At 48.1% G+C, this 51,600-nt stretch overlaps 1 protein-coding gene across 1 annotated transcript; it reads left to right on the top strand.

Annotated features, from left to right (window-relative positions):
* The first annotated feature begins 20,077 nt into the window (after positions 1-20,077).
* Cd177 (CD177 molecule) lies at positions 20,078-41,543 on the top strand. The gene is made up of 17 exons (XM_005361163.2): positions 20,078-20,129; positions 20,221-20,361; positions 20,566-20,751; positions 21,772-21,891; positions 22,101-22,220; positions 23,375-23,515; positions 23,738-23,923; positions 25,521-25,640; positions 29,868-29,987; positions 32,977-33,111; positions 33,223-33,408; positions 35,261-35,380; positions 35,588-35,710; positions 39,723-39,863; positions 40,603-40,788; positions 40,874-41,008; positions 41,332-41,543. Exons 1-17 carry the CDS (start codon positions 20,078-20,080, stop codon positions 41,541-41,543), a joined length of 2,424 nt encoding a protein of 807 aa, XP_005361220.2.
* Positions 41,544-51,600: the final 10,057 nt, after the last annotated feature.

The following is a 51,600-nucleotide window of genomic DNA, read 5'->3' as shown; positions in this document are numbered from 1 at the left end:
AAAAAAAAACCAAGCTGAAATTCTAAAAATATTGCTTATAAATGTTTCTTTTTAGTGAAGAGGGGTTTGTTATGAATGGTTAATGATCATAGTCAATCTCTTTCTAAAGAAAGGGGGATATAATATAGAAATAATGGGAAACAGGTAGATTATTACGATAAAAGGGGCAGAATATTGAATCTCATTAAAAAACCGTTAATCTGAAAACAGCCTGGTATTGGCATAAGAACAGACAGGAGGACCTATGGAACCAAACAGAAGACCCAGATATTAATCCACACACCTTTGAACACCTGATTTTTGATAAAGAAGCAAAAAAATATCAAATGGAAAAAAGAAAGCATATTTAACAAATGGTGCTGGCATAACTGGATATGAACATGTAGAAGAATGAAAATAGATCCATGTCTATCACCATGCACAAAACTCAAGTCCAAATGGATCAAAGACCTTAACATAAAGCCAGCGACACTAAACCTTATAGAAGAGAAAGTGGGAAGTACACTTGAACATATTGGCACAGGGAACCACTTCCTAAATATAACCCCAGAAGCACAGACACTGAGAGAAACAAGTAATAAATGGGACCTCCTGAAACTGAAAAAGCTTCTGTAAAGCAAATGATATGGTCAACAAGACAAAACAACAGCCTACAAAATGGGAAAAGATCTTCACTAACCCCATATCAGACAGAGGTCTGATCTCCAAAATATACAAAGAACTCAAGAAATTGATCATCAAAAGAATACATAATCCAATTAAAAAATGGAGTGCAGACCTAAGCAGAGAACTCTCAACAGAAGAATCTAAAATGGCCAATAGACACTTAAGGAAATGTTCAACATCCTTAGTCATCAGAGAAATACAAATCAAAACAACTCTGAGATTCCATCTTACACCTGTAGGAATGGCCAAGATCGAAAACACTGATGACAACTTATGCTGGAGAGGTTGTGGGGAAAAGGAACACTTCTGCATTATTGGTGGAAATGCAAGCTGGTATGTAGGGTTAAGCCCAGCCTTAAGGGGCGTGTATGCCTCGGGCTCATGTTTACCTATAAATCTGCCAGGCATGCGCCCAGCTGCCCCTTCTGCTTCCTGTTCTCCGTGGGCTTAGCCAAAGTTGGTTGACTCAACATTTCAAACGAGACTTTGGGTGATTGCCCAGGTAGTCAGTTGTCTCTGTCATTTGTTGCACATTTTGGATATCTCTCGTTTGTTAAGTAATATTTATTCCCTTCTCAGATCTTTGAAGATTATATAATTGTAGTTACTCTCTACATTATTTAGACTCCTTGAGATAAAATGTTTAGCAAAACTTTTGTTCTCAATATTGTTTGTTATATTTATTATTTGTTATTATTGTATATAGTTGTATTTGGTTTAGTTCTGTCTTACTTAGACAAAAGGGGGAGATGTAGGGTTAAGCCCAGCCTTAGGGGGCGTGTATGCCTCAGGCTAATGTTTACCTATAAATCTGCCGGGCGTGTGCCCAGCCGCCCCTTCTGCTTCCTGTTCTCCGCGGGAACCATGGTACTGTAAATCTATTTCCCCATTAAAGCTGTATATATTTTTTACAATCTGTCTGCATTCATTTATGCCGTTACACTGGTACAGCCCCTTTGGATGTCAGCCAGGCTATTTCTCAGAAAATTAGGAAACAACCTTCCTCAAGACCCAGTAATACCACTTTTGGGTATACATCCAAAGGATGCACGATCATGCCACAGGGACATGTGCTCAACTATGTTCATAGCAGCTTTGTTTGTCATAGCCAGAACCTGGAAACAACCTAAATGCCCCTCAACTGAAGAATGAATAAGGAAAATGTGGTACATTTACACAATGGAGTACTACACAGCAGAAAAAATAACAACATCTTGAATTTTGCAGGAAAATGGATGGAGTTAGAAAATGTTATTTTGAGTGAGGTAACCCAGACACAGAAAGACAATTATCATATGTACTCACTCATAGGTGGGTTTTAAACATAAAACAAAGAAAACCAGCCTACAAACCACAATCCCAGAGAACTTAAACAACAATGAGGACACTAAGAGAGACTTACATAGATCTAATCTACATGGGAAATAGAAAAAGACAAGATCTCCTGAGTATATTGGAAGCATGGTTACCTTGGGGGATGGCTGAAGAGAGGAGGGGAGGCAGGGAGGGAAGCATAGAAAAATGTAGAGCTCAATAAAAATCAATAAAAAACACTTCTTTAAATAAATAACTATGAGAGGCCATACCTCTGGTAACAGAGAAGGCAGAGAAATTTCAGATTGTAGAGGACCCATAGGTTGAATAACCTTGTTGATAGCCCTTAGATCTGACACCATTCTCCATTTTCCAGATTTCTTTTTAACAACAAATACAGGAGAATTCTAAGGACTGGTAGATTCTTCTATATGTTGAGCAACTAGCTGCTCTTATACAGTTCTAAAGCCTGTAACTTTTCCTCAGCTAGAGGGTACTGCTTAACCCATATTGGTTTCCTAGTTAACCATTTTAAAGGCAGGGCTGTTGGTACCTCTGAGGGTTTATCAATTGCTTTGTGTTCTTGTATAGCCCAAATGGCTGATGTCTGTTGTTTGTAATATCTTCTAATATTTCCCCCAGGAACATAAGTTTTTGGGGCTTCAGGAATGTTAATTTGGGTATTCCATTGCACAATAGGTCACAATCCTACATATTCATTACAATATTGGCTATATATGGCCTTAGTCTTCCTATTTGCTCTTCAGGCCCTATTCATTCAACCCATCTCATGCTTTGTTTTACCCAAGATAGGGTTCCAATTCCCAGGAACTGACCATCTACCTCTTGAAGAGGCCAATTCAGATGCCAAGATTCTGGAGTAATGATACTTACATCTGCACCTGTGTCTAATAAGCATTCAATAAAAAATGACATTTATACAAACTCTTAGCTTTGGTCTTTGAACATTTCTAGAAGTCTGCCAAAACTTCCTCTTTCCTACTGGAGTTTTTGACTCATCCTCCACATTTAACCCATCATTCAGACCAGTATTGCTTTTTACAGCAGCCATTGGATTTTTTTAATTTTCCTGGCAAGACATCATGGAGGCCTGAGAGAGCCCCCCCCCCACAGTGTTTCCCAATGGTATCGGGTTGCCTTGTCTATCTGTCATTGACCTACATTCATTGGTCCAATGTCAACCTTTGCCACACCTCCTACATATACCTGGAGGCTGAGTCCTCCTATTTCTGCCATTCCCAGAGGACATTATTCCTAGGAATCCATTGTCTAAAATCCATTTTCAGATGTCCCAGTCTACCACAACTAAAACATCTGGTATTCTGATGTCATCTCTTACCACTGGAAATTGCTTCTCCTACCCATGCTTCAGCACCATAGTCAAGTGTCTCAACGTTCATTGTATGCAAGATACATTCATCCATGGGTGCTGATCTGATCTTTAAAGTTCCAAGGATCCATTTTCACTCAATGTTGGCATTCTCATAAGCCAAAGATTCAATTATTATACATCTAGCTTCTGGATTAGTTACCCCTATTTGTTCAGCCCTAGTTAGTCTTTGCAAAAGTCACTAAAAGGCTCTGACCCTGTTTAACCCTAAGATATTATTCGACTCTCTTTCCTAGTTCCTGAATCCTGTCCCAAGCCTTTAAAGCTGCTGTGGTATATAGGGACAAGGTGTGGTCATCATAGAAAGCTTTATCCTAAGGATCAGAGTAAAGTCCTTCACCTAGAATTTAATCTAGGGAAATCTCAAGTCCCTTTCCTTTTTCTTGTTGCTCTAAAATTCTCACTTCCTAAGCTCATCACCCTCTCTCACTCCAGAGCCTTAGGGGTCTTAAGCCTGTCATCTCTGACCTTCTAAGAAAAAGCAACTTCATCCCACCTCTTCTTCTTTTAATAAAAAAACTAACAGAATTTATCACCTGGTTAAAGACCTCTGGCTCATTGATTCTGCAGTAGTCCCTCTTCATCCTGTAGTGCCTAACCCTTACACACTTCTTTCCACTATCCCTCCAGGAACCTCCCATTTCTCAGTTCTAGATCTCAAGGATGGTCTTTTCTCTATTCCTCTGAGCTCTCAATCTCAAGATATCTTTGTCTTCACCTGGACTGACCCTGATACTCACCTCTCCACACAGCTCAACTGGACTGTCCTTACCCAGGGATTCTGGAACAGCCCACATCTATTTGGTCATACTTTAGCTTCTAATCTACTCTCACTGTCTCTCCCTAAGTCTAAACTCACACAGCATGTAGATGATGTTTTTCTTTGGAGTCCATTCTTAGAGAGAAGTCAAACTGATATCTCTGCTCTTTTAAATTTCATGTCTAAAAACAGCTATAGAGTCTCACCTTCTAAGGTCTAACTGTCTACCTCTCAGGTCATTTACTTGGGATTAACTATTACCCCCACCCAAAAACAAACAAAAATAAACCTAATCCAGCTCCTTACAGTCCCTTCTACAAAAGAGGAGATTTTATCATTCTTGGGAATAACTGGCTTCCTGCGTTCCTGGATCCCCTCTTTTTCTCTCCTTGCCTGCCCCTTATACAAGGCTGCTCTAGGCTCTCCACATGAGCCTCTCCCCTATTCCATTACTAAGCCCTTCCAGAGGCTCCAACAGGTCCTTATCCAGGCTCCAGCTCTCCATCTCCCGACCTAACTTGTCCTTTCTCCCTCTATTTAACAGAGAAGGAGGGATGTGCTCTTGAGGTTCTAGGGCATTAGCTGGGACCTTCCTTTGCACCTGTAGCATACCTGTCAAAGAAGATGGACCTCACCCCTCAGGGCTGGGCACCCTGCATATGCGCTTTAGTGGCTGCTGAACTCCTTATTTGTAAATCAAAGAAACTAACCTTTGGGTCACCTACCACTGTCTTCTCCCACCACAATCTGCCCCATCTCTTAACTTGCAAAGGCTTACAAACCTTATCTCCTTCTTGAGTTCTTTCCCTTCAGGTGGCACTAGTGGAAGATGCCACACTCACTTTCCAATCCTGTCCACCCCTTAATATCGCAAATCTCCTACCTCAGCCTAATATTAATTATTTCCCAACTTAACTTTGGAGGATCTACTGCTCCACTCCTCACACATATAGGAGGACAAATTGCCCCAGGCCACTTATACCTGGTACACAGATGGCAGCTCCTTTTTATGTGCTGGGACCCATAGAGCAGGCTATGTCATAGTGTTGGATACTGGGGTAGTAGAGGCACAGGCACTATCCGCCCATACCAATAATCAGCAGGCTGAATTAATTGCTTTCACCCCTGCCTTCCAGTTGGCACAGGGACAATCTTTAAATGTTTACACAGACTTCAAATATGCCTTTCATATCCTCCTGTCTCGTGCAGCTATCTGGAAAGAGCTTCTTATGACATAAGGAGGATCCATAACTAACTCAGGTTACATTATGGACTTGTTAAAGGCCTCCCATCTCTTCAGAGCTATAGGAATTATTCACTGTCAGTCTCATCAGACCAACAGCTCCATTCTTTTCAAGGGAAACTGAGCTGACCAAGCAGCCAGGACAGCAGCACTTCAGGGCCCAAACCCACCTCAGTCACCTAAGGGTTTTATACAGTACAGCCCACATTCTCGCAGACACCCCCTGACAGCCGGCAAATTCTGTCCCACCTACATCATCTCTTCCATCCTAACAGCAAGGCTCTGTTTCACTTTGTCATGGCTCTCCTCCAACCCACCCCTGAGGACTTAGAGTTCTTAAATACTATCACTGCCTCTTATAAAATCTGTCAAAAGTCAGATCCCAAGTCCAAACATCATAGCTTCTTTTTTCCCACCCACCAGGCCAGGGACTTCCTTCCAGGAACTGACTGGCAGCTTGATTTTATTCATATGCCCACAGTCAGACAGTTTAAATATCTCCTGGTTTGGATAGATACCATGTCTGGGTGGATTGAAGCATTCCCCACCACTAACAAGAGGGCCTAGACAGTTTCTGATGTTCTTCTCTGAGAAATCATCCCCTGGTTTGGAACCCCAATCTCTCTTCAGTCAGATAATGTCCCAGAGTTTACCTCCCAGATTTCTCAAACTTTATTTAAGGCTCTTAACATTCCCTGGCACTTTCATATTCCATACCATCCTCAGTCTTCAGGGAAGGTAGAACAAACTAACCATTCCTTTAAAAATGCTCTTGCTAAGATGTCACAGGAACTTCACCTTGACGAGGTAATGCCTTTGCCTCTGGCTCTTTTCAGGCTCCGGGCTCTCCCCAAAAGCCCCCTTTCCATCTCACCATTTGAACTCATGTATGGGCAACTGTTTTTTATTTCCTGACCTCTCACCTAAACCCTCACCCCTCCCTGATCATCTGCTCATGCCTTTGCTATACCACATCTGTGCCCTCATATGGGATTTTACTGACCAGTCACTACCTCAACCATGTGTCAACCCCTGCCCATCTCCAATTAAAATCAGGGACCAGGTCCTTTTATCTCCCCCAACCAGTACCCCTCATCCCTCTCCCCTAAATGGCAGGGTCCCTTGTAACTTCCACAGCTGCTAAGCTCGAGGGCCTCCCTCAGTGGATTCACCTATCTCATCTCAAACCTTTTCCTCTTCCAGCTCAGGACACCCCCTCCTTGTATATGGTAAGTCAAACAGGGCCCTGCTCCCTTAAGTTCCAGAGGACACCAAGATCAGCTATTTTTCTCCAGTTACAGAGAATAAAAGTCTCACCACCGTACTCAACTCTCCTGTGCCAAATACTCCATATGCTCTCCTCTCCGGTTCTCCATGTTTTCCCTCGTTCTCATATCTGCTTTACCAATTTTGCTGTATCTCCAATGTCATACATAAATTTCCAGTTAATCATTCAGATGTTGTTACAGGGGCCATAATTAAACACAGAACCGGAGGCGCAAAGACTGTCAGATGCCCAGGTGGTAAGAAACAATAGCAGTCTGGGGACATTTACACCCCCAGGCTCCAAACGGATGCTCACAAAACAGATTTTAAAATAACAGATTTATCACTGACTGCAGCAGTGTCTCCTGGATGCTAAGGTAATACCATGGTGCTAAAAGAAACAAGTGCCTTAAGGTTTGCTTCAGGTAAAACATTAAAGGATCTAATAATTCCCCTTTCTTCCCTTCCCTCCTCTCTCATTATACAATTATTCACAATCTTCTATCCCAGCACTATACTATCGTAACCATAAGCTTTTACTGTGTCTAAAATTTATCTCTTTTTACAAATTTAAACATTCTCATAAGCTTCAGGGAGCCAAATTGGACCCACCTGAACAGACCAGACTCACCCAGGATAACTATCATTTAATTTCTCCCTGGTCTCAGGACCCCTAAGAAACTCTCTCCTCCATCAGGAGCCCTGGGAAATCCCCCTCCATCTGGAGAACCTCCTCCCTCAATCACCAGGATATAAAATTCTTCTAAATATAATCTTTTGCCTTGCCAGCATCTTGTCAGAGTCAGGCTGCCAGCCAGCCAGTTTCATAGAGCCTGGAAAACACAGAAGTAACCAGCTACCACAAGACATGGTCAAGTACCCCAACTCTCTGACACCCACAAGCCAGCAGGAAGTAGCCTCAAGAGACCCAACACCCCATTCCCACCCATTGGTGACCCTCTTGCCCCATCAAATTTTTATAATAAACAAAAGGGTGGAATGTTAAGGTTTCCATCACCCAACACTTTTGCTGGCACTTCATGGTTCCAGGGCTGTGCGTGTGCTATCAAGCGCTCAGGTGGTTTACATCGTCATCCAAGGTCCTCAGGCCCTACATCACCTACGCATGCTGCAGCTATGCAAGCCCTTGCATGCATGCATATGCACATATGCTAGGCAGCCTTTAAAAGCCCACTTCGCCTTTCAATTTGCATCTCCTTAATTTCTTTTAGTTGTCTTATTGCTCTAGCTAAAACTTCAAGTTCTATATTGAATAGATGTGGAGAGAGTGGACAGCCTCTTGTCCCTGATTTTAGTGGAATTGCTTTGAGTTTCTCTCCATTTAGTTTGATATTAGCTGTTGGCTTGCTGTGAATTGTCTTTCTCCATCTATGGTGATTGAAAGTTTTCCTGGGTAGGGTTGTCTGGGCTGTCATCTCTGTTCTCTTAGAGTCTGCAGCACATCTGTCCAGGACCTTAATAGGTCTGCCTTTATATGTTACTTGGCCTTTTTCCCTTTCAAATTTTAATTTTCTTTGTTCTGTATGTTTAGTATTTTGATTATTACATGGTGAGAGGACTCTGGCCACATGCAGCTCCAGCCTGTACCAGTGGCTACAAAGCCACAGGCAAGGGGCATAAATTTGTGCCCCACAAGTTGGATGCCAGATGTAGAGCAAATTCTAATTGATCCTAATAATAAAAACCCAAGTTAGATATCAGAGTAAATGCTGAAAGATATGAGAAGTAAAGGAGCCAATTGCTAGAGAGACTTCTTACCTCTACCAAATCCTCAGACCAAAAGGACAAGCTCCTCCTGCCTTATATTCCTCTCTTCTCCCAGCCATATCTCTTTCTGTCTCTGCCTCCCTAGTGTTGAGATTAAAGGCATGTGCCTTCCCAGTACTGGGATCAAAGGTGTGAGATCCCAAGTGCTGGGATTAAAGGCATGAGCTTCTATTACCTGGCTCTGTTTCTCTTTTAGACTGGATCAATCTCGGGTAGCCCAGGGTGACTTTAATCTCCTGATCTTCCAGCTTCCTCCTCCTGAGTGCTGGGATTAAAGTGTGGTCTCTATGGTTAACTAGTGGCTAGCTCCATACTCTGATCTCCAGGCGAGCTTTATTTGTTAGAGCAAAACCAAAATTCACCACAGGAAACTGTCTGGATTCAGTGTCTCCTAGCAAGAGCAGCTGAATAGCTTTTTCCATGAAAATGCCCCAAAATGAAAGGAGGCTCTTTATTCCTTTTCCACCAGGAGGAAAACTTTTTACAGTTTTTTATTTGTCACTAGAGAGGTTGTTATTGTTTATAACCATATGGTGAGAGGGAAGGCTGGTTCCATGAGGGGCAGTGGTCCCATGAGGGGCAGCAGCAGGTCATCTGAGGCCTCTACAGGGCAGTGATGGGTCCCCCGAGGTCTCAGCAGTCCCCTTTGTGGGTGGGAGTCGACGGCAGATGAGAGACAGACAGACGCATCATGCACAAAGAGAATTTGGGTATAGAGTTTATTTAGTGGGTTATGAAAGGGAAAAGGAAGGGGAAAGGGGGGAGAGGGAAAGTAGCTACCTCTTCAGAAGAGGGACAGTGAGAGAGAGAGCAGGCTGCAGAGGAGGCAGAGGGGGTGTTGGGAATGGGTGGAGTTTGTCTCTTAAAGGGACAGAATACGCAGGTGACAGGGAAGGTCAGCAAAATAATAACAATTATTCCTTGGGAGAAAGGCAGTTTGTGGTACTAAATGGTACAAAAACAAAGCGAATAAACAACCATAGCTGAGAAAGTTTTAGCACTGAAAACGGATGCTGCTGGGAAGGAGGGACCACTGTCTGGTTAGGAGCCCTTGCTGCTCCTTCAGAGTCCTTAACTCTAGTTCCAGCAGAGCTGACACCCTCTTCTAGCTCCCACAAGCACCAGGAATGCAGACACGGAACTCACATACGTCTGGACAAATCACCCATATACATAAAATGAAAATACATAATTTACAGAACAATTTGGATCTTCCACAAGGCATCAGAGCACACACCTGTAATCCTAGCACTGGGGAGACTGAGGCAGGAAGAAAGTTGTGTTAAGTATTTTCTTCAGGCCAACAAACCTCTCTGCCAACGCAAATAATCCCAATCAGACTAAATCTGACTGAATTAAAAGATGACCAGGTCTAATTGATCACAGTACTCCCAGGTGGCCCCAGGAAAACATGGAGAAGGAAAGAGAAAGAAGGGGAATTTTACTTTTAGTGAGAGAACAGAGCTAGCCATCAGTTGACCAAAATTAACCATAGAGGTTTTGGAGGACTAGGGACAGATAGGAAACAAGAAGTAGTAAGGTAGGGCTGAGAAAGGATCTCAACCTTTTTGGATGGAGGAACAGAAGAGATAGGAGGCCACTTGTGGTTTTTCCACAGCTTCTCTGATCATTCATGTTCTTACCCTGATATCTGACTCCTGAATTTTTATTGATAAGGAATAATTAGATAAACACTTCAGACATCTCTTTTGTATGTTGACTTCAATCCATAGACTCTGTACAGAATGATGGACTTCCTGTGTCTTCAGCAGTATGACTTGCCTAGGCTATGTGAGGCCACGAGGTATGAGCGGAGAAAGCTCCTGGAGATGTGACACTAAAGACTGACGTGGCTCAGGATGTTAGCGTGGGAAGTGGTCTTTCGAACTGAACAGTGTCTCTGGGACTCATGATGTTAGGCTGCTTAATGTTCAAGTGTGACGTGCACAGAAGAACCAGGACTTTAGGTTGAGGTCAAGACAGGGTTAGGAACCGGTCATGAGAAGATGTTCTGATCCAGTTCAGAACAACAAGGGCTGACAAGAAGGCGCATGGATTAAAGGTGTTGCCAGGAAGCCTGAGTTCAATCCCTGGGACCCACATGGTAAAAGGAAAACAAAATAAGGAAACCAAAGAATGGCCAAAGTGTATGGTGTAGTTGAAGAGTTCAAGAATAAGAATATAGAAATTTAGATTCCAGAAATAAGAATGTAGAAATAAAGAAATGTGAAGTTGTAAGCCTAGGAGAATGAGAGCAGGCTGTCAGCAGTTTTCTTGGCAATTTAAGGATTGACAGTGGGTTACTTTGCTTTACAACTGGCTGCTCTATTTACAAGACAGAAGCATCCCTCTGCAAACTGAGAGTTAGCCCTAAGATAACACTTGGCCACCCATGATCAACAAAGGATACAAGCAGAGTTAGCTTTTAGTGGGTGGGATGTGCGTGGCTTCTGGGTTATGCATTGTCCCTGCTACATGAAACTGGCAGCATTAGGGGGAGTGCAGAGCTTGGGTAAACACCACCAGGGAGTGCCAGGCAGAAACAAAGACCTAAAATGCCAACACTAGTCTAACTAAAAACCTGTTACTGGAAATTGCAAAGAAGGGCAGTTTGTGCCCAGGTTTCACCTCGAGATTGTTAAAATTCCTTTGTTCATGCCTAATACTTGTTGCTTCTTGCTATAAAACTATGAACTTGCTGAACTATGGGTCTGAGAGAAAAATCTATGTCTGCTGGAAAACCAGTTTCTTATCTGGAAGGTCATTCCTGGCTGTGGTTGGGCCCAGGGAAATCAGAGTCCTGAACCTCAAGACACCAGGGCATCATGACTTGACCTGCATGTACTGTCCCAGGAGCAGTCTGAGCACGAAGCCCTGACATTGTGGACATGCAGCAGACCCCATCCCCCAGGGGAAAGATGCTAGGGGATCAGATTCTAGCGACCTGGAGGACTCAGGTGAGTGCCTAGCCTGTGTTTCAGACTCCTTTAAGGCACCTGCTCCTGCTGCTTCTCCCACCACCCCACCTACAGCTCCTGGGAGTGGCCAGTGACTCCTTCCAGAGGAAGGAAAAGGCAGGCTGGGTTTCTGCGTGGGGACACCAGGCCCACGTGGATGGTGATTGTGTTAGGCTCTCACTCAGAGGAGGCTGAAAGGAGAGATGTAGGGAAATCCTTCCAAGCATGGCCTTCTGTCTGCCTTGGTGTGGACCTATGCTGAGCCACAGGGCAAAGTGTTGCTTCGGGTTTTTGGGAGAAACAGGGTCACTCCAGCATGAATTTTAGATGCAGGGGAATCAACCTCTGGCGAACTGACTGACTGTAGCTTTGCAAAAGGCTTTTTATTATTATTATTATTGTTATACAATTTACACCTTAGCAAGTCAATTTCCCCATACCAAAACCTCTTATTTGAAGCTCCCCAAAGAGACAAAAGCCAAAGCAATTCCCAGTCGCAGGACACCTGTTTTCTGAGTCCTCCCACAGCCAAGTTTTTGCATAGGCTTTGAACCTTTAGGAAACTCCCAGATGAGATTTACATACTTCAGACAGAAGGTATGGACGACGCAAAAGGCCAGGTACTAACATTCTGGAATCAAGCCAGCGGCAGAGCTCTGCGGGAACTCTCGCTACAGCTAAGGACTTAAAAAGAAAAAATAAATAAATGGGAATGGAGAGGATGCGGACGGCCTTCTGAAGACTGATACAGACAGAGATCCAGCGTGCCCCACGGTCCTCTGAAGACTGATACAGACAGAGATCCAGAGTGCCCCCACGGTCCTCTGAAGACTGATACAGACAGAGATCCAGAGTGCCCCCACGGTCCTCTGGAGACTGATACAGACAGAGATCCAGCGTGCTCCACGGTCCTCTGAAGACTGGTAGAGAGAACCAGCGTGCCCCCATGGTCCTCTGGAGACTGGTAGAGAGATCCAGCGTGCCCTCACGGCCCTCAGGAGACTGGTAGAGAGAACCAGCGTGCCCCCACTGTCCTCTGGAGACTGGTAGAGAGATCCAGCGTGCCCCACGGCCCTCAGGAGACTGGTAGAGAGAGCCAGCGTGCCCCCACGGTCCTCTGGAGACTGGTAGAGAGATCCAGCGCGCCCCCACGGCCCTCAGGAGACTGGTACAGACAGAGATCCAGCGTGCTCCACGGTCCTCTGAAGACTGATACAGACAGAGATCCAGCGCGCCCCCACGGCCCTCTGGAGACTGGTAGAGAGAGCCAGCCTGCCCCACGCACATGCCCGTGAGAGTACAGGCGCCACCAAGGAGGAGGCTCTCGGGGTTGGGTGGACAGTGTCAGTTTGCAGCTCCCTAAATCTATGGGAAAGGCGTGCCACCAGAAAAGGGGCCAGGTTAGTCACAGCACACTGATCCCCAGGAAGGGCTACTTTGCTGGCGATCCTTAAAGAGGTTTCCATGAGTGGTAAGGAGGAAAGGACCGCAAGGCTGACTCTCAAGGCTAGTCTGGCTGTTGCAGAGTTGGGCTGAGGTCTGGAAACTGTGTTTCTTAGCCTTCCCAAAACGATTCCCTCTGGCCCCGAGAGCTTCAATATCTTCTTTGGAAATGGTGGGATTTTTTTTTTCCCTAGCCAGACTGACTTGGGTTTGATGTCTTATCTTGTAGGTCAGAGGCTGTGTCATTGTCTTAAGAACTCTGACCTAGGAGAAGAGTGGGGATAGGTGATACCGACTCCCAAGATACACCTCCAGGGTCCTTGTATAGCTTCCTCCGCTGCTATAACAAAGTGTCACAGACTGGGCAGCTTAAAAAACAAAACATTCTCTCACACTCCCAGGACTGGAAGTCTCAGACTGCCCACTGCCCTCTGTGTCCTTGGTGCGCACGTGTCCCACCCTGTGCTGTGGCACACCTCACAGGACTCTGTTGTCACCTTCCATCGTGTGGGTCCCAGGGATTGAACTCAGGGCTCCAGACTTGGTGACAAGTGCCTTTGCCCACTGAGTGTCGCCCCCCCATTCTTTTTGTTTCCTTCTTAACCAAGGGATTGACCCCCAACGTCTTCTTGCATGCAAGGCAAACATTCTATCAATGAGTCATACTTTCAGCCCTTTGTGAGTAGATTCCAGGCAAGTGTTCTATTCCCAGATTATACCTCCAACTCTTTTTTAAAAACAAAAACCATAAAAAACAAAAACAGGGCTAGAGAGATGGCTTAGAGGTTAAGAGCATTGCCTGCTCTTCCAAAGGTCCTGAGTTCAATTCCGAGCAACCACATGGTGGCTCCCAACCATCTGTAATGGGGTCTGGTGCCCTCTTCTGGCCTGCAGGCATACACACAGACAGAATATTGTATACATAATAAATAAATAAATAAATATTAAAAAAATAAAAAACAAAAACATTTTACTTTGAGACAAGGCCTTATGACATTTCCCTGGTTAGCCTCGAATTTAAAATCTACCTGCATCAGCTTCCTGAATGGTTGAGATTTCAGGCCTCTGCCACTGGGTTCTGCTCTAAATGTAATCTTGCCTTGACTCTTTTTATTCAAATATAAGGATCTGAGAAAGAAAGAAAGATTTTGTATATCACATACCAGGAAGACACTGGGATCTTAAATTTCCTTGTCTCTATAAATGCACACAGCACACATATCCCATGGAGGCTCTGATTTACAGATAGCACAACAGAAAATGCTATCATGGTGGTATCCAGGAAGTGTGCCAACTGCTCCTTTTCTTCCCTTCGTGTGTGTGTGTGTGTGTGTGTGTGTGTGTGTGTGGCACACTTCTGTTGGGGGGACATGCACCTGTGTGCCAATGTACAGAGGCCAGAGGGCAATGCCAACTTCCATGGAGACAGGTCTCTCCCTGAACCTGTAGCTAGACTGGTGGCCAAGAATTCCTTGTTTGGTTGAAAGCATCACCTCAGCTCCCTAACACCCCTTTATACAAAAAGTCTGGATTGTTTGGTTGGGGGGTTTCACTCCAGCCTCATGGCATCCATTTTTGGAATGTTGGGTGGAAAACTCCATTCCAAGCTTTCTCTCCTGGGAGTTGCCTCAGTCCAAACTGCACCTCCAAGAAAGCCTGCCAAAGGTAACCCCTCCCTAGAGAAGGTCAAGACCACCCCCATAGGCTATTTAAACTGCCCTCCAGAGAATGAACACATGATCTCCCCCTTTCCCTCTTTCCCTTTCCGTGTTTTCCCGGGAGCCACCCGGGAGTGCTGGCACCCATTAAACCTGGGTATCTTTTAATTCCATCTGATTTGGTATGATTGGGATTATTTGTGTCTGCAGAGAAGTTGGTCATTTAAGGGAAAATACTCAGCAGTCATATCCATCCCCCTGCCTCTGCCTATCACAGTACTGGGATGACAAGTGTATGTCACCACTCCCGGCTTTTTACACGGGTTCTTGGTATTAAAATCAAGTCAATGTGCTTGCTCAGAAATCATTCTTATCCCCTGTGCCACCTCCCCAGCCCAGGTCATTTCCTGATTATATTTTGATTACAATACTATGTCATAAGATTCTACTGTGGATCAGGTACTGAGGAACCTAGCCTAATGGACATTATTATTATTTACCAGTCTCCAACTATTTATTGGACAAGATTTTATTTGTTTGTTTGTTTTGAGATGGGGTCTGTCTGTGTAACCCTAACTGGTCCAGTACTTATGCAGTCAAGGCTAACTTCAAACTGACAGCAATCCTCCTGCCTCAGTCTCCTGAGTCCTGAGAATCCAGACACTTAGAAACAGCAAATACTCCCACAGAATCAACTAACCTGGGCTCATAGGGGCTCACAGAGACTGAACCACCAACCAGGGAGTCTGCATAGGACTGACCCAGGTCCTTTGCACATATGTTACAATTTTGTAGTTTGGTCCTCTTGTGGAACTTCTAAAGGTCAGAGCAAGGACTGTCTCTGACTCTGTTGCCTGATTTGGGGACCCTTTCCGCTTACCTTATCCAGCATTGATAGAAGAGGAACGTGCCTAGTCCCATTGCAGCTTGATATGCCAAGGCTGATATCGGGGGAGGGGGGGGCTGCCCTTTTCTGAAGAGAAATGGAGGAAGAGTAGATGGGAGAAGGGGGGTGTGGGGAGGGGGAAGAAACTGAGGTTGGGATGTAAAAACAAATAAATACAAAAAAGGAAGGAGGGAAGGAAAAGAAGAAAGAAAGAAAGAAAGAAAGAAAGAAAGAAAGAAAGAAAGGGGAAGAGAAGGAAGGAAGGAAAACAGGGATGGTACTGAAAAAGCATTTAAAGATGATCTGGTTCTATCCATTTTCTTCCCTGAGGATTTCTCCAGTAGCAGCTACAACATGACATTAACATGGGTGAAGCGTCCAAGAAAAAGAATATAAAAATGTAGATTTCAAAAATAAAAATGTAGAAATAAAGAAATATAAAGTTGTAAGCCTAGGAGAATGAGAACAGCAGCTTGAGGATTAACTATTAACAGTGGGTTATTTTGCTTTACAACCCATAGCTCTGTTTACACTGCCAAAGTATCTCTCTGCAAACTGAGAGCCTAACACCCCCAGCCATCCTTGGTTAACACAGATATGAGCTGAGTTAGGAGATGGATATATGACCTCTGGGTTACACATTTTCCCTGCTATGTGAAATTGGCAGCATCAAAGGGGAGAACACAGGGCTTCAGTAAACACCCCCTGGAAGAACAAGGAAGACAATAGTAAGTACAAACACTAGTTTAACTAAGACTCTGTTAATGGAGATTGTAAAGTTAAGACAATCTGTATCTGAGTTTTACCTTGAGATTGTAAAAATTCCCTTGTTCAGACCTAATGCTTGGTGCCCCTACTATAAAAAGGTGGGCTCAGAAACTGGCCTTTGTCACAGCCTAACAAAATCCATCTCTGGCTGTGGTCTCAGCTAATTAATAAGGTTTTTGTCTCCCATGGAGATTTTTTTACTTTATTTTTTATTTTTTTCCTGGATTCTGGTTTCTGGAATAAAGTTTACTTCTGGTTTATTAGACTTTGGTGGTCTGTCCCCATCTTTGTGCACCCCACTCTGGACCCAAAAATGGAGATTGGGGATCTGAACTCTGGTCCTCATGCTTCCAAAACAAACACTTTAGCCTCCGAGGAATCTCCCATTCTCTCCCCTGACATGGTTTGTGTTTTAGGACAAACTCTTTCATTGGGACCTGGGGTTTGCTGATTAAGTTGGGCTGTCTGTCTAAAGGACTCCAGAATCCTCAGTGCTGGACTTACAAGCACATGCTACTGTGCCTGGCTTTTTTTGCTTGAGTTCTGGGGCTCTAACTCAAGTCCTCATGCTTACACACCAAGTGCTGTACCTACAGAGTTACCTCCCTCCTTTATCATATGCGCTTCAACCCAAATGCAAGTCACTGTGCCCAGCGCATACCTTTCCTTTTCCAGAGAACCCAGGGTACTGGCAGGGGAAGAAATTCAAAATGGATCACTCAAGTGACTTGGGCATCTGAGCAGCGGAAAATGGTGTTAAAAGTCCTGCTCCTGGCCACTATTTCCTGGCTTTGTGAGCCAAGCGTTCACTTCTCTTTTTCTTTGTTTTTTAGCTTTTTAGAATCATACATATATTCGTGTCTGTGTGGGTATGTACATGTATGTGCACGTGTCCTCGGAGGTCAAAAGAGGGGCTTGAATAGCCCCCTCCAGAGCTAGTTACAGGCAGCTGTGAACTGTGCGACATGGTGCTAAGAAATGAATTCCAGTCGGTTCAGCATGCCCTCTTAATGCTGAGCCATCTCTCCAGTCCTTTTCTACTTTTCTTTTCTCTTCTTGTCTTGTTGAGACACAAGCCTCCCAAGGTAGCCTAGGCTGGCCTTAAACTTGAGGTCCTCCAGCTTCAGCCCCCAGAGTACTGGGATTACCGGGGTGGACCACCAGGCCCAGTTGAGCTGGAGCTGAGGATCAGACCCAGGGTTTTGTTCACCCTAAAGAAATCCTTGTCCACCCACCCAAAGCCCCCTGTGTGCTTTAGTTAGTCAAGAATTCAACAGCTAGGAGGCAAAGACTGTTGCTGAAAACCAACAAAATTGGGGCTTGGGCTGTAGCTAAGCAGTAGAGCACTTCACCTGTGCGGTTTTAGGCCCAACTTCTAGCACTCAGTAATAATAATAATATAAAAGAGAATCACGCCTTGGGCAGCTCTGAAGAAGAATGGGGAGGGAGATTCTTCTCACCGCACTGGCCTTGTGCAGAGAGGGCTTCATGCAGGGCCCTGCTTAGAAATAGGAGGAAGAGACAGTCATACCCCAGGAAGATTAGGGCTGTGGTAGGTGCCAACATTGGAGCTGGGGAAAACCCAGAGGGAAAGTGCTTCCTTCTCATGTCAGTAAGGAAGTGTGGGAAGGTGTTTTTCTGGCACCGTTATCTCTCAGGAAGAAATGTTCATAGGATACCATGTAGAATCATATCCGTATCCATACGGATATGCCACTTAAGTGCTCAGGAGTCTGGCTCAAAACTATGGGCAAATATCTGGTGCGAGTTCTAACATGCCCCAGCCCCCTCATGGCGGATGAGCTGCTCTGCCAGCAGAGAAACCAAGCACGTGATTCAGCCAGACTGTGGGCTGAGGACCCAGAGCTGAGTCTAGAATGAAGACTACAGCTGGCCTCCAAAGCCTTGAGCAAAGCCTGTCCCCCAACCCTGCAGTCGGTTTCAGGACTGGTGGTTTTGCAGTCTTTACACCTGCTGGGCACAAATTCCTGCTGTCTTCATGAGTCCAGCTGTGCCCACTTGCAAAAGACCATCATAGCTGGCGACTATTGATCATTCCCTGCCAGTGCCACCTGTGGCCAGAGGGAGGCGAGGGGAGAGTCACGGGACCTTCACCCGAGTAGCAGGCCCAGTCGGCTGGGCATATGCAACAGGTGTATGCAATTCTGCCCTAATTACATGTGACCTCAGGGACAAGCCAGAAGTACACAGGCTGGGAAAGACTAGGGAGGGGGCTCATCTGTGTGGCCTTAAGTGAGTCCTCAGTCACCTCCCAGTGTGACTGCTTTAAGGCCACCTCTGCTCCTGCCCACGACCGCCATTGCTCTGCCAGTGAGCCTAGTAAAGGCGTTGGTTCCCGAGGAGGAACTTGGTAGAATCGTACCTTGGGTTGTCGTTGGGACCTTTGCGGGAGGGGTAGATGTTATGTCTCCCCTAGGGAATGAGTCTTAGCAATGGCATCTAATGAAAAGAAAGAAGGGGGTTAGGACTGTGGTTCAGTTCAAAAGTGCTTGCCTGGTTTGGGGCCCTGCAGCGCACAAGCTAAGTGTTGCAAAAGAATGCGTGCCAACTCCCAAACCAGGCCAACATTTATGGAGACCATTTTTCTGGAAAAAAAATTTCTAGGATATCATTTTTTTCCAGTCCTTTTGAGACAAGGAAATTTTGCATTGCCAAGAAATACCATTTTAAATTTATTTTCATTTTATGTGCTTAAGTGTTTTGCCTTCAGGTGTGTATGTGTATCACGTGCATATCTGGGACCAAAAGAGGCTGAAGAGTTTGTCAGATGCCCGGAGACTGCAGTTATAGGTGCTTGGGAGCCGCCATGTGGGAGTGGGTGCTCGGTACCGGACCTGGGGTTTCTGGAAGAGTGGCCAGTTCTCTTTACCACTGAGCTATCAGTACTCCAACCCTACAAGAAATATGTTACTTCTCCATAGATATTCACCCTCCTCCAACACCTGCTCAGCTGCTTCCCAGATGGGAGGGAAGTGAAGGCTCCAGGACATAAATTGTTCTGTGAGGAAAAAAAAAAAAAACACAGAGGAACATCTCTAAAGGTGGAGGAACAGATAAAAAGGCAATGCAGAAAAAAAAAAAAGCCAGGGAGACAGAGATTACCAGTGGGGGACAGAAACAAGAGCAAGAAGGCCTGAGGTACATTTTGCAATATCCTCACAGAGTTGACCCATTTCCCCACCTGACTAGAAGGTAGCTGAGTAGCCCTGAGATGAAGAAATGGGGTTTCTGTAATACTTGGAAACAGGTAGGGGCCCCATGGATGGCTCAAAGGGAAGTGCCATTGGGTCAATGGGGAGCAGGGTAACTCCAGTTCTTACTGTGGAAGGAGCAGGGTCTGAGGAAATGGACCTGGGGCCTGGAGAACTGGGTCTGAGGGAGGAGGGCTGGGCCTGGGGTCCTCAGTCTGAGGAAGGTGACCTGGTGTCTGGAGTCCTGGGTCTGAGGGAGGATAGTTAGGTTCTCAAACTGTCAGCCTGAAGAAGGATGAGGACTGGACTCCTAAGTCCAAGGAAGAGGGCTTGGGGTCTGAATCCCTAGGGCTGAGGAAAGGATGGCGTGGTCCTAGACTCCTAGCTCTCGGGAAGCTGTTGGGATGTGGACCCCTGGGTTAGTGGCAAGGCTTAGACCAGATCTTTGAGCCCAACGGAGGAGGGTTTGGGGGCTGGATCCCTCCTGGTTCTAAGGGTTGAAGGCTGGGTCTGTACTCTTCAGTCCAGGGGTAGGGACTATCCAAAGAGTCTAGCAGTAGATTCAGGGTGGGGCTCTGGCCTGGTGTTTATTGCATGGCAACTCCCCCCCATTTCCTGAGCTGCCCTGGGTAATCCTGGGTATAAAAGGGTTGCATTTCCTGCTCTAAGAGCACTTGGAGGCATTTCTAGCCAGGGACAGGAGTCATGAACCTTATGCCAGTGCTGACCCTCCTGGGTGTCACGACTCTGCTACCCGGTACATGAGAAATCCCACCTGGAAGGGGACATCTGTCTCAGGAAGTGGAACAAGGTAACCGACTGAGATGAAGCTGATCTTCCCACCCCAGGTGTACCAGCTCTGAGATGCCAAAGCGGCAAAATAGAGGCTGTGCGCAATGCCTCCGAGCTGCCCCTTAAGTGGAACACCGACAAGGAAACTTGTGAGGTTGGTGACGGTTGCCAAGACCTGGTTATGCTTCTGGAGAATGGTAAGAAACCCCTTGAAGATCCTGGTCCCACTGCCCTTGGGCATCCTGCATCCCTGGGAGGGACTCTCCCTCAGCGGCAGGTGCAACCCATCCATGCCCAGTCCCTTCTTTCTCAGCATCTCACCTACTTCGGGATGCCCACACTTACTCCAGGATCCTGGAATCCCAATCCCCACCTCCACCCGCTTTCCCTTCTCCATCCAGGACCCCAAATAAACTTGTTGATCAGCAAGGGCTGTGTTAAGATCGAGGACCAAGAGCCCCAGGTTACCTGGCTCAGGACCGGTCCTGGACTCTCTATCGTCTCCTACATCCGTGTGTGTCGCCATAGTGACTTCTGCAATGATGTGTCCAGCACTAAAGTTCTTGGAGACCTACCCACACCCACAGGTGCCACAGGCAGGAAGAATGACAGGAGGGGACGGGGGGGGGGAGTCCTATAAGGAAGGGGTGGAGTTATGGGAGAGAAATCAGCACACAGGATTATTCTTTTACAAACACTCACTTACCAACGGAAGTTTGGCCAGCTCACTGGCTCCATCCCACCCTTTACTGCACATCTGTCCTTCTCCCTCTTCCAATTCACTCACCCTCTGTCTCTTCCCACCCTCTCTTCCCTCCATCCTGCCTCAGAACACTCCTGCCAACATTCTACAACAGGGTTGGAGTTATGAGCTAGCTATATTTTCTGACGTTGAACCACCAGCCTTCAACTCTGGAGCTTCATCCCCCCACACTCTTCCAGCATGGTGCCTCTTTCTGGGTGGCTCTCATATAGGTTTCTGTGTTTCCTTTACCTAAGGGTATGCTCATGCATATGTAAAGAAGCCAGAGTCTAACTTGGGGTGTTCTTTCTTATAAACCATCTAGTTAGTGTCTTTGCAGCGAGGTCTCTCCTTGGAACCTGGAGCTAGTTCACAGATTATTCTTGGCTGGCTGACCAGCCAGCCTCGGGGATCCACTTGGCTCTGCTATCTATCAGGATCATCAGTAGACGAGTGCACCTGGCTTTATACATGGGTGCAGGGAACTGAAAGCAGATCCTCATGTTGCCAAGGCATGTCACCCCAGCCCTGGCCTGGGACTTCATCTTTCCTTGCTGCTGTCACGTGACATCTGGGCAATGGCGCACTGGAGGATTTGCTGAGCAAATCCTCACTTTCCTTCACTGTTTAGCAGAAGCTGTGGGTGAAACCACAGCCCCTTTCTGACTTCAGTCCCGGGGTCTCTGATCACCTCCATACCCTTTCTGTCCTTGATTCCCCAGCTAGATCATAGCCTGAAATCCCTGAAGCTGGGCCTGTATGAGGGGAACCTCAGGAAGAAATGTTGGGTAACAAAGTAGGGAGGAGGTGTCTGAACCACAGCCAGGTCCTCCCCACTGCCCCTCACCTTATCTGTCACCTGCAGTTCCAGGGACCCTGAGCTGCCCACTGTGCCTTTCCGAAGATGGTTGTGAGAATGCACCCATGCAGGTCTGCCCCGCAGGCAGCACACACTGCTACAACGGAGTCCTCAGGCTCAGGGGAGGTAAGTCTGGAGGTCGGGCCCAGGGAGGGGGGCGTGTTAGGCATTGATATCTGAGTGTCTGGAGAACAAGGGTAAACTGAGTTTGGGCACTGAACCTGCAAGAAAGTGCAACTGGCCTCCTGGAGCAGGGTTTGCCTGAGATTTGGAAAGTTTGTCAGCTTTCTCTCCCCGCCCAGACCTCTTACTCTCATCCTCTTCCCCTTGCCTAGACAACATAATTACCAATCTGAAGGTGCAGGGCTGCATGCCCCAACCAGACTGCAACCTGCTCAACGGCACCAAGGCCATCGGGACCTTGGATATGAGTGAAAAGTGTGGTCTTCAGTTGGGTGAGTAGGAAAACAAGGCTGAGCCTTGGCACGAGATCATCCTTACAAAGTGTGGAACACCCTAGAGCCACAAACCAAGGCCAGCCATTCCCAAGAAGTCCAGAGGGAGCGCGAGGACCCTTCCAGAGGGTGACTGGAGGGCTAGAGAAGGCATGCCAGCTGCGGGAGACAAGAAAGGGGTGTGGTCACGGGCAGAACTAGAGAACGGAGACACAGCTAATGTTGAACCAAAGGCGGGTGTTCTGGGTGGAACAGAGGGGCGAGGAGGAAGGTTCCTCTGTGGTGTTTTGCAGCAGTTAGCTCAGGACCATATGCTGAGGCTCTGGGGGAAGTGATGCCAGCCTTCTTTGCATGGGCCTGGGAAAGTCGAGGTCTCCTGGCAGCTTTTGTTTTAGTGGGTGTGGGTGTGTTCATGTGTGAATGGGTGGATGTGTGTGCCCCCATGTGTACATGTGTGTGAAGGTCAGAAACCTCAGACATCACCCTCAGGAACTTCACCCACCTCCTTTGAGATGGCGTGTGTGTGTTTGTGTGTGTGTGTGTGTGTGTGTGTGTGTGTGTGTGTGTGTGATGCCAAGGGTCTGAAGTTTGCCAATTCGGCCAGGCTTGGTGGTCAGTGAGTCCCAAGAATCCACCTGCCTCTGCTTCCTTAGGACTAGGATTGCAGGCATGTACCTTACACCCAGAGTTTTGAAGAGTATTTTTTTAGTGTGTGTGTTTATGTGTGTAGGCTCCCAGAGAGGCCAGAAAAGGATGTCCCTGGTGTTATAGTCGGTCACGAGCTGTCTAATGCAGGGTGATGGTATCTGAACTCGGATCCTCTGCAGGAAGAGCCACCGCTCCAGCCCTAACACACACCCAGCTTTCCCCTGAGTGTTCGGGATCACAGATTCAGGCCTTCACGCTTGCTTAGCAAACACTACTCTGACTGAGTCTCATCTCCCCAGCTTGGTGTTGACCTTTTTTCCCAAGCAGATGGAAAAGCCTGAGGATTTGGCTGGATATCACTAACACCAAGAACTGCTGCCTCTAGTAGCACAAGGGAGGTCTACAAAGGGGGCCAACCTGTTAGTGTTTATGACATGTGTCCCATCAGAAAGGCGTCTCTTGGGGCCTGGGAAAGCCCTTGAGGTGGGTTCCATCTCCCAATCCAGGTCCACAGGCTCTGGACTGCAACAGTGTGGCCTTAGACACTCTACGGAATGTATCAGAGCTGCACCTGAGCTGGACAACTGGCTGGAAAACCTGTGAGGCGGGCCAGGGGTGCCTTGAAACATTGATGCTAATACAGAATGGTAAGAAGAGGCCCCGCCCTATCACTAGTCACTCCCACTGCATGCCCCTCCCACCACATCCTGGGAATGACTCCATAACCCACCTCCCTGGCACTGAAATCTAGGACTCCTTCACGAACAGGGGATCCCTTCCTGTGCCTGGGCCCTTCCCTGCTAGCAGCTGTGCTACCTCTCACTCGGACCTGGAGGTCTGTGCTCCCAGCAGCCTCCCTCTCTTTCCAGGACAAGAATTTCACATGGTTCTCAGTAAGGGATGTACTAGTGCTGCAAACAGAGAGGCTCAAATCACCAGGCACAGAACAGGCCCTGGAATCTCTATCATCACGTATGTCCATGTGTGCCGCCACAGGGACTTCTGTAATGACCTGTCTACAACTGAAAATCTTTGGACTCCATCCCCTGACACAGGTACCATAGTAGGAAGAATCCCTAGAGAGGGGAAGGGGTTGTCTCGAGGAAAGACAGGGTTATGGGATAGAAGTAAGCACACAGGGGCTATTTATTTTATTGCAAATTTTTAAATTTTTGTTGGTACTAGGGATGGAATCCCGGACCTTGCACAAGCTAAGCAGGTACTCTCCATCACTGAGCCACACCCCCAGACCCTCAATGGGGGATTCTAGGTGTTGGGGGAGGCTGATCCTTTGTTCCTGGCCACCCAGACTCAAAATAACCACACAGAAACTGTAGTAATTAAATCACTGCTTGGCCTATTAGCACTAGTGTCTTATTGGCTACCTCTTATATCTTAAGTTAACCTATTTCTATTAATCTGTGTGTCACCACGTGGCTGTGGCTTATGGGCAAGGTTCCAGCATGTCTGTCTCCTGCGGTGGCTGCATGGCATCTCACTGACTCCACCTACTTTCTCCCAGCATTCAGCTTAGTTTTCCCACCTAGCTCTATTCTGCCCTATCACAGGCCAAAGTAGCTTCTTTATTCATTAACCAATAAAAGCAACACATATACAGAAGGACTTCCCACATCACCTAGACAGGGTCTCTACCACTGAGCCACATCTGTAACTCCTCACTGGAGGATTCTACGCAGGGGCTCGACCAGTGAGTGACATCCCCACCCTTGGGGCTGTTTAAAATCACCACCAACTCTACTGACTGGCAGCCTGTTAGCTCCCTCCACCTTGACCTCAAATGACTTCCAGTTCCGGCTGTGCATCTCTCCTATGGTCCTTCCTGGATCCCTGTGCTGGCCTTGTCTGCACGCACCTCACTAACTCTCCCATGTTTGTTTTCTGATGCTGAACCACCAACCTCAGAGAGGCCTTGCTCCCACCTGGCTCCTCCTGCTTTCTCTAAGGCTGATTTGGGACCCTAATGTCACATTTAGTGTCTTCTGCACTTCCTCTTTCTGTTGAACATTAGTCTAGAACATTCCCTTCTTGTTGCCTGGTATCAAAAACAGCTTGAGACGATGCTTTGCGTCTTCCTATTCTGAAACAGGACAGCTCTCTTTCCCTTGGTTATTTAGCAGAAGCTGGGAGCAAACTGGGGTGGGGACTGCTCAGTGTTAAGAAAACTGTTGCTCTCCATAGGACCCAAGTATAGTTCTCAGCCCTCACCTTGGATGGCTCACAACAGCCTGTAACTCTAGTTCCAAAGACCCCGAAGTAGAGGCACCTACACACACATACGCAAACCCACCCCTCACCCTCCACCTACACAAAAATACACATAATTATAAATAATAAAAATAAATATTTTCAAAAAATAAGTTTGGAGTAAAGTCAGTGGTCCCTTTGAGTTACTCTCATTCTTTCTTACTTAAGTTCATGTCTCTTGTCCAGCCTCGGAAACTCCCCCAGACCCCACTAGGAAAATAGCACCTCTTATGTTCTTGGCCAGAGGCCTCTTCTGCGCTCTCTACCCCTTTACTCCTGCAGCTGGGCCTGTACACAGAGAGTGGGGCATGCTGGGGGAATGAGTTGGGAGTCCTTTGAACCCAATCCAGAATCCCTACTGTCCCTCACTGCATCTACTGCCTCCAGTCCCAGGGACCCTGAGCTGCCCACACTGCCTGTCAACACGTGGCTGTGAACACGCACCCATGCAGGTCTGCCCTGCAGGCAGCGCACACTGCTACAGTGGAGTCCTCAGACTCAGGGGAGGTAAGCCTGGACATGGTGACCCTACCAAGTGGATGAGGAGGACTGGAAGTCGATATTCAGCATCTGGGAAGTGAGAGTAGACAGACAGGGTATAAGACCCAGAGCGGGGCAAGGCAGGCCTCCTGGAACTGGGCTTGCCTCTGAGGTTTGCATGATCCTTATGTCAGTGTCTCTGTCTCTCCCCATCTCCTCCTCTCTTCCTTTCCTAGGGGGCATAACCACCAATCTGAGGGTGCAGGGCTGCATGCCAGAGTCAGGCTGCAACCTGTTTGATGGCACCAAGGTCATCGGACCCATAAGAGTGAGTGAGGATTGCGGGCCCCAGTCAGGTGAGTTTCATACAGGAAAAGGAGACGCATTCCCTGCACTGCAGCCTTGACAAGATGATCCTTGTGGGGTGTGGGACACCCAAAGCCACTCACCATGGCTAGCCAGCCCAGAGCATCACTTGCTCAGATGTGCGCAAGCAACTGGGAGAGGGAGATTCTTCAGGGAGGCTGTGGCAGCAGCATCGAAAGGTATCCAGGTAAAGGAGATTGGGAGTGTGACCCAGGACACAAAAGCATTGAGGAGAATGTTGGGTAATTCTGGAACTAGTGAGCTCATGTGGCCCTCCTTACGGAAGGACAGGCTCAGTGGGAAAGGGCCAGGTGCACCTGCTTGTTTGTCCCCATTCTATACACCCAGTCCTGGCGTCAGCCTGGGTCTCAGGGTTCTTTTAACCACCTCCAGTCTCTCCATCCCCTTCTCCCATCCTCATCTATGATACCCAGCAGCCTCACTCCATTGGAAAGAAAATCAGAGAGAGCAGAATGCAGGACTCAAGTGGGGGCTCAGGGAGTGTCCCTACTTGTGCAGCCACAGTGGCACGCACCTGGCAGGTGTGGGAGGCGGTGGAGTTTCTCAGAAGGGATGCAAGGTAAAGAGTAGCTATCGGAGAGACAGAAAATAGATTAGGAGTATTATCTTGCCTAAGTGCCTGGTCTTGTCTGTCCCAGCCTCAGGTTCCCTAACATGCCTGTGTCGTCTTAACCCTCAGAGCCTCAAAGAGAGCATGTAGACTGTGTTGTTTCTGATTTCTGGCTGGCTTTCTTGTCTGCGGGTTAGAGGGTAAAGACGTTACACGGGAAAGGAAACACAGACACGCGGAGGTCCCACGTGGGTGCACTTTTAATGGGGGAGGGGTAACAACGGGCAGGTACAGGTGTGCTGACACGACAGGAAAGGCGGGGAAAAGAGAGAGAGAGCTCGAGGCGGCCCTCGCTTTTTAACGGGGAATGCAAAGGCTTCTGGGAATATGTCTGTAGTCCAGGAGAATGCTGGGAGCTGTAGTTCCGCAAAGGAACAACAGACGGGCCTGGGGAGATGGCTCAGCAGGGAAAACACTTTCCACACAGCACGAAGTCCAGAGTTTGCAACCCCAGCACAGTGTAAAACTGAGCAGAGTAGCACACATCCAAACCCTAGCACTGGGGTTGAGAGAGGGGAGGGAAGAAACAGATAAATTCCCAGAGCCCCTGCTACGCCAGTCAGTAAGGTCTGGGTTCAGTGGGAGTGTGTATCTCAAAAGATAAGGTGGAAGATACCCAGAATCCACCTCTGCCCTCCACATTCGTGTGCACACACAAAGCACACACACCTGCATGCTCACACATCTGCACACACACATGCATGCTCACACATCTGCACACACACATGCATGCTCACACACCTGTATATAAGCATGCATGCACACACACACATGCATGCTGGCACACTTGTATGTAGGCATGCATGCTCACACACCCGCACACACATATCTGCACACACATATACATGCTCACACACCTGCATGCTCACACAACTGTACATACACATGCATGCACACACAAACATTTTAGAGAGTTGAGTGGATTCCTCAAATGTTCCTGTTTGCATTTTATTTATTTTTTTAGTACATTTACCTATTTATGTGTGTGTGTTCATGTGCACACACATGGCCATGCTGTGCGAATGGCGGGGGAGGGGCGGGTAGAGGAACTTCAGGGAACTGGTTTTCTCTTTCCATTATCTGAGTTCTGGGGACCGATCTCAGGACTCAGGTCGTCAAACTTGTCGACAAGTAGCTTAATCCCCAGTGCCATGTTGGCCTTGTTTGAGTTTTAATTTGTCTCACAACGTTTGACTTCACTACTTGAGTTGTGCGTCACTGCTTCATGTAGCAAGTACAGAGGCGGTTTATGGTGGCTAGCCGGTAATCCCGGAAGTCAAGCTGAGAGACCTCCTTGATAGGTTTTCTCCTCCTATCCCAGGCGCTCAGGCCCTAGAATGCAGGAGTGGGCAAGTAGACGCCCTAAGGAAAGTGTCGTCGCTGCCCCTGGACTGGACAACCGGCTGGGAGACCTGTAAAATCGGCGAGGGGTGCCAGGAAACAGTCTTACTCATAGTGAATGGTGAGACCGGAGCCTCGGTGTGTGACCCACCCCTTCTGGCTCAGCCCTGCCCCTGGAGTTCTGCCTGGAATTCGCGAGGCCACGCCCCCAGAGCCCAGTCCCCACCCACCATCTCACCAGCAGCAGGCCGCCCACCTCCCCGAGGCACAACATCCCACCTCGACCCCCGTCATCCTGACCCTCCCGGTCTCCCTCTCTCCTTCCAGGACCCAATGTGAACTTGGTGTTCACCAAAGGCTGCACAGCAGACGAAGACCACAAGCCCCGAATCACCCGGCACAGAACAGGCCCCGGAGTCTCCATTATCTCTTATACCCACGTGTGCCGCCACTGGGACTTCTGCAATGACCTGTCCTCCACCCATCCTCTCTGGATCCCACCACCTGTCACAGGTGCTAGAGGGAAGTGGGGGTCACAGGAGCAGGGGAAGGGGTAACAGAATGAAGGACCGAACTGTGGTTCTAAAGAGATCACTAAAGGTGTTCATTTCAGGCTGCCCCTTGCTGTGCCCCGCCCCGCCCCGCCCCCACCCCGTCCCACCTGGACTTCTGTCTCTCTCTCTTACTCCCTCACCCCTCTCTCAGGCTCCACCAATTCCTTCCTTCTCCCACGTGCCCTGAAATCTGCACCTCTGAACTCCCAGGAGCACTTCTCATAGTCACAGAACAGCGAACTGATGGTTTTTCTTTTGTGTGTGCGCGCGCGTGCGTGTGCACAAGAGTAGAGGCTAAAAGGCACAGGTGACATTCCTCAGAAGCCATACGCCTTATTTTTTGAGACTGGAGTCTTTTATTGGCCTGGAGCTCACGCATTAGAGTAGATTGGCTGGCCAATGAGCCCCAGGGACCAGTTCATTGCCACCTCCCCAACTTTGGCATTCTGAGACTATGCCATTCCACGTGGCTTTGGGATTCGGGGCTCTGCAGCAAGCGCTTTACCTACAGAGCCATCTGATGATGACTTTTCTGATGCTAAATCACGGCAGATTCTGTCACAGTCTGACCTTGCCATCCCGAATAGTCCTTTTCTCTCTGCTGGGGTTAGTCACTAACGGGGGTCTGTCACGTTTCTTCTCCAGGAAGGATCCTGGCTTGTAACTTCCCACTGGCCTTCCCTGATGTTTGTTTGTTAAACAGAGTATGAGATGGTCTTCTCTGGAATATTGGTACCTGTCCTCCTTGACCTTCTAATAGACTTTGAAGTCACTGGTACTTTCCAGGACACCCCCTTCCATCCTTGGCCAAGTCCATCTCTCTGGTCACAGAAAAGACACTGCTGGTTGGCAGGCTCAGGCACTCAGGCCTGGGGTCTCCACAGTCTTTCCTGCCTTCAGGCATGATGCCCTCTTAGGACACAGAGTTTTTGTCTTTGAGCCACCATGAGACCCGAGGGCACCGAATAACTTAACTTCATTCTTAGGACCACTGGGGCCTCCCACTGCCCCTCACTGTGACTTGTCTCTCAGGTCCGGGGTCCCTGCGTTGCCCATTGTGCCTTTCCAAAGATGGCTGTCCAAAGAATGCCCCCGAACAGGTCTGCCCTGCAGGCAGCTTGCACTGCTACAATGGAGTCCTCAGCCTCAGGGGAGGTAAGCCTGGACCTGGGCTGCTGGGGGACTGAATACGGTAAGCCAGTAAGCTGGGAGGGAGAGAGCTGGGTAAAGTGAGTGAAGGAACTGAGCTTCCAGGAGTGTGGGGCCAGCCTCCAGAGCTGGGCTTGCCTCTGAGGCTCACATAATCTGCCTGTGAACTCTCTCTGTGTGCTTCTCTGTCTCTCCCTTCTCCTCCTATCCTAGGAGGGCTCATCTCCTATCTGAAGGTGCAGGGCTGCATGTCCCAGCCAGGCTGTGACCTGCTCAACGGCACTCAGACAATTGGACCCATAGATGTGCGTGAGGACTGCGGTCCTCAGTTAGGTGAGTCGTATGCTGCATCCCCCAAGCAACAGGATACTTGTGGGGTACCCCAAACTACCAACAGAGGCAACCCAAAGTAGCCATTTAGATGAGATCACTCTCCAGTGTTTGCCTGGGAGGAGATTCTTCAGAGAGACTGCTGGAGTTTGGGAGGTGGTGGACCAAGGAGAGACTGTGGCCAGTGATTGGTGAAGTGGCTTAGTGAGTATCATCCTTACTGACCTGAGTTCTGCCCCTGAGACCCACATAGTGGAAGGAGAGAACCCATCCTAAGTTGTCCTCTGGACCCCACTTGTGTGCCGTGACGTGTGCACACCCACAGCACACAAGTAAGTGATAAAAGCACGATGCTGGCCCAGGTGAGCCTGTGGGTGTTGGAGATGAGGGCTGAGTGGAAGGAAAGTCCAGGTGCAAGGTGGTCACTCTGCATGGGATTCCATGCTGCTGTCAGTGCTGTGACACCTGGCAGGGGTCCTGAGCGCAAGAAGAGCTTTCTGATTGCATCTTTTCGGTTTATTGTCATGTCTTCATTGTGCAGAGTGGTGGGTTTTATACTGGCATTTTCATTCAGCTGTGTTGTGTACTTTGACCCCAACTACTTTCTTCTCTCTCTTTCCTCTTTTGCTAGCCCCCTCTTTTCCCCAAATAGTCTCCTTTCTTCTTTCGCATCATAGATATACAAATTTAGGGGTGTGCATGTGTGTGTGTGTGCATGTGTGTGCATGAATGTGTGTGTGCATGTGTGTGCATGTGTTTTAGCATGAGAGAACACGTGAAATGTTTCTTTTTGAATCTGTTTTATTTCATTTCATGTAATGATCCGCAGTTCCTTCCCCTCCTGCTTTTTTTTTTTCCGAGAGAGGGTTTCACTGTAGCTTTGGAGCCTGTCCTGGAACTAGCTCTTGTAGACCAGGCTGGCCTCGAACTCACAGAGATCCACCTGCCTCTGCCTCCCGAGTGCTGGGATTAAAGGCGTGTGCCACTGCTGCCACCACCACCCGGCTTTTTTTTTTTTAATGACATTTCTTTCTTGTTCTTTTAAATATCTTAACGTATATTTCATTACTATTAATATAATGCACTTTTAACCACTGTCTTGGGGGCCAGCCTCCAGCAATACAGGGCCTTGGCAGGATCCACATAGTGACAAGGCTAGAATTTGCTGTCTAGAGTGGGGGTGAGGGAGTGGGGAGTGAGAGGAAAAGACACCCACAAACTCTCTTGATGCTTTCCTTCTTCATTCTCTTTTTTATTGTCCCTCTCTTTCCTCTCATGCTGTTTCGCAGCTTTTCTACCACAGCAGACTCTTCCAGGCAGTACAAGAGTCAAAGCAGTTGCGTTCCATTTCCCAAGTGAATGATTATAGGTAAAAACATGTTTTCCCTCTGTGAGTTCGAGACCAGCCTGGTCTACAAGAGCTAGTTTCAGGACAGGCTCCAAAGCCACAGAGAAACCCTGTCTCAAAAAACCAAAAAAAAAAAAAAAAAAAAAAAACAAAAAAAAAAAAAAAAACATGTTTTCCACCCTCACAGGATTAAACATTTTATATATTACAGGGGAAAAACAAATTACCCCAGAGCCCACATACATACATACCCAAGTAACTTGTTACAGATTAACCATGTGGCCAGCAAGATGTTCTCCTCGGGTCTTTTACTGGCAGGCTGCATTTGCAGCTACAAAGAAAGGACCAATTATTTTATTACTTATCTTGAAAGGTCTGTAGTCCCGTGGCTTTGCCTAAATGAGGCTGACCCATCAGGGGATTCCCTCCTGGTGGAACTTCAGTTGCAGCTCCCTGATCCTCTGGCACGGCCGATGGTGACTTATGCTTTTGTGAGTGTGATGTGTGTATGGTATGTGCCCACTAGGGTGCCTAGCCCAGACTCCCAACGTTCACCTGTCTCACTTCCTAATGCTGGGATTTCGTGGGATACTAGAGATCTGAACTTGGGGCCTCTTACTTTCACAGTGAGCTCTCATGCATGAAGCTTTGGGCTCTACCCCCAGTAGAAACTAAACCAGCAATGATAGAACATGCCTGTCATCCAGGCACTTGAGAGGTAGAGGCAGGGGGATTCGATGTTCAAGGTCATCATCCCTGGCTGTACAGCAAGCTTGAGTCCAGCCTTAGCTACACGAGACCCCGTCTAAAAGGAAAACAGCAACTCCACGGTGTGCGTATGCCGTGCATGTCCACAAGCCTGATTTGGGGCAGCCTTGGGTCTCCAACTTCTACTTGACAGACTCCATCTTCAGCCATCCACACCTGTATGTAGTACTAGGGACCCCCGTAACCTTGCTTCATAGAAATAAAAGTCAGGCCGGGTGATAGTAGTGCGCGCCTTTAATCTGGGCCCTCGGGAGGAAGAGGCAAGCATATCTCTGTGAGTTTGAGGTCAGTCTGGTCTGCAAGAGCTAGTTCTAAGATAGCTATGGCTGTAACACAGAGAAACCCTGTCTTGAAAAACCCAAATAAATAAAATAAAGGAAAATAAAATCATAGAGAATCAAGGGGCCTTTAGATATGGTGCAGAAGGCAACATTTAAGTGGGGACTCTAATGCGTCCCCATGATGTACTTAAGTGTATTGCCTGTAACACACGGGATTGAGAGCCATGGACAGCCTCAGTAATGACAGCAAGGCAATAGGGAGCCATGGTAGGGAAAGAGGATCCAGTAGGAATCTGGCACACTGGAAGTATGACCTTCTCTGACCTAGCCTCTGTTTCCTCTTCTGCCTGTCTCTAATGTTAAACCTTCAAGAGGGGACAGAGTGAGTGCTACCAGCATTAACCTTTATATGGGCTCCTTTTCTCACTGCTAGATCTGGGGACCTGAGGGCATGGACTAGACGGCACAGGCACCAAGGCTTCCTGCCCTGAACTGCAGGAGAGAAGGCTCTTGTTGCTCTCTGTGAATGAAGTCCCGCCAGAGAGTCAGTTCGATACTGAGAGGAATTTGCTCTCTCTCCTCTTTCTAGCTGAAGAGGCTCTGAAATGCCAGTATGGAGCATTGGAGATCACAAGGAATGTATCACAGCCGCCTTTCCATTGGACAGCTGGCCAGACAACCTGTGGTGTGGGTGAAGGCTGCCAAGACACGTTGATGATGATAGAGAATGGTGAGACGGGCCCTCTGGGGACAGACGCCCTTTTACTTGGCCCTGCTCCCTTAGATCTGTTGGGCAACAAAAGGTGACCTCCACCCCACCTGCCCATTTCTGTCTGTCCAGGGGAGATGGTGAGGTGGATTGTCACAAAAGGCTGCACAACAGCTGAGGACCAAGAGGCCAAAGTCACGGAGCACAGGAAGGGCCCAGGGCTGTCTGTCACCTCCTACACCCGAGTGTGCCGCCTAGGAGACCTCTGCAATTACCTGTCTACCACAGCCCCTCTTTGGACTCCACCCTCTGTGACAGGTGAGGGAGGGCCTTGGGGAAGCCAGCTGCTGGGGAGAAGGAGTCATGGTGCCCTTGTTTTTCCCACAGCAGGGCCCCAGTCCCTCCTCTCCAGGGCCCCAGTCCCTCCTCTCCAGGGCCCCAGTCCATCCTCTCCAGGGCCCCAGTCCCTCCTCTCCAGGGCCCCAGTCCCTCCTCTCCAGGGCCCCAGTCCCTCCTCTGCCTTCTCTCACCTGCAGTTCAAACTCCCCCAGCTGGCCTCTTCTTGCAATCCTGAATTAAGCAGATTTTCTTCTTCTTTTCTTCTTCTTTTCTTCTTCTTCTTCTTCTTCTTCTTCTTCTTCTTCTTCTTCTTCTTCTTCTTCTTCTTCTTCTTCTTCTTCTTCTTCTTCTTTTTCTTTTTAATGACTTTAGTTTTAGTTGTGTGTGCACACATGTGCACAGGTTCCTGCGGAGACCAGAGGAGGACACTGGATTCCCTAGAGGTGGAGTTATAAGTTGTGAGCCTGGCAACATGGGTTCTAGGAGCAACACTTAGGTCCTCTACATGGGTCTTATCAATTCTCTTTTTTTCATATTTTTTATTAAAATTTTTTCTTTTCATTTTAACTATTAACCCTAGTTTCCCCTTCCTCCCCCTTTCCAGCCTCCTTCACCTCCCACTTCCCACCTCCCATCCACTCCTCAGAGGGGGTAAGGCCTTCCTTGGGGAGTCAACAAGGTCTGGGATACCAACTTGAGGCAGGACCAAGCCCCTCCCCCATAGCAAGGCATCCCACCATAGGGAATGGGCTCCAAAAAGCCAGTTCATGCACCTGGGATAGATCCTGGTGCAACTGCCAAGGGCCTTTTTTTCCTTAAACATGCAAACCAATGTTTCCCCCTTCCTCCTCTCCTCCCAGTCCCCCCACTCCTGTCCCCACCCCCACTCTCTACTTCTGTTCTGAAAGGGGCTGGCCTCCCATAGATATCAATGAAACATGGCATATCAAGTTGCAGTAAGACTAAGCACCTCCCCATGTATTCAGACTGGGCAAGGGAACCCAGTATGAGGAGTAGGGTCCTGAAAACCAGCAGAGTCAGAGACAGCCCCTGTTCCCATTGGCGTTATCCATCCTTACCTGCTGAGTCACCTCTCCAGCTCCAGATCTTTTTGCTTTTTCTTTTCATTCATTTTGTTCAATTATGAGTGGGGGCTGCCCGGAGGCACCAGGGAGTCTGTGGAGCACAGCCAGGCAAATCTGTTCTGTCCTCCAACATGTGGGTCCCAGGGGTTGAACTCAGAAGGTCTGCCTTGGTGACCGATACTTCACCTGCTGAACCTGCTCACTGACCCCCTGGGTGAGCGTCTGACAGACCCCCAGCCTCACACTCTGGCCCCAGCAGCCCTGCTTTCCCTGCATATTTTCCCTCTTTCCATATGGCTGGCGTTGGTTCACTCGCCTCTCGTCTGGGGCTTTCATATTTCTTCCTCCTACTAGACACTGGGTTCAGGCTGCCCACTATCCCTGTGTGGTGCTAAACTGGCAGGCTTTGTGTTTCTGTGTTCTGGACTACTTTGTGATGAGGGATTTTTCTCAATTATTTAGGAAAAGCTGTGAGTAAAGCCACTGCTTGCTTGCCTGGTGCTCCTCTCCTAGTCTGCCTCTAGCCCCAAAGGTCCTCACAAGCTCTCCCTATGCCCCACCCCAGGGTCTCTGCAGGCTCTTCCTGCCCTCCTAACCACAGCCTCAGTTCCCTGTGGTCAGACTTGCATGAGAGGAGCTCAGGAGGGCTTGCTAGGGAGACTGAGGAATGTTGGGGAACTAAGAAGTGGTAACTGATCCAAACCCAGAGACTCCCACTGCTCCTCACTGTGTCTGTGGCTCCCCAGCCCCAGGGACCTTGCGCTGCCCACTCTGCCTTTCCAAAGATAGTTGTGAGAATGCACCCATGCAGGTCTGCCCCGCAGGCAGCACACACTGCTACAATGGAGACGTCAGGCTCAGGAGAGGTAAGTCTGGACGTGGAGACCCTGGGAGTCTGAACATGGTAGGCTGGGAGGGGGGCTGCTGGGTGTCTGGGGAAGAAAGGTAAACTGAGCCAGGGAATGAGTAAGGAACCAGCCTCCCAGAGCAGAGCAGGGCTTGCCTCGCCTGCAAGGCACCCATGACCTGCATGTGTGAGCAGTCTGTCTCTCTCCCCTCTCCTCCTATCCTAGGGGAGATCATCTCCAACCTGAGGGTGCAGGGTTGCATATCCCAGCCAGACTGCAACCTGCTCAACGGCACCCAGACAGTTGGACCCATGGTTGTACGTGAGGAGTGCGGTCCTCAGCTAGACAGTCAGCAAATGAACAAAAGTAAGTGACACCTTGTGCTGCGGCCTCAAGGCAAGATGATCCTTATGGGATATGGGACTCCGAAACGGACCAGCCCCGACCATAAATTATTTCTCAGGACCAGAGGGGAGGCGCGGGATTAAAGACACAACTCACATGGCTTTATCTGGAGGGAGATTCTCAGGGATCCCTCATGAAATCCTGAAAATTCCTAGCGTTTATTCTCCAAACAGCCTTTATACCAAAACGTAAACTGAGGGTAAATTCATTAGCATTCTGTTTCCCAGGTAACCAGGTGAATGACTTTAGTCACTTTTACATCTTTCTATGCCCTCTCTGTCATGTCTTCCTATCTTCCTGCTCTGTGTGCCTGCTCTGTCACACAGGCTGAATTGGCATCTCTATCCCAGGCGTCCTCCAAATTACAAAGAAGGAGCAGAACAACATTAGCATATCCTGAGCCTGGCGACAGCCTGTCTGTAAATGCTAGGCCACCACCTCCTGTAAAGCAGGTGCAAACTGTAACCCAGTGCTGTGGGAGGCAGAGACAGGAGGCTCTTGATGATTGCCAGTCTTCAGCCCAGCGACGGACACTGTCTCGAGGGAGGGATGAGGAGGAAAGCAATAGAAAAGCACATTTGTCATTCTCACCTGGCCTTGGCACACGCATGTATACATACATTAAAATAGAAAAGATTGGTCACCAGAAAACTATGACTGCAGAGGCCCTGACATAAGACAGACAGACAGACAGACAGACTCAACAAGAGGATGGAACACTGGTGGTGTTGAGCTGTGATTTCACTTTCCAAGAAGATGAGGTGATTCTAGGATGAAGGCAGAACTACTCCAAGCAGAGAAATCACCAAAGCCAGGGAGTCAGGATGCCACCTAGTGTGATGGGATGCAGAGCTAGGCAGAATCCTGGTGGCCAGGACCCCTTGCAAGGCCCAGCTGAGGAGGAACTTTCTCCCAGCACTGAGGAACCATGGAAGGCTGCAAAAGAAAGTCGGGGAGGCAGAGGCCAGACCGTTCTTCTTCCTTTTGATTAGTGCTCATTAATTAAGTCTGTTTTTTGTTTCTAAGATTATGAAACACTGACAGTCTACAGTATGGTTTAAAAATGTATCCCAAGGGCTAGAGAGATGGTTCAGCTGGTAAGAGCACTGACTGCTCTTCTTGAGGACCTAGGTCCAATCCCCAGCACCCACACGGTAATCAACATGTTTGTAACTTCAGTTCTAGGGATCTAATGCCCCCTTCTGGCCTCTGCAAGGACTGCATACATGTGATGCACAGGCACACATAGTCACAATCTCATACACATAAGAGTAATCTTTCCTTAAAAAGAGAAAGCACATTCTACATATCATGTGCATGCCACACAACAGCCACAAACATGCAAACATGCATCATCACACTGTGCTTCATATTTCGCATCCCACACATTTTGGATCCTGTGTTCCTCATTTACATGAGGAACCCCAGAAACCTCATGAGCCCTCCCTACAACAGAACCCATAGTTCAAGGTACACACAGCACATGCTACAGGCCACACCCAAACTAAATACAAATAATACAGAACACCCACCTGCCCAACACACATACAAGGCTATACCACACACATCATACATCTGTACACACCATGTGTGCATCCCTCACATCTCCACATAGCGTACACAGAAAACCTATGCATGCTGCCTGAAACACAACCCTTGGAGGAGCATCGCTGTCCCTGATTGGGTTCAGTTGGGCATTTAGCATATGCTCATTGGGGTTCAGCAAAACCCACTGGCAGAGGCTAGGAGCATAGAATGTGTGTGGTGGGGGGAGATCTGGGGGAGCAGAGCAGCTCTTGCAAAAGTTCGCAGTAAGGGCCCCATCGGCCATTTTAAGAAATCAGATCTTATTCTGGAGAAGATGGGGACCTAGCAGAAGTTTCTGTCTTCTCGGGCTTCTCAAGAGTTTCTCAGACCTGACAGGATCACCTTGTCCTTTAAGATGACCCCTGTAAGAGCTGGGGGGTAAAGAAGGTGGGGGAGAAGTAAAGAGGAGATCAGAGAGACCCCTGACAGGCAGGCAAAGGCCCTGGCATCTTGCAGCTGGGGGGAAGCATTAGAGGCAGCCACAGTGCTCAGGTGCTGCAGTTGCTGTGCAGCATAAGCCACAGGGTTTCCTGGAGAATGCAGCAGGGGCTGGAGAGAAAACATGGATGAGGATTTGGGCAGCTCTGCCTCTTGTGCCCCAGGGGAAGGGGCCACCTTTGAGCAGGATGAGGAGGATGTGGTGGGATGGAGCAGAGAGTGCAGATCTGGTTGCAGGAGCAGGGCAGCTGAGCTGCACATTCTCCCCTGGGAAATGAGGAGATGGCCAGTGCCGTACTGGGGGCCATCATGGGGATGCGCTTGTGGACACGCAGTGCCAGCTCCCAGAATTTCTGCATCCTGGGGCATGTGAGGTCATGCGATGATCATGTGAGGTCGTCAGGGAAGGTCAAGCTCAAGGTCCTCTAACTGGACTGCTGTGTTCAACCCTGACCCTAAGGAGACTGAAAGCCAAAATTCCGAGTCCAGCTCTGCCACCTCCTGCCTGGGTGACACTGGACAAACCCCCAACACTTCCTGCCTCTGCTTCCCTCCCTTGAGAATGCTGCCACCTGCTATGGGGCTGTGGTGAGGAAGTGAGGCAGTCCTGTCAACAGTGAAGACAGGAGCTGGCTCTGCAGTCCCAGTGCTCCAGAGACAGAGGCTGGAGGACTGCCAGAGGGAGGCCAGCCTGGACCACGCAGCTAGAGCCTGTCTCAGACACACACACACACACACACACACACGCACGCACGCACACACACACACACACACACACGTACGCACATGCACACACACACAGTGGATGTAGTGGGCTCATCTGTGCAGTCATTTCTGTATCCAGGCACCATGCAGGCCCAGTGCTCACTAGAGGTCAACCTAGTGATCTCTTTGGAATCTAGGGCTTCTCAGTCCAAAGAAATCTATTAGCTGGGGAGGTGGCTCAGGAAATAGGTGCTTGCTATGCAAACATAAAAACCTAAGTCCAATTCCTAGCACCCATGGAAAAAGATACACAGAAAGAGAGAGAGAGAGAGAGAGAGAGAGAGAGAGAGAGAGAGAGAGAGAGAGAGACAGACAGACGGACGGACAAAGAGAGCTATGGTGGAACATGCTTGTAATCCCAGCCCTGGCAAGGCAGCGATGGGCAGACCCCACGACTTGCTGCCCAGTCCTCCTCACCTACGGCCTTACTTCAAGAGCTTCAGACCACTGAGCCACCCTGTCTGGAAAAACAAGTCAAGGGTGGCTGAGGTGGCTCATCAGGTTAAAGCACTCTTGCCTGACGTCCTAAACTCACTCCCTGGCCCCATGTGGTGGAGGGAGAGAACTAACTCCCGAAGTTGGGTCACATACAGAAACCCACATATACACACACGCGCACACACACACACACGTACGTGCACACACACACAACGCGCTCACGCATGTGTCATAAAAATATATAAATAAGAAAGGAGAAGCTTTGATTGAGAAATGAAAGTACATGCTGTGGGAAGCAAGATGTGTAACTCACTCAAGATGGCACCTGGGATTTCCTCTGGCTTCCACATGCATGCACACACACATGAACAGGAATACACACATGTGTGCACACACAAACACACACAAAAGGTAAAGGTAGCTTGAGACTACCTTCCCCATGAAACCCCATGGGGAGTATAGAATGGCCGAAGAGGGGCCCTCAGTGGAGGAGCAAGTCTTCCTCAGGAGGCTCTGAGGGGTGCAGGTGCTCAGGGAGGAACAGGGTGAATGGAACTACAGGCTTGGGGACTGTGACTTCTGAGTCCCTTAATCCAGACGGGGATGTCACAGCCAGGGCATGGGGAATATGACCTGGAGCATGATGGCCGCCCTTAGCCCGGAAGCTGAGGGGCAGACATGGTGGCTCCCTGACTCTCACTAATCTTGATGGTTTTTCTCTCCACAGGTGCTCTGACATGTTACAAGGGGGTCATGATTAAGTTTGGCAGTAGCTTTGCTAAGGAAGCTGTCGAGTGGTCTGCTCTGTCAACCAAAGTGTGTGAACCTAAGGAGTTATGTCAGGAGACGCTCCTCCTCATAGACGTAGGTGTGTGGGATGAGACGAGAGCCGCACTCCTGCACCAGGCCAGCACAGCCCTACCCTGGGTTCTGTGTCCTGCAGTTCCTGCCCACCTCCTCCTCTTTCTGGGCTTGCCTTGCTGGGTGGCAGTGTAAGGTAGCCCCAAGCCCGGAGATGAGAGCAGTGTTCGAACAATGGAAAGGGCCCTGATGACCGCCATCATTCGAAGCATTCTCGGGCTGGGTGTGGCTCAGTTGGTTCAGTGTCTGTTTACCATGCCGAAAGCCCTGAGTTTGATCCGTAGCACCAGGTAAACTGGGCACATCTGTAATCCCAGTGCTGGGAAAGAGGAGTCAGTGAAATTGAGATTTAGTGCCATCCACATCTATATTGTGAATTCAGGACCAGGGTGGGCTGAGACTCTCAAAGAGAGAGCAAGAGAGAGAGTGAAGCAAAGAGCTACAGAAACTGAGAGAGGAAGGGAGGGGGAGAGACAGGAAAGGAAGGGGGTAGAAGAGATGGTGAGCTCAGTGAGGCTGCAGCCTGTGGGAGGGGCTCAGGGAGACTGTGGAGACAGTGTGCAGTAAGGTCTGCAGGGGGGGCAGGGCAGAAGGAGCCAGGCAAGAGCTTCAGGCTTTGACTGACACAGAACATGCTCAATTGTGTCCTTCCTGTGACTGGGAGCTTCAAGGGACCCAAGAACTGGGCTCCCAGGCCTTGTCACCCTCCCCTTCCCAGCCCAGCTTTCACTCTCTTATACCCACAGGACCAAGGACACTCCTCCTAGGGAGCAAAGGTTGCTCCGGCCGTGGGGCAGAGGACAACAGTGGTATCTCCATATACTCCCGGCCCCCTGGAATGCTGGTAGCTTCCTACACACGCTTCTGTTCCTCCAACCTGTGCAATGAAGCCAGCAGCAGCAGCGTCCTGCTGAACTCCCTCCCTCGTCCAAGTATGGGACCCAGACATTTGGGGGTTCAGCTGGTGGCTGGCGTTGAGAGCATGCAGTGTGCCTCAACTTTTCTCTCTGTCCTCAGATGTCCCTCCCCCTGGAGACCTGCAGTGTCCGGTATGTGTAGAGTTGTTTGCATCCTGCTTTCAGAGCACCAACTTTGTCACCTGCCCTCAGGGGACCACTCGCTGTTATAAAGGGGACCTTGTGCTCCAGGGAGGTGAGTACGGGAAGGAAAGAGCCAGGGCTCCAGGGTTTGAGGATGGAGGGTTGTATCAAGATGAGGCTACCTCAGATGGAAGGAGGCTGAGCCTGGACCCCTGGGTCTGAGGGAGAAGAACTGGGCCTGGACTCATGAGGCTGAAGGTTGCCCTTTAGCCCTGTCAGGGAGTAGAACTGGGACCTGGAGTCCTGGGTGGAGGAAGGAAGGCAGGTGTTAGATTCAAGGTTTGGGGGAGAAGGATGGATGGGTCTGGGATTCCTGGGTCGGAGTTTCCCAGCACTGCTGGACTGTGGCACCCCTGACTGATCTTCACCCTCCAGGTGGAGTGTCTTCCAAACTGAGCCTTCAGGGATGCATGTCCTCACCTGACAAAAGCTTACTGGGTGGCTCTAGAACAATCGGGATCTTTTCCACAAAAGAACTCTCTGAGGATGAAGAGAGAAATGATCAAAAGCCTCTGGGTGGAGGTGCCTCGGCCTCTTCCCTGGCTTGGGTGTTAGGGCTGGGGCTCTTCTTAGCCCTTTGTTTGTAGGGCTTTGTCCTTTCTGCTGAACCCATTTCCCTGCAATCCTTAATCCCTGTTGGCCACCCATACCCAGCCCTCCTCTGACGTCATAACCTAAGACCTTACACTTGGAACCTTCTGCCCATGCTGTCCCGATCCCTCACCTCACATCACTGATATTGATATATGGGAGCCACTGATCTCACCCTGTGCCAGTGGACACCCACATATTGGCCATACATGTGGAATAATAAAGTCGCTGTTGTTTCTCCAAATACTGGGTTTCTCTTTATGCGAGTAGATGATGGCAGGCAGTGGGATCATGAGAGACCCGCTGCCAAGGCCAGCCTTCCTGTGTCTGCCCACAGAGTCCTCAGGGTGCTGCCACCTAAAATGCTGGGCCTCACTGTGACCTGGGAGGGGCCCGGAGCACAGCAAAGGGCTTTCACCTCTCCTGAGTAGCTGGGTAAGAGGCTCTGAGTGACACAAGTCGGCGTTATTGACACGGGAGCAGAGAATAAGGCTTGATTAACAGTTTCTTAGGGCCATTACCAGGTAAGTGCTGCTATTATAGGCTTGAAAGGGTGAGGATCAGGGAACACACACACCATACACATACCATACACACACATACCATACATACATACACTGCATCCACACAACACATGCACCACATGCCCCATACACACACCACACACACACCATATCCACACAACATTTACGCACACCATACACAGACATACCATACACATATACACCACATCCACACAACACAGACACATCACATGCACCATACATACACCACACGCACACACCACATACATGCAACATACAGACATACAACATACCACATTGACACAACTACACACACATCCATACAACATACACACACACACAATGTACACACACAGCATTCACACATCCACCCACACCACATCCACCATACACACCACATCCATACAACACACACACACACACACAGAGTCACTCAAACACAGGTGTTACATTTTCATGCCAGACTGAAACTCGCATTTCAGAGTTTCAGGCTCTGTGAGAGAGGAGTGGTATTGTGGGAGAATTGTCTGTCTTCTGTCAATCATGTTTTAAGTAAACGCTGATTGGCCAGGCAGGAAGTATTGGTGGGTCAACCAAACAGGAAGTAGAGGTGGGGCGATGAGAACAGGAGTATTCTGGGAAGAAGGAAGCTCTTTCCAGAGTCCTGCACAGACCACCGAAGAAGCAGAATGTGATCTGCCCAGCTGAAAAAGGTACAGAGCCATGTGGCTAACATAGATAAGAACAATGGGTTAATATATAAGAGCTAATCTGAAGCCTGAGCTAATGGGCCAATCTGTTTATAATCTTATGGAGACCTCTGTGTGATTTTCTTTGGGACCTTGCCGACTGTGGGGTACCAGGTGGGACAGAAACCCCAACAAGCTGGCCCTCACGTTACAGAGTGGAGACTTTTTTCCCCGCCCACGGGCTGACTAAGGCAGTTCCCACAGATCTGACGTCCACACCATGGGGAAGTGGAAGAAGAGTGAACCTAGGGTACAGAAGCAGCGGGCCCAGTCCTCAGGGTCCCTCAGTGAATTAGCTGCTCTGCTGCCTGTCAAAATGTGGATAAGGGAGCGGAAGGTTCATCGTAGCTCCTGGTTTGATGGGATGCAGGTGATCACTGTGGGGGAAGGCATGGGAGCAGAGGAGAGCATACAGAGGATCACTGTGGGGGAAGGCATGGGAGCAGAGGAGAGCATACAGTTAGCACGTGTGTGAGCATTGCTCACATTTGGAAGGACTGGGGAAGAGAACAGGCAGCTTTCACACGGGTTTTGGAGATCAACCTTGGGTCTTCATGTGCTGGACTGCAAGTCCTAGATAGGCTGAGGCAGCAACCAAGCCCATCACTTTAGTCCTCATTAACAGTACTTAACCTGGCTCTCCGAAAGCCATCCACACAGACACTGGCTCTGGGACCACAGCTGACATGGGATTCACAGGAGGAAATGAAGGGACAAAGCCAACTCCATTCTGTGCTAGGCCCCAAGGTGGATATCAGCAGAGCGGGAAGTTCCCTGGACTGCAGTCAATCAGAGAGTCACCCGTACCCCTTATGCCCGTAACTGTAGTTTTGTGGGTTTTGCCTTTATAAACCCTGCCTAAAATGGTGGGGTACCTCCTCTGGCCCCCACAGCATCGGTATGTGAGACGAGGTCCCTACCACGGTTTGTGCTGCGTTATTAAACCTTGCTTTTGCTTTTCGATGAGTCTGTGTCTCTGGTGGTCTTCTTGGGGTCTCTATAACCAGGACACAACAGAACCCCCTGCCATCTCCATTTCAACATCAGCTCTTTTGCATTGTTCCTGTTGGCCCATGCTTGCTTTCTAGAAATGCCTAAAGACACCAGCCGAATCTGCATAGTTGGCATGGTGATGGAGTACCACAGGCTGCTGGGACTCCCAATATGTGTCTGCTTGCTTTCTCCACTCTCCAAATTTGATTTTAGAATCTACCCCTTCATCTGCTTCTCCTCCCGACACACATTCTCTAACATCCATCTGTGCTTGTCTGCACAGTGAATGTCCTCTGTCCCTGCTACACCTGTTATGCCCACATCATGAGTCCCCCAGAGACCACCAGGAGTCTGAGTTCATATGCAAAGGCAAAGAGCTTTTTTCCTGCAAGCTCCAGCTTGGGTTCTCTGTTCCTAAGTTAAACCAGGGAACGCATTGAGCTCAGCTGTGGCAGGGTTTTTAAGGAGTAAAGGATGGGGGTGGAATTCTAGATTCAGATGGGGTTGAACTCCTGACAAGGCAGGAGTGGGGCAACAGGAGTGTTGTCAAACAGCCATTGGTACTGGTGTTGCTGCAAGGAAATTGGCAACCTATACACAGGATAGGCAACGATCTGGAACATCTAGTACTTGTCTCAATTCTGATCGGTTCCCCACAGAGTACAGCTTGTAGTTTTTCTGACTACTGTAAGGGTGAGGCCCAGTTCCAGTATTGTTAGTCTGCAGCCTGTCATGGCTCCACTAATGTTAAGTTAGGCCTCTTCAACACCTTTTTGGGGTGACCACCCCATGGGCATCTCCCTGGTACACCCTTTAGGGCCCCCGCACATGGGCAATCCTACTCACTGAGACACTTGCGTGTCTCCAGTGTTTTTTCCTCTGCCTGCTCTAACCTCTCGTCTCTCCCCTTCTACTGGGTAAGTGTCACTACGGAGCTCCCTGCTTTGTCTGCTTTCACACCGGAAGCCACACCAGTGTGCCAGGAAGCTTCCTCTCCTCCTACCAGGCCCCCATCACGAGGAAAGGGACACCTCTCCTCTGCGATTTGGGACATTTCTGACAAGTCTCTCAGTCCTCTTAGGGACACCCTGGTTTGAAATTCTTGTTACTGCAGCATCTACCCTTCAGCTCCCTCATGGCTCCTCGGCTGCTTCCTGGAACTTCCCCACCTTGCTCCTAGTAGCTGCCTACTAAATTCCACAGCTTCTCTACACGCTCCTGGGTCTGTGACCCTATCCTTGTCCCTTTCCCTCAAAGCCTCCTTGTGCCCTCCTCGGCCTTTATGTTGCCAGTTGCCTTGCCTCCCTTAGAATCTGCTAAGTCCCTCAGCTTCTCTATGTCCTCATGGCTTCTGTGATATTAGAACCTTCCCTTAGGTGGAGTCCCTGCTGGTCCTCCTCGTCATTTATAGCTACACCTAGCTGCCTAACCTTCCCATGGTGGCGTTCTTTTCTCCTCCCCTTCTGCCTTTCCTCTTCTGACTCAATTCCTTTCTCAGACTCAGAGATTTTCTTAAAGACTCCTTGTCTTACTGAAAACGGCTTGGCCTCAGTATAGCTCACTGGCCAAAGATGACATAGGAACTCCAGATCCCAAGATTGTAACGACTTCTGCCACACAAGCCAATGGACCCAAATTCTTATCTCTAAGGTTCTACACCTTTCCACGCTTAAATCATTTACCTCTATGATTTTTCTGGGCTCTGCTCCCAAGAAACCTGTAAAGACTACTGTGTAATTAGTGCTTATCTTGGGACTGATTTGTAAATGCATTGGGTGTGGCTATAGAATCTGGAAAATCTGTAACAAAACTTGGCTTAAAATTTACAGCAAAGGCTCAGAGTTAAAATCTATATTTAGGAATTTGAATTTGCTACCATGTCCTATATATGTGATTCAGCTCTGCTGTAAAGCGCATTATATATGTAACTTGGATTCATAAATTCTTGTTTTCAAAAAATAGATCTACCAGGGAAACACATCTTAAACAGCAACCACGTGACTTGCTTCCAGCTTGGCTGATGACCTCATTGAGATGTAAGCATCCACGTGACTGGCAGCCCTCTTGACTAAGGTTAAAGAGTACAGACCATGTGACATCATCATCTTTAGATGACTGACCTTATGGCACAAAGCAACAATTATCAAACTTCTCAGTCCTACTGAGGCCCTAGTTTAACACTGCAGCTCTTTTTAGACTAAGGGAGTAACAACAGGCCTCTGAAATATATTGGATTGCTGTGGATTTTTGTTTGATGATAAAATTTAAGGTTATATCTGCTATATACTATGTATGTCATTCAATTCTGGTTTAGAACATACTGTATATGATGTCAAAATTTTAAGGTTACAAAGATCTACTAAGACTAACAGAAGCTGATTTGGAGATTTACACCTAACTACCTATGTCTTTGCTAAGTATTCAACACCAGGATTCTAAAAAATTTAGATAAGTAGTTATGCCCAGATCACACAGTCCCCCAAAACCAACTAGGAGATGGAGTCTTGTATGTAAAAGCAAAGAGCCTTTATTCTTACATAAGTTTGCAAACTCGGTCTCTCCATGTGCCCAACGTATTGGAGTCATCGGAAAGCCCCAAGCTCAGTTAGGGTTGGGTTTTTATAGTAGCGAAGGTGGGGGTCTCCTGATGAAAATAATGGGTGTGTGCTGGCAGGTGATCCTATCTACAACATTGGAATGCTAGGAATCTCCTTTGGTTGGTCTGCCCCTGGGTGGTGCCTGAGCAGTCTGTGGTCTTTCTTGGAACCAGGTATTGCCTTAGGGTAAACTACTGAAACTCGGCCTCTATTGAGCTTGTCACAGTTGAGTCCTACAAAATAGCAACATAGGTTTGATAAATGAAGTATATTTGATAAATAATATTTAGAAAGGCCTAAGGATTACTTGGGTTCACAGTAATAATTGTCTAGCATCTATGTCTTTGCTCAAGGGTAATCTTTTTTTTTTTTTTTTTTTTTTGGTGCACATTTTTTTTTTTTTTATTTTTTTATTTTTTATTTTTATTGAGAAAAGGAAAAAAACAAGTTTCCACCTCCTCCCAGCCTCCCATTTCCCTCCCCCTCCTCCCACCCTTCCCCCCCTCCCCCAACCCTTCTCCCCCTCCACCCACTCCTCTCCCCCCTCCCTCTCCTCCAGTCCAATGGGCAGTCAGGGTTCCCTGCCCTGTGGTAAGTCCTAGGTCCTCCCCCCCTCCGTCTATATTTAGGAAGGTGAACATCCAAACTGGCTAGGCTCCCACAAAGCCAGCACATTAAGTAGGATCAAAACCCCGTGCCATTGTCCTTAGCTTCTCATCAGTCCTCATTGTTTGCCATGTTCAGAGAGACCAGATATATCCCATGCTTTTTCCGTCACAGTCCAGCTGGCCTTGGTGAGCTCCCAAAAGATCAGCTCCACTGTCTCAATGGGTGGGTGCACCCCTCGTGGTCCCGACTTCGTTGTTCATGTTCTCCCTCCTTCTGCTCCTCATTGGGACCTTGAGAGCTCAAGGGTAATCTTTAGCTATTCAGATAAACTAAGCAATACAAAAATTGAAATATTCATTAATGGTGCACTATAAATAGATCAGAAAAGTTGCCAGTCTCCCTATGGACTGAGTGTAATTGTCTGCTCTATCCCTTTAAGAGACAAGCCATACCCACTCCCTCTCCACCCCCACACCAAGGCAAGCTGACCTTCAGCTTCCAGCCTGAGTCTCTACCAAGAGGCAGCTTCTGCCTCGCTCCATTCTCCCCACTTCTCCCCTACCCCCTTCTCTCTCTGTCTCTCTCTGTGTGTGTCTCTCTCTGTTTCTCTCTGCTCTTCCTGTAATGGTAAAAGTAAGATGCTGCCTGGTCCCCAAGTGGATGCAGCGAGAGAAATGCTGCAGTTCCCCAAGGGAGGCAGTGGGCAGCAGGTCCTGAGAGCAGCCAGTCCCAGACAGGGAGGGAGCAGTTCCCAAGTGGCTGCAGTCCCAGGAGGAGAGACAGACAGATGGGCACACCACAAGACCATGCCACAGGTCTCTGAAAGCAGCTGGTCCCAAGCAGGGAGCCATGTGGTGGGTGAGAGACAGAGACATGGATAGGTATACCATGCAGAGTGAGGCTGGATATGTATTTAGTGGGCTATGGAAGGGAAAGGGAGAGGGGGTAAAGGAAGAGGGGGAAGAGCAGAGAGAAATAGAGAGAGAGATGGGGTGGGGGAAAGGGGAGAAGTGGGGAAAATGGAGCAAGGCATAAGCTGCCTCTTTGAGAGAGAGATGGAAAAGGAAGATACTTGGGTTGCAAGCAGGAAGGAAGATCTGTCTGCCTCATTGGATAAGGGTGGGGGAGCAGCAGGTGGGGCTTGTCTCTTAAAGGGACAGGACAGATTATTGCATTCCCATCACTTTTTTATAATAAAAAGGTGGGAGGTTAGGCACCACAGGTTAAAGGAATTGGGGCGGCAGATTCTCAAGACTGCTTCCTGCTTATTTGTGGGTATTATCTTTGGGGTGGAACCTGAGAAGGCTGGGTGCTGGCCACATCCTGGGGTAGCTGGTCTCTTTGTTCCTATCCGGTGTTTGTGGTATGGAAATGTCTGGTGTCTCTTACACCTGTTTAAGGTATTGGCAGAACAGAGGACAAAGTTAAGCTAAGGAAAAAAAAAATTAGAAACAGGGAATTGAGAGGGGTGTATTTGACCTGTTTAAGGTGGATCCTTCTATTTGTAGCCATGGAACTCACAAGAATTCTTTGGGTTTGTGAAAATAGAAGTTTTAGACATATACATTGAATAAACAGCAGCATATTTACATCAGAATGACTGTGACAGATATTTTTACACAATGAAAAGTATTTTTAAGACTATGGAAGGCTGATGGGGGAGAGTCTTCTGTTTTGTGTTAATTTCATTGGTTAAATAAAGAGACTGCCTTGGCCCTGATAGGACAGAAAATTAGGTAGGCGGAGTAGACAGACAGAATGCTGGGAGAAAGAAGCCGAGTCAGGCAGTTGCCGTGATTCTCCCGCCAGACACAGATGCAGGTTAAGATCTTTCCTGGTAAGCCACCAGCTTGTGACGTTACACAGATTATTAGAAATGGGTTAGATCAATATGTAAGAGCTATCCAATAAGAGGCTGGAACTAATGGGACAGGCAGTGTTTAAAAGAATACAGTTTCCGTGTAATTGTTTCGGGTATAAAGCTAGCTGTGCGGGTGGCCGGGTGGCAGGAAGCAGCCCGCTGCACCATTACAACAGAAGGCAGCATGAGAGAAATATGATGACTTGTATTTGTCCTCACACCTTTATAACTTGTGGGCCTTGTATTTGTATTTTACTGAAATTAATTTGGTGAGGTTGTCCTTTTACATTGACAAAACCTCTCAGCTGTCAAACTGCATCAGAGATCTTTGAAAAGGATCAAATTTTACTTGAGTTACTGATTAAATGATAGAAAACTTACTTGGTTGCCACCTAGAGCCACTCCTCAGGGTCCCCCATTGTCTCTGAAGGTCGTATTTGCCTTTTGCTGTTTAGCGCAGGGCCTGCTAGGCTCCAGAAGTTCCTATGGACTAAGAAATCTGTAGGAAGACAAGCCTACCTTGACCTGAGCAGCTAGGCTGTTGATTCCAGCAATTCTGTCCATGTCTGGAGATCTTCAGTTTAGATAAAAGGCAGTTTCACCCAGTGGTCAGCGCTTGGCAGTTGAAACAAATTACAGATGGATGTTGTTCTGTGCCCATTTGTCTTCCATCTTCTTTGGAGGAAGTAGAACGCTGCTGCTAGGAGCCAACCTGTCTCTTTTTGTTATGAAAAGTTTTTTAATGATTAGATATTTAAATGCCATATTCCCCAGATCTCTGAGCAGTTGAGGGCTTTTTCAGGTACAGGTACAAGACAGAATCAGCCTGGAAAGCTGGGTTTGAGCTTGACTGTAGTGGCTTTTAACTTAACAGGTAAGATTTATACTTGTAAAAAGACAGAAAGAAGAAAAAACGGCTTGCAATAGAAGGTTAACAGCAGAACTAACAATAGTAGAGAACATCTTAATATATTTTTAATGAGGCTTGTATTAAATATAAAGTATTTTTGTAAGACACTTAAAAGTACATACCAGTTTAAAACATAAGACTTATTGTTTTGTAGTCTGAAATGAGATGCAATGAACAGACAATTATAACATTTAGCAGTAAACATAAGTGCATTTAAGTTGTGTGTATGAATACACACACATAGAGTGAACAGGAATTGGGTGAAGTAGGCCCTACCAAAAGCATGCCACTGTGCAAAACACACAGGTAACAGAGTCAGCAAGAGGAATTTAGAGACCAAAACATAAGTAAACTGGGAGACCAAGCCAGGTATACCTCAGTAAAGATGGCAGGACGTGGTCACCTGACCTGGCTCTCAGTTAAGATGGTGGTGAAGTCGCCTGACCTCAGTTAAGATGGCAGTAAGGTAACCCATGTAATAGAGTTAATACTGGGAAAACAGGCAGGGAATACCTCAGTAAAGATGGTGGAACATGGTCACCTGATCTGGCTCTCAGCCAAGATGTCAGTGAAGTCACCTGACCTCAGTTAAGATGGTAATAAGGTCACCTGACTTTCCCCTTCTTCCATTACCCCCTCCTCTCCCTTTCTCCTCCATAACCCACTAAATAAATATCCAACCTCACTCTGCATGGTGTGCCTATCCATCTATCTCTTGCCCGCCACATGACTCCTTGCCTAGGACCGGTCACCTTTGGAGACCTGCTGTGTGGTCTCATGGCATGCCCACTGCAGCCACTTGGGGAACTGAGCCATCCCTGCCTGGGAATGGCTGCTCTCAGGACCTGTTGTCTACCTGCCACCACTTGGGGACCTACAGCGTTTCTGCCGTGACAGCCACTTGGGGATCCGCAGCAATTTTACTTAATCCATTACACTGAGTCTAAGTTAAACCTTTAATTTTGATATCAATAAAAAATATTATTTTTAAGTCTCAAACTTACCAGGGATAAAGCTATAAAATCCTAATTTTATAAAAGCTTTTGTAAGTTGTAAAAGATGATTGAGATATGCAAGGTAATAGTCACCTTATAAAAGACCACGTTCTCTGATGTGTTCAGAACTGTACTTGTGGTCATACCATGTGCTGATGTATTAATTACAGGAATAAGCACTTATTAGCTTCCTGCATGTGTTTTCAAAGTTAAGCATAAATCAAGTAGCTAGACACAGACCAAGTCCATTTTGTTTAGATATGCTTAGTAGATAGATGGTCCTCAACTCTTCAGAGACCTGATGAATATGACAGTTGCATGTTTCATGGAAAAAGCTTCCAGTTCTTGGCAGTGACCCCAAGGTTTCCAGAGAAGGTGATGGAGCACAGAAGAACTCTGCAGCTGGATTTACCATACCCTGGATTTGTGAGTGTATTTTCCACCCATAGCTTAATAAAGTCTTGATACCCCTTAAACACATGCATGTGGATTTCTTACTACACCCACTACTGACAAAGGACCAAGGGACATGAAAAGCTTTGACTTCTCTCTGAAAATCTGGGCAGGTTTTGGGTGACCAGAGTGGGTCAGTAGAGTAAGGGTGTCTCACACGTTGTCCTCCTCAGGGTCTTTGCACACATTCTCCTCCTCCACATCTGACATCATTTCCTCCTCCCCAGTCTGTTAGAGATTCTCAGTGAAGACTCTCAAATGACGGTGTGCCCATTGCTCTTCCTCTACATCCTCACCTGAGAAGGGGGTGAAGCCCAGCATGAAGAGGAGCCATAAGTACTGGATGCAGCAGGCTGCCATGA

Source organism: Microtus ochrogaster, linkage group LG4 (assembly GCF_000317375.1).
Source record: "Microtus ochrogaster isolate Prairie Vole_2 linkage group LG4, MicOch1.0, whole genome shotgun sequence".
In the NCBI taxonomy this organism is placed as follows: Eukaryota; Metazoa; Chordata; class Mammalia; order Rodentia; family Cricetidae; genus Microtus; species Microtus ochrogaster.
Note: the sequence above shows the minus strand (reverse complement) of the source record. Positions and strands in the feature narration are given on the sequence as shown.

What these genes read in the sequence shown, in the direction of transcription:
- Cd177 (XM_005361163.2), top strand. Translation starts at nt 20,078, where the DNA reads ATGAACCTTATGCCAGTGCTGACCCTCCTGGGTGTCACGACTCTGCTA. An exon ending in TGTCACGACTCTGCTACCCG is followed by an intron (nt 20,130 to 20,220) that starts GTACATGAGAAA and finishes TTCCCACCCCAG; the next exon opens with GTGTACCAGCTCTGAGATGC. An exon ending in AGTCCTCAGACTCAGGGGAG is followed by an intron (nt 25,641 to 29,867) that starts GTAAGCCTGGAC and finishes CTCCTATCCTAG; the next exon opens with GAGGGCTCATCTCCTATCTG.